General features: G+C 37.5%; 1 protein-coding gene across 1 annotated transcript; it reads left to right on the top strand.

Annotated features, from left to right (window-relative positions):
* Positions 1-31908: 31908 nt before the first annotated feature.
* Positions 31909-61337, top strand: satb2 (SATB homeobox 2). Its single transcript, XM_063006109.1, has 12 exons — positions 31909-32083; positions 36454-36636; positions 44229-44355; positions 45615-45738; positions 46581-46683; positions 47424-47432; positions 48596-48691; positions 48755-49167; positions 49807-50019; positions 51419-51571; positions 53583-53777; positions 60483-61337. The coding sequence occupies exons 1-12, from the start codon at positions 31909-31911 to the stop codon at positions 61107-61109; spliced, it is 2418 nt and encodes an 805-aa protein (XP_062862179.1). The 3' UTR covers positions 61110-61337.
* Positions 61338-72089: the final 10752 nt, after the last annotated feature.

Genomic DNA, 72089 nt, shown 5'->3' with positions numbered 1-72089 from the left:
CTGCCAAAGTGTGTTTTTCCCTGCCAATTTCCAACAAAATCCGCTCATTTTGGTGGAAAACCGCCCAATCTGGCAACACTGACTGTGATACTGACCGCACGTGCTTTGGGAAGGGGGAGGGGCTCATGGCAGGACCCGCTGCTCGTTGAGGACAGTAACTGCAGAACGGTGTGTTTTTTCACGTTCGAGTCTCCAAAAGTCTCCAATAACACCAGAAAAAGTCGCTAGATTTGGCGCTAGTCGCTTTAAGAAAATAAAAGTCGCTAGAGGGGTCTGAAAAGTCGCTAAATATAGAGACAAAGTCGCTAAGTTGGCAACACTGAGTGCGAGGAGACGGAACCTAAAAAGAAAGGTGAAATTAGTCCGAAATCTCAGTTAGCCGACTCACTGGAAACACCGCAGACTCAGATTATTTGGCTAAACTGACTTCACTCCAGTCCGTAAATCTAAGTAATAAATTAAATATTCCAGTAAACAAGCAGTTAAACACACTGGTGTTTGTTATGTGGCTGATTTTATGCACATGCTATTATTATTATCAGTAGTCAAAGTATAGATTAGTAATGCAGCATATTTTCTTGTAAGCAAAACAACAACAGAATATAGTTATTATTATTATTATTAAAATGCAAATGCTTACAGGCTACTTTAGTACTGTACCACTTAAGGAGTATCATAGCCCCCATGGTAATTTTAAACCCTTGACCCATTAATATACCCATCTGATTGGTAGGTGAGTCCACCCCCCTCTCCCCCATGATCAAGATTCCACTTAGATAAAAGTGTGAGGTGCCAGGAGACTTAAGAGAGAAGAATTTATTTACAGAAGATGAGTCCACGGAAGCAGTGGCGGCTCCTGCCAAATCTCTCAGGAAGGGGGCAATTGTTGCGATGATGGCCAAGGTGACCCGTTCAATGGGTAAATTAAAGCTTAAATAATTAACATCTTAAGTCATCTGTCAGTTTGCCCTCACAAATAACTTTGAACATGGAGAGAGACCAGCTTTACCATTAATCATAAAATTAAGTAAAGCCTTCACACTAACAATTTAATTCAGTCTTCATCAGATAGCATTTTATTTTAGGTGCAGCAGATCCAGAATAAAGATTGGCATCGGGGCTGATGTGCAATGAATAAAGAAGTACAATTAAACAATTGGGGAGATACAATAAGTGCAATCACAATTCACAATTTAAAAATTACATTACTTACCTGTAATTTACTTGTAACTTATATGATTCCCCCCCTTTGTAGATACTTGCTTGATGTTTAAATTTGGTCTGGGTGGCCCTAATTCTTAAGTTGCTAATTTATCCTGATTACTACGATGACTGAACGGCTTTTCCCTTAATGACACGATGGAGTTGCTCCGAACTGAGGTGATGGTAGTCATGGTGACGAGATCGCTACACCAGGTTACGTGTGACGCAAGCACGTAAATGCGAGCCCTCCCGGAACCCATTCAGATTGTATTGCAGCGCCTGCAGTTCGAGAAAAAAAGCAATCCGGGCGATTTTCAATCAGACTGAACTGTACTGTACGGAACACAACTCGACGCTGATTGGACTACAATATTCAGAGGCAAGACAGACTGTCCAGAACAGTCACAGCTGTGATAGAAAAATTTATTCCCTTTCGCCCTTTGGTGGTGCGTCGCCCGATCGCCTTAAGGAACGAGACGCCCCTGCACGGAAGACAAAAGATATTTGGATGCATTTTCATGCAGTAAATCAATCGCAATCAGAATGTCAGTACATATGACTCAACTGACCCAAGAACCGGATCACATTACTGAGTGACTCAGATTAACCAGAGTCCATAAAATAAACCGAATTTACCAGCTCTAGGTGAAATCAGTGCAAAAACAAGCACAGAACAGCGCACACAGACTACAAAAGCCCCGGACATTTTTGGTGATTTAGATCCCGGCCGTAAGTATTTTAGGGTAAATAAACAGAGAAAACGAGAACACATGGTCACCATATATTAACAGTCATTAAAACTGGTATTGTAATAATCGCAACAAACAATGGTAGGTTGACTAATTCTGCAGTTGTAAAGAAATTGTTTATATTTACAAAATGCAATCACTGTGGTCAGTCAAAACATTTCTTTGTACGTTTGTCACGGTTATAAAGGTACAATAGAGTAAATTGCTAACTAACCCTGTAGCTTCGTTTAAGTCTTGCTCTTCTTTAAGTCTTGCTCTCAACGATTCATTTGTATTTGTCAGCCCTCAAGTCATCTGTTGCACTTTTCTGTTTTAGTTAGTTTTTTGTGATTCTAAAGCAAAAGAAAAGTTCTAAAACCAGCCCTGAATGCAAATCTCTGTACATTTGTGCACCGGCTCGTAATGTTCAGTAGAGGGCGCCAGCTGTGCAGCATAGACGTAAGAATGACCCGCAAAGCAAAGGAGATGAATGTTGTTAAAATGCACGTCAAAACCTAATCGAACCACCAGACATATCAGGGCTTCAGCTGGCAACATATTTGCATTTATTTATTAATTTACTGGGCAGGTTTAGGTGATAGATTTACAGTTAAACGCTTTATTGTTTTTAGTAATAAAAGTGAAGTTAAGCTTGAATCTCTCAAAATTTCGCCATTATGATACTTGATTTAAATCTTTACAATGAAACCAGGTACAGCTTTTTCCTGTTTGCATCATTAATATCAAGAACATTTATTTTAAATAGTGACAATAGTTATTGATGAATTTTAATAATAATAATTTATTCTTGTCCATTATGACAAGAAACCAAATATGTTGCACAGTATATTAGATCAGTGTATTTTCCTTTCTGGATGTAATCTATACTGTATTTTTTTTTTTTATAACTCTACTGTATGTTTACCTTTTTTATAGCATTTCTACCAGTTTTGATGTTTATGGTAAACCAATTCAGATAGATTCAGCTTAGTGCTCAGTATTCTCATGCAGTATAATCCATTCTTCTATTTACATGATTTAATTATTGATATTGACTGATTTAATTATTGATTATTGAAATGACTGAGGTTTATTCTAAATTTTAATTGAGGTAGGATTCATTTTATTCATTTTATTAAGATTTTAACATCATGTTTTACACACTGGTTACATTCATGACAGAACAGATGTCTTAGACAATTTTTGTATCTCCAATTCAACTCACTTGTGAATGTCTTTGGAATGTGGGAGGAAACCAGAGCTCCCGGAGGAAACCCATGCAGACATGGGAGAACATGCAAACTCCACACAGAAAGACCGCTGGACCGCTCCACCTGAGAAGCGAACCCAGGACCTTCTTGCTGTGAGGCGACAGTGCTACCCACCGAGCCACAGTGCCGCCATATTGAGGTAAGATCTTTCATGACATGTGTATGCCATCAGTCTAAGACCATGTGGAATTCCTTTTCTGACATTATCTTAGCATCTCAATCCTTTTTTTTTTTAATGGTTCTTTTTTGTTTGGCCCAACAACACAGCATTCATTTCCAGAAACAGTTTGAATGAAGGGCTTATCACAGAATGCATTGTCATTTTGTGGTAGTCCATCTTACTTCATCAGAGAATTTAGTGGCATTTCTGGATGTTGTTAAAATGTGGCTTCCACATCTCTAAATTCAGCAACAAATTCTGCTTACTTACAAGCATTTTTAAATTATTTTAGAGACCATGTTTTTTATGATTTCTCTAAATATATTAATAATATAATGGACTGTAAATGGTCAGATCCCTAAATTCCTTGCAATTCTGCCTGAAGAATGTAGTTCTTAAACTGTTGGACTATTTGCTCACACAATTTTTCACAAAGTGCAAACCTCAATCCTTGCTTGCTCATAAATGCCTGCTCCTTTCATACCCAATCATAAAATCAATACCCTTTACCTAGTCACCCTTTTATCTGTAAAACAACAAAGTTTTATAACTTTGGAAACTATTGGCTGGGAAAAAAAAAGAAAAATACAAAAAAGTAATTATATGACTTTAATTCTGTCTCTGCTTGCATCGCCCATGCTCTTACCTTGGAGAGCTACAGACTATCACATGCTCCCTCCACTACGCATTTGGTCGCTGCCCGCTTCTTTTCACCTGCCAGAGATGGAATCTCACAGAGAGCATTATCACGTATGGAATACCACACTATACTCTTTCATCTGTTTTCCATCCCTCATGCAGATGGGTGACATTTGCAGGAGCAGTGAGGAACCAATTGGTCAATTGTGCCTGATGGACGTTTGCTGATTGAACTAGACTGCTCTGCCACCTGAGCAACAGTTGCTTTTGATATAATACAGTCTTACATTGCCACATCCAAACTTTTTAAAAATATATATTGCAGGTGTTTTCAATAAAATAGCTGTAAAAAATGCAATCACCGCTTTTTTAAACAATTTTGTATTTACCCACTGTCCCAATTTTTTGGGATTGGCTTTGTAACAAAACAACAGAGGAAAAATGTAAACAAACCTTTTCCAACTTTCTAATTTTTCAGACTGGGCCACATGAGGGCAATGTTACCCTCAACATTGCACCTTTGGGACGCTCAGTGCCACAGGTCTTCAGGATGTCACTCACTGAATGAAATGAACTTGGAGCTCAGCCTGTCTAGAGTGGATGTATGCTTTGAGTTTAAAGGGGCTTTGGCAGGTTGTGAAGCTAACTGGCACTCAAAGGGGGTTCGGCTTCCTGGCAGCATTAATGCAGGGCCTATGCTTACACTGCTTTGACAGCATTTCTGATTTGTTTACTGCCTTGGCTGACGATGGATTCTAATTCTGTTCTCTCAGTGGTGGTGTTAGTATTCTGGCAGACTGAGTAGCCCTTAGTAGCCCTTAGTAGCTCTTGGTATTTGGAAGCTGGCTTACTATCTGCTAATAAACTGACTTATATTCGGGTAAAATAAGTGATATTTCACCTCCAAATTACATTTTTACTTCTTATGTAGAAAACAACACGTCAAAACATGTTATAGAGCCTGGAATGTATACAGCATATACTGTAAGCTAGGTAACTGCAAAACTGTTACTGGAACAGGTGGAAAGCACCCTACAATTACTTACATGTGCTTTTTTAAATTGTTTGAGAGTAGTGAGGCCTTTTTATATTTGTAATGGCAAATCTATTTTTATATCCATTACATTAATTCTTACCCATCCTACTACATTTTTTGTGGCTGAATCTCAAAGCCTTTATACTGTCCATATAAAATATAAATGTTCTATAGTGTCATATAATTCTGCATGTAGAAAACCATTGATAGTAAAAAACATTTATGATTTTGCATGTGTGTGTAAATATAGTCCTTCATGCAGATACATCTATGGTACACTTAGGCTGAAGATGGTGATTATGGATAAGTTTGCCTGTTTTCAGCCCTACTAAATCAAGGCATCGTGGGAGGTTTCCTGGATGCTTCACTTCTGATATTATGTTAATATGTAGCCTATTAATGTATCCTGATTATATTGTTGCACAGCTACACATCAATAACTTTTTTACTACTCAACCTAGACAGCTAAGTTCAAAACTGAATTGTGCATTTAAAAACCCTAAATCGTAAGTTTTATAAATGTTAAAATTTATTATCCAACAATAATCATACAACAGTGTAAAAGGCAACATATTTAACTTTCAATTCTTTAACTTACTGTACCTTTACAACTGCAGATTTTGCTTTGTATATGCCAGACTTATTATAAATTAACACTAACATTTTTTTCTTTTTGCATTCACTAATGGATAACCATACTTTACCCATATAGCCCACATGATATGCTTTCTGAAAGAAAAAGTGGACCAGAGATTACTTGATATCATTACAACAAAGTTTCTCAAGCTTTATTTTTGTTATTGGCTGATGACCTATCCAACCATACTCATAAACCAGAACAATAATGGCCTGTGTCATTTATTTGTTATTATAAAAAAAACTGATGGAGATGGGAAGATGCACCTCACGAAGAGACTTGATAGACAAATCCTGCAATTTTGTGGCGGAGAGCCTGAAATAAACAAAAGGCGGCTTTTGTGTAGAGTAATGCATGTCAGCCATGTCCTCAGCCCGCCGCTGCTTTGAAGGTGCATGCAGCTTCCCACAGCATAAAGAAACCATGTTGCTATATAGAATCCCATTGATTTAAAGACATACAAAAAATAAAAGCCTCAACTATTTAACAGCGCTTTGTGGGCTCTAATTATGGGAAGCATGGGCAGAAAAATACAGCTTGAGGTTTTTTTTCCAGACAGCGCTGAAGCCCTTTTGAGAGTGAGGACGATGCTGCTGTTTATTGAAATACTTTCAGTAGCTAAACATAGACAGCTGTCATTATGGATCATTGCTGACCTCCTAACATCTCCAGTCCACTTCAATCCTAATTTCACAGTCTAATGTGCCACTCTCTTACTGAGGCCAGAGCCTGTCCACTGTGTCCACATTTCCAGGAAAAGTGCCAGTGGCATGTACAGATGGGAGTACAGAAAAATGTGTCCAAATCAGAGTTGATTAAAAGTCAGTAAACAGATTAATGCAAAGGTTGCTGTTCCAAGAGGCATAATCATGGTATCCACATCCATTAAAAATATTTTCAATTGTATCTGCATTTTTTAAGCACTCTGAAATTTTCTCCACTCCCTCTACCTGAGACCTGACCATCAGTGACAGCGATCATTTATGTCATATATGTGTTGCATGCAGTATGATGTTCTCTTAATAAAATTAAACATCATCAACAACTGTACTGAAGAAGATATGGATCTAAATGTATGTATTTATGAAGTACAGTAAGAGACTAGTGCTAAGGGCAGTAAGGTTGGTGAAAGCCGTCTTTGTGTGGGTAAGAAGTGCGTTTAGGCCCTTCCCTCAGCCCGTAGCCGCCATGCCTGGGTGCTGTGGTGGCAGATCACAGTTAATAACTGTGTGGTCGGCTGTCAGGAGCACTTATCCTGATGCTGGGCAGGCAGGGCCCGTGAACAGAGCTTCCTCTGCCTGAGCAGGAGTGTATATATGTGTATATATGTACTTGCATGTGGATGTGGGTGCAGATATAAGCATGCACAAACCATAGTCTAAAAGCAGGGGTTAAAACATTCCTTAGGGTAAAACTGATCAATTTCAGTAAAAAATCTATATAAATACTTTCAAGTAAAGAAACTTTCTGCAAATAATTTTATTAAATGGATGCTCAGAGGTGGCCTAAAGCATTTACTTAAGTGTGCTACCCACAAAGGTCTACCATAACCATAGGGCAAAGCAATTTATCCAGATTTCACAGTTTTTCATGCAATACTATCTGAGGGCTCGAAGGTCACGCACATTCAACAGTAGTTTCCGGCTTTGCGCTTCACAGACAGATTTCTCCAGATTCTCTGAATCTTTTTACAATATTATGTTTGGTGGATGGTACAATTATTTACAGTTATGCATTATTTTTTTAATTAACAATTTCATTTATAAAGTTTGGCACAAAGTGATGAGCCACAACCCATTTTTGCTTGCAAAGACTGAGCCTTTGGTGGATCCTCTTTTTACACCTAATCATAATTTTCTCACCTGTTAGCAATTTACCTGCTTACTGTGGAATTTTTCAAAATGGTGTAACTTAAATATTCTATAAAGTTTGCTCTCTGTATTTTGTAAATATGAATACAATTTAAATTTGATTTTTGCAAGACACTCAAAAAAGTTTGGACAGGACAGGGATGCAACATTTCTAGATTACATGTGCTTAAAGCCTGCTTATAAGTACACTGAAGCCTGCATTGGTCATTTTTATTACCAAGAACATAGTAGTTCTAGTTTCTAGTTTTGCTAGAAAACTTTCTTTAATTATATAAAAATAGAAATCATACAGATACAGTTGTGAGAATATTGTGTCCAATATGTAGTGCTGTGTTTGGTAATTACCCTGCCATTAAAAAAGCTTAGGGGACCCTGTTCCTGATGACCCTATCAATCTTGGTTGATAACGGGGTAAACAGCTTCAAATGGCATGAGAAGAATGGGCCTGTGTGACCTTGTGGACCCGTGATGGGAAAACAACACTTACCATATTGGTTCTATAAGTTCTCCTGTGGTATAACCAGGTCTGGCAGGTTCTGTTTCATGCAGCTCTGACCCCCAGAATAAATCATAACTTCCTGTTCTCAGTCTTGCCATTTGCCTATCCTTCATTCCCCCTCATCCAACTCTGGATTGGTGTTAAAGAGCCTGTCAGTCAATAGGCTCTTGGGCTTCTGTGTCAGACTCCCTGGGGCTTTGTCTCCTTAGTCTCACCCACAAATTAGAACACAATCAGTTATCCATTCCCTTAGCACAGGCTCCAGGCAGACCCCCAAGCCAGCAGGCGCAAGCCACCCTGTAGCCTAAATTCCACCTCCTGTTGCAAAAAGCAGAGGCCGTTTCGGCCTTGTCCTTGACAAGACTTCTTGGATCGCCTCCACTCTCTGCTTCCACAGTCCTCTAAAGACTTGCTGAGAGAAACCAGGCACTCTGTGGCCTGAAAAAGTGTTGGCTGCTCAATTCAAGCCTGGCAATCACACACCATTCTTTTGCAGCTGGGGTCCTTTGTAAATGATATTTCCAATTCTTCTAAATGAAGCCTTTAGAGATGTTAAAGTACAACTACCAATGCAACTGTAATGCAGTCACGTTAGCCTCATTATTCAAATATCCATCACATTGCTTTGGGATAGAACTTCTGAGTTATGATTTATTAGCTGCTGGTATGTTTTAGAATAATGAAAGAACTTGGGAAAAGTTATCATTAATAAAATAATAGCAGATTATGCTTGGCAAGGTGCAATATGGACATGTCTGAATTTTTTGGTTATACATCATTAGCAATAATTCTGAGATCCTGGAACAAGGTATATCAAAACAGAAGTCTGTCTAACAAAAGACAGGGTGGTAAAATATTTTTTAAAAATACCAGCATTCTTGTCATTTCAGCTATATACAAGTACATGTTGAAATGAAACAACGTTCCCCAGGAATAGAGTGCAACCCAGAACACAAGTGCAAAAAAGCTTCCAACCACTAATTTCATTTGACACACCCAACTCTATATATAAGTAAATGTAGCATTTATTATTGTGGGCTACCCAGCTAATAAAATGGTAGTTTATTACAGAGTAGACTATTTTAAAGAAGTACAAATTCTACCACCTCACTTCTGGAGAATTGCATAAAAATGTATACCTTTCCTCATTCTAGCTATACCATTTACCAACATGGTGTCTTATTAAGTCTCTCCCTAAATTAAATGCTGTCTTTTAAACCTTTTTTTACATAGTAAATAGTATTTCTTACATAGTAAATGAAGCCATTTATGATGCACTAATATGGCATACGTTTAGTACAGACAACTGTTCGTAATATGTGGGTAAAAAGTTATTATAAAATTGCTTGCCCACGCTCCTGAAAAATGCTTATTAGTCGATCAAAGATCTTTACAAAACTAATAAAATTAAATTAAATTTCAGGGCTTAACAGTTATTTCTGAGCAAATGTTACATTTTCTGCATTTGCAGAAAATGTTGATGCTTACATAACTGGCACTTGATTTTTTTCCAATTTTATATCATCAAACTGTAGTCAATTTCGATCTTTAAACAGAACAGAAGTCAAAAGGCATTATGATATGTTCATTAAGCCTTGAACTTATTTGAGTTTATAGAACTTTACAGTTTATAGAAGTGGTGCATTACATAGTGTGGGTGCAACACATGAGTTCTAATCTAATCCCTGTATTTGTTTTCTTTAAGTACCCCTGTTTCCTGTTATCTAGATATACAAATATATAGATATACAAAAAAAATGTAGCTACTCTATATTGGATGTGTGTGTAGTGCCCTGTGGTGGATTAGAACCCTTTACAGGTTATATTTCTGACTTTTTGCTAAGCATTTAAAGGTGGCACCAGACTGCAACACTAATTAACATAAAGAGGTTACTGAAAATGAATAATGCTGTAATTCACTAGCAATAAGGTTAATACAGAGGTGCAGCAGGACCTGTAGAGAGCCCAGGCCCAGTCAACCTAGGTTTAAACATTAATTCTTTTCTGTTCAGGAGAATGTCTACATTGGTTTTCCTCTGTGTACTCCAGTTTTCTCCCATGTATCAAAAACATGCAAGCGGTGACTGGTTTACTCCAAATTTGCCCAAGGTAAATGAGTGTGTGGCATCCTGTGGATTAGACAGCAATCCATGGTGTATTCCTGTTTTGCAAGCCAAACCTAAAACGAACCCAGGGGTATGGCTGTACCTAATGATAAATGATGAATTAATGGGTAAATTATTGAAAATGTATACAACTGGCAGAGTTTTAATTGTTCAGGTGGCTAAAACATTCATTTAACAATGTCCAACAATTTTTGAAATGCTGTTTTGTGTCCATAATACAGTCAATTCAATTAGTAAGATTACCTCAAAATATATGAATACTACTATCATATTAAGCTCAACCAGTATAAACACTTGCCATCTGTACTGTGATCATAATTATGTGAACTAATATCAAGCATTTCTTCTCAGTGTTGGATGTAAACACCTCCTTTGAGAGTGTAAAATTAAACTGGAACCAAGCTGGTTGTCTAACCATTAATTTGCATGCCTGAATTTGGATCAAAACACTCCACCCTTCATCTGTGAGTTTTTGTCATCTAAATAGCTGAGAGGCTATTAAGTTAATTAATGACATGTGAAAAGATCTGGATCACCCACGATCTCAGCTCTCACTGGCTGTATCTTTGCCCTACCAGTGGCACAGCAGTAAACACACTCTCTTTTTCTTACTCATTTTGCAGCCCTGTACTGCCAGACCAAGCAAGCCAAATGCCTCTGTTCCCAAAACAGTATGATCTGTTTGTCATGTTTTGCTCATTGAGACATCTAATTTATTTTGAACTCCACCAAACTTGCAAATGAAAGCATACCCAGCTTTGAGAATTTAATGCACCAAACTATGTCTGGAGTTAAGATGATGAGTGGCATACTAAAACTAGAAAATAGAAAAAATAGAGACACCAACTAAAATAGGACCTGAGGGTGGATGATATCGGAAGATATCATAGTCAAAAAAATGTTTAAAGGACAGTGTCAGTAACCTGGAAGTTGGAAGTGGGTTTGAGGCTAGCCCTGGGGGAGAGCTGAACAGAGCTGGTGTGCCTCTGATGAATATATCTGTATGTGATTATTTTGACAGCAGTTATAAACCCATAAGGCCTGGCTCCAGTTCCTGCTCTTGTTGATTTAAACCACCGCAGGCCATAAATAATGGCTGATTAAGTGGCTGATCTGGCTCTCTTAGTCCTCTCTGCCTGGGTGTTGGTCTGGGGTTTGAGTGTCTACCCTCAATGTGTTCTGCATTAGAATTAGTGAAGAGCTGGCTGAGAATCTCTTGAGACCAGGGAGGCCTTTAGTTTTGCTATTGTTAATACATTATAAATGTCTTATCTTTTAAGAAACTTGGTGCAGCTTCGTATTTGACAACGATTATCAGCAAAACTGACATTTTGGTAGATTGTTATGTGCGTAGGTTTTTTTCTGTGCTTGTGTTAGTTACTTTTAATGCAGGGCATCCGTTTCTCCAGCTGGCACTGGTGACGTGTGAGCCAGCTCAATTCATTGTTATTGAAGGATTAACTTACATAGGTCAGAAACTTTGTATACATAAGGGGGCTTTTATGGATATTTGTGGATATTATTCCTGACTGTTAAAAATCTAGCAGTTTGGGCTGTGTAAAGCGAGTGTTTATGTAATAGCTTGTGTCTCTCCACTGAGGTCCATGGACAAGGCAGAATGATTGAAAGGAATGTCTTTGATGTTTCTGTAGGGACACAGTCTAGTAAATGCAGAAGAAAACACTTTGGATTGGCAAAAGCTAATCATGTTTGAGATATCTTTCAAATCAGACATTTTAGTAGGTTTTTTCCCTTTCAAATTGTTTTTCAAGTCACCTGCTTGAAATATGTTAGGCATCATTGCAGAGGTGAAAATTCCAAAATATGTGGCATTATTTTAGAATATGATTTGCTATTTATCATGGAATATTTGATCCGCTATTGTGTATTTAGGCAACCTGCTTTAAAAACATTAAAGCAAAAAAGCATTTTTCCTAAGCTGCCACATACAGTGAGCAATAAGTCAGATGCACTGCGCTCTGGCACTCTTGGTAAGGATAACCTTTCTACACTTTAGATTAGATCCCATCAACACCTGTAACAGAGAAACTTCCCCCTCCTTATTGAAAGGTGAGAATGCCGAGTGGGCCATGCTGTGTTAACCTCACCAAGGGCAGCAAAGCAATAACAAACATGGGATCACAGGACAACCACAACCTCTGACCTCAGAGCACTTTAAGAAATGACACAGAGATCACTATTGGACTTCACTTCAAAGCCGTACACACTCAACTAAAACCTTTAAATTTTAAATACTATCTGCAAAAAAGGAATCTTCAAATCAATAATAATAAAAATGAAAATTATAATAATATGCTCTCAGGTGGCGCTATGGTAAATTACTCAAGACCGCTGGGATCCAGACTTTGTATGTGGTGCTATGAGCTGGTAGGGCATCTACATGCAGACACATGCCCTGCAATGGTGATTCCAAGTAAAACCATAAGATAAAATGAAAATTATAATAATAATTATTATTATTATTTATTTTTATTTTTATTATTAGTATATGTTGTCATCCTTCCCTTATTGTCAACTGTCTAAGAGCCTCACAGCATGGCCCAGTGCAGTGGCTCACCTTTTAGGCACTTGATTAGTAATTCTTTTATTGTCTCTAAAAGGCTAATTTTATGTTTCAAATTTAATTGTTTGAAACCTGTGTTGTGACAAAAAAAATTGCAGTAAAACAGACATCAAATTCCTCCATGTTGCTCTGACCTAAGAATGGCGGGGCATGGGGGTGTTGAGGGGTATGTTAGTCCAGAGCCCTCAGACATGATTGGAGTTTTAATAAGAACATAATAGACCTGGCTCCAGCTCCCCCTCCCCTCACTTTCTCTCTGGCCACAGAAATCTAGCTCACTGCTCTGGAAAACTTCACAGTGCCAACTGAGTTTTCAAATGTAAAAGCTCAGCTCAGTAATGTTTAATACTAAATGCAGCTCACTGATTGTGACCTTCTCTACTTAAACAAATATTGCCTCCTCCTTCTTTCTCTGTGTTTTTAAAACCACCCCCAACAGTCTCTTTTCATCAACCTCAAACCTCATGTTCATGGACTCCACCACAATAAAACATAGAATCAATTTCATTCTACAGCAGTAGGTAATCAGGTGCTTTGGAAAGTGATGGGCCCCTTTGTGACAAGCAAATTGCAGCCATTTACAAGGCTGATCTTGAGGTGATTGGCAGTAAATGATTGACACTGACAAATAAAAAGGGTGTACTTCTTTTGAAAAACTGAATGCGGAACTTCCCATGTCTGTTAGTCATGCACACTCTTATCTTGTCAGTCATGCCTTCAGAAAGCAGCATGTAAGTCAAGAAAGCCTTCTTGGGTGTTGAATGCAATGCAATTTTTCCATGTTAGAAATCCCTGCACTCCTACAGTAAGTAGCAAACACATGGTCTCATACTTATGATTTCTGTTTTTAAAATGGGGTCTAATGGTGCCACCATATATTATAGCTATAACTTTTATTTGACATTAAAATTAAGTATGATTTAATCATTTAATTTTAATTGTATTTGTGTAACTTTATTGTATTTTTCTCAGGAGATGTCTTTGCTCTGCAAGCTTGGTTTTAAGGCATTTTTTACTTTAAATAATTTTAAACTTTACTAGTTCTTGCATGTGGTTTTTGGATTCATAGCCAGCATTGTCTGTTGCACCAATTAATGTGCTGTTCTGTGCCTGAGCAGTGTGTTTGTGTATTGTGTTTTCTGCCAATAAACTGCAGAATGTATTTGTTTTCTTGGTCTCTAGGACTAAGGTGGTGGACTTCGATCCTTGTTAAGTCAGTGACGACACCAACAGCATTAGCATCAGTCACTATAAACAGTAATTCACCACCCATCCCCTCACTAAGTCCTTTCATTAGCTGATAAGTAAGTGCATTCGCTCTGTCTGGTTCATTTGTCTGTGTCAACGTTGACCCATTGTCTAGACACATTGTTTCCATACTCTGTAGTAAGTAAAGTTTTCAGCCAGGAGAATGCTTTGGTAGGAAAAATATTAGCCCAGTTTGAAATGTTGGTTAGGTTTCAACATTGTTATGGGCAGAGTAGTGCATTTACATTATAGAAGTATTCAGAACATGTATTTAAAATTCAAACAAAAAATTATTCGTAAAAAAAAAAACAGATCAATTTTTATATAAATTAACTAGAATATTTCTCAAATATTTAACACTTTTTCTGTTGTAACTCAGGAATGTTACCATTAAATATTTAATTGATATAAAATACAAAGTACTGGAGTGATTACAAATTGTGTCCACTTACCAATTATTCTATTAAATTTAGCATTGGCCAAAGCATTAACCAGCAAGAGTTGAAATCTTGGCAGCAGAAAGCATCTTAGAATGTGTGTGTTGGGGGGTTATTGAGTTATTTTAGTTTTCTTATTTTCTTTTTAGCCGAGATAGAAACACATTAAACATAGTAAACAGTACCTGTAGTTCATATGTGTTAATTTCACAGTATGCACTAAATATAAGACAAACCATTCAAAGAAATATTAACAGAATATTTATGACTTTTCAGCTTAGTCCTCTCGTCTGTTCTCGTTTCTTTCTAGTTTGTTTTAAGTTCTCGATTTGCAGTTCTTAGAGGTGTATGGCATAAGGCACAAGGGCTAACTCATACATACTCTAATGAAGTATTTACAGATCATTTCGGCTGTCAAACACTTGTGGCTGATGACACAGTGCAGACTGCTGGAGAGTTCGTCTCTGGCCGTGGCGTTTGGCTCAAGTGGATTTAATTTCAGCTAAAAGTCATTGAATCGCATGAGTGCAGAGCTGTGCATATGGTAATAACATCCAGCAATGCAAGCAATAGTTTAGGTCATGCATTATTGTACACTCACATGGACGTCACGATGGACATGACGCAAAAAAGTCATACTTACATGTCGATTGATTCTACAAAAACGATTGGAACAGTAAAATCTGATTCAATCTACTCTATGTCCCCAATAATTACAAAATATCTCCAGATTTAGGACATGAGTGAGATTTAAGAATAAGTGATCTGCTGAAAAACTGCTTTTGATAACAATGTCGTGAACTTAAAAGTATAGCCTGATTATCACAAACCATACAGTGTATATATCTGTAGTATATTTAAATACATGTATTGGATAATAATTGTGTTTTAAGTGGGTAAAATCTAAATTCAAAGAGACGTTACTATAAATTCTAAATTCATTTAAATTTTATTAAAACTGATCGAGTAATAATAGCCTTATATAGACATAAACTATTATTATTATTGTTGTTATTATTATTATTGTTATTATTACTGTTGTTATTAATAGCAGCATGGTAATTATTTAAATGTAACTAAATTAATAATAAGAAAAAGACAAGGATGAAGAAGAGTGCTGGGCTGGAGCGATTAGTGTGAGAGTAAAAGCATTTGGGAGTCGGGTTAGGGGGAGTCATGACCTCTAAATAGGAGTAATTTGCTGAGGGTTGGAGGTGCTTCACTGCCGCTTGCCTATTACTGTCTCATTTAAAACATAAATGGATCTTAACTGGTGCAAAAACACATCATTCAAAAAAATCAATGTAGCTGGTGATTTTGTGAATGAAGATAGACGCAGGTAGACGGGACTTGGTGACGAAAAAATGCGTCTTCAGTGGCAAAACCAGTTATCCAGTCCTAATGTCTGAACTGATATCCTTATTACACCAGCCTCCCAAAACAAACAAAAAATTCATCAGAAAGACAACGTAAGTGGATAGAGGATAAAATGTTGGATAAAATTAAATGGTATAAGGCGAATGTGTATAATAATATTGTATTTTTTTTTATACTGAATTTATATATAATGAATGAAATTAATGAAGTGAATGAAACTTGCATTAAGATACAAGAAGTACAAAAAAAGTCGTTAGCCGTTTATGCATGGGCATGCATTGGTGATAGAGTCTGCAAATCTTTTTACATTTTTAAATTTGTTTTGTTCCCCAACAGTTAATCTTACTATTTGGATATGCCAAACAAAGAAAGTGTAATGACGACGTTGCTTAGCTATTAAACCTAATAACAAGTCTGCTTGCAATCTATACGTGTAGGCTTGTTTCCTTATGTCATTTTATCTAGGGCGGGACATTTTAGGTTTGTTGATTTGATTTCTCGCTTCAGCTAGTGGAAGGTAGACATTTGTGCATGTTTTCAGACCTTTCCAACACTAGCTAGCAAACTTTGAGGTAATACTTTGCACTCAACTAACTTCCAATAACTACCACAATATATATTATAAGACAGAAATTAGCAAAAAAAAATGCTAATTTCCATACATTTTTGTCAAATATAGCACGTCTACTGTACTATCACATCTGTTTATATTTTTAGTCTGTCCTCCTAGAAACAGTTTATAATTAAACCTATTATGACGTATTAAAACAGATTTAGAATTGACACCAGATCCACACATTATGTTATGGATGGATGTGATGTGACGGATGTGTAGGCCTAATGCCAGAACATTTCCCTTAAAAACACTAATCAATATAAACAGCCCAATTTAACAGTGATACCAGTTCGTCTGTATAAAACTGCATCCTTTTGGTACCCTAGACCTATTTTCACTGGTAAATCATGCACCTCGTTTTCTACGGTAACACAGTGACTTTTTTTATGCGTGATTCAGACACCACTGTATATCTAACTCAGTTTTCTGTTTTAATTTAAACACCTTTAAAGAAAAATGATATTATAAGTATATAAATATTTTAATATTTCCGACATAACACGCCCAGACGCGATTGTTGCCGTATAATTTCCCTTGCAATTTTCTGTCAGACTGAATGGCAAAATGTTCTCATATCTTAATGTTTACGTTTTTCTTAATCAAAAGACAAGACAATATTGTGATATGATCTAAATAAAAACAATGCAGAGCCTTCTACGAATTTAAATGCTTTTTAGTCACTCAAAGTCAATAAGTTAATAGAAGATACTTTATTATACATTATATAAAATAGATTTACACATAACTGCTAAGATTTATCACATCAACTTCTCTAACGCAGTAAATTGTACTATATTTTACAATTATTATTATTCATTTTTGCCTGCCTTTTTTGCCGTTGACCAGCATAAGTTAGTCGTATTTATTTTGATTAACAAAATTGGCCGTGCCTTAACCTTTTTTTCATTTTTATATGTTTTATGTTTTCAAATGTGTAAGGTTTTGCTTTTTTATATGCCATTTTAAGCGGTAGTCGGACTCACAATCCGCATGACAAAAATAAAAACTAGAACACCGTGAAAAATACAACCCAAAACATTTTAAACACTCACTATGTTATACAGTTTCGTAATATCCGTATGTAGCTCCAGAGCAAATACCTAGTACACTTTTATATATAAAAGTTAAAACAATTAAACTTTTAAAGAAGGGTCAAGGATAAACTGAATACACAATCCGTAATTTCATAATTATTAAAGGTCAGTTGAAGAAAAGCTTTCAAAGTTTTTAAAATCTCTTTACATGTTATTCTATTTCAAACAGTCTTGTTTTCTTTCTCAAGAAAAGACATTTAGTTTGTTCTGATTGGTAGATCTAAAAATACCTAACTGAAGACGAATGGAAAACGACTGGAATAGTGGAGCAGCAAATCAGTGTCATCCAGCGGTTTCATCCAGCTTGGGTCTGTTTCATTCTGCTCATTTTCACATGTGTTCGGACTGAGGCAGAGGTGTTGTACCCGCCGCGATCTTAACCACTACATAATTATTGTCATGTTTTATAAAGGCTATAGGCAAGTTATATTCTCTCAAATTGATTCCCTGCTCTGCGGCTTAGCGGTCATTTAAAAAAGCTTTTCTTTTTATGTGATTGTTTGGCTCTCTTGCAGTTCAGTAATTTTAGACGAGAGAAGATGTGGAGAAATGCGCACAGCGTGTAAGTTATTCAGCTGGAAATTACACAACAAATCCGGCTTTTACTTAGTTGAGTTTTGCAAAAAGTCCTTTATTACAAATATCATTATCTGACCAAGATCATGTTAAGGTAATCCTTCACCCCCCAATAAATAAATAATAATAATCGGTGGTTTAAAGATTGGACAGCAGATCCTCTATCATATAGGCATTATGAATATTATATATATATATATATATATATATATATATATATATATATATATATATATATATATATATGCAAGACATTTAAACGAAAAAAATAACAGTAACGAATTAAAAGAGTATTAATACATTTACATTTGCAGCATTTAGCAGACGCTTTTATCCAAATTTATTACTAAATTACTTATTACTGAATACAATTCAAGCAACTTGTATTATTATTATTATTATTTACAATAAAATAACCAAACAATTTAACAAGCCATAATTTAAAACAATATAACGACTTAATGTAGTTTTTGCTCCTAAAAACGGGTTGATAATGCGTTTCTGATGTTGCTAATGTAGAATCATGTTTGCGGAAACCTAAGCTGCTGTTAACGGGAAAACTCATTTGTGTAGATTTTCTTCATTCAAACAAGAACCACAAACATGTTGGTTTACCAGCTTTGGCACGCCGAAACGATTTAGTGTTTTATTCTTAAGGTTTATTTTCCAGCCATTCCACACTCCGTGCTGTAAATCTACACAGCCGATCTGAGCCATTAATGTGGCAATGTATTAAACTGACGTCTAATTTAAGATGATTTTATTAGTGATGGCATGTCGGACAATGAGGAGCAACAGCCTCCACTTTTCTTACTATTAGATAACAGGAACAGAGAAAAGCGCGCACCCACATGCACTTATGCATTATGTATTTATGCGTTCATGCACGTTTGTGAATGACTAACACCAGAACTGAGGACGCACAACCGTCTTCACAAAACTGACCAAAGGGAGTAACTAAAACAATAGTTTTTACTGAGTCGATTCAGTACAGTTTAGCTTTATCGTTATTACACAGTGACGGATGAGCTTGAAGAATCATCTTCAGCAGAATACGCTAATTCCTCCTCCTTACAAAACTCCCACTTGATTCGTTTTGAGCAGTGATCCCAGTCCATCTGGAGTCACTTTAAATAAAGGTAAGCTCACTTTGCACTAGCAAGGTACATTTTGTGAGTTAACGAAATTCAGCTGGATGTGCGGGATGTACACATCTTTGAGTCGGCTTTAGGATTCTCTTGTTTGACAGGTGTGGAGTCGGAAACACTTTCAAGATGTTTGGAAACGACTAGTTCAGCGTTTAACAGTTATGATGACAGTCCAGATCGTCCGAGATACACGTACAATTTAAGTGTCTGCATGACCAGTTAAATTTCTTGATCCTCAGATGTAGTTAGACAGCAAAGTTCAGAACGCTAAATTAGAGGAGAGGTGGGATGGTTGGTGCAATTTTGACATGTGCTTTTGAAAGACATGTATGCAACCTTCAAACAACAGTTTAAATTAGTGTGGGTTGTTTTAGCTGGTCTATCGAGTCTGGGAAAGCTGGTATTTTGCTGGTATAGGTCTCTTAGCTATTGGTTGAGCCAGGTTGAGCAACCAGAACTCCTCTTTAAACCATCCTATCTGTCTGTCTGTCTGTCTGTCTGTCTGTCTTTGTCTATCTCAAATTCTCCCTGTATTTTAAATATGTACTGAATATAGTTATATTTATAAATGTCGATATAGTGTATTCAAGCATTTTTATTTATACGTGATATTCCCCAATAGCCCTATTAACCTGAAAAGCAGATTGTAAGATTAATTAGATTAATTCGATGCAGATCAACAGGGTAAAGATTTGTCACATTTGTTTTATAGCTTCCTAGAACGTCCCGAAAAAAAAAACTGGTTTCCATATTTATTAATGGACGAGGTTATTTTGCACATTGATGGTTTTGTATTAACTACCAGGTGACACTGAGGCGACGGAGCGCAGCACATGTGGTTGATCATCCTCTAATTTATGTCAATCATTTCAGGCCGGTTACATAAGGTCTGTTCTTGTGAAAATAAAACAAATCCTTTACTATGCTCAGATTAGGCAGGTCAGGAGTTACATATCAGCTTCTGCATGCAAGTTGGCGCTTAATATTTGCTGCCAAGGTTGAGCAAACAATACAAAAATTCAGAATATTCTAAATAGGTAATAAACTACCAAAAAGTAATTTTGTATTCAGTACAGAGACAATTAAAATGTATTCAGAATACACTGTCGTTATTAATTCACAAAAAATATATAATACTTTATAGTATACAATTAATTTACAGAGATGTTGTTTACACATATAATTTGACGTATTTCTTTATGTATGAACCCAGCCTGCCAAAACGTGTGTAAGTCTTTAATAAGGCTAAAGTTTATATACACTTCTAAGTGCATCAAATCATTAACGTACTTCACTGTAACCAATTATAGTTTATTGTGGGTTTTCTGAAAATCTGCCTGATCAGTAATATCAGTTAATATACAGCAACCATAATTAAGGTTACTGATGTTGTACCCTGCATATATAAAAAAACTGAAATATTAACGTGATATCAATGTGATTACCTTTTTTAGATGTCTCTATACACATAACAATATATATATATATATATATATATATATATATCTCCAACACTCCCTCCCTCATTTTTAATTCCCCCGGTCTCTCCTCCTCCTTCTCCTCCCCACCCGCCTCTCTCTCTGTCTCTGTGTCAGTCAGTGCAATGGTGGCTATAGTGGAGAGATTGAAAGTGACACACTCACACGCGGCCGGTCTGGTTCTGTATGTAGACGAAGACTTCTGGTGTGATAAGTCGCTCCTGAGGCTCAAACCGCTGCAGGTCCGTTATTGCTTCATTTCCTTTTTTGTGAAAAGGATTAGTCGGTTTGTTCTGCGTTTCTTATCTTTCTGTCTGCGCGATTCTTTTGGTTAAAACCTTCCGTTACCGGTAACTAATCTCTTTCCTTTTCTCTCCATCTCTCTCTCTCTCTCACTTTCTTTCTTTCTTCGTCCCTCTCTCATTTTTACTCACCCTCCTCTTTATTTCTCTCTCGCTTTCTCTCTCTGATCTGTCTCCAGTTATGCATACCGCCTCCTTGCTTTAGACTCCCGGGTCCAGTCGCGCTCTTTCAGCCGAAGTGTCAAACCACCCAAAGTAACAGCCGGTTTCCACCATCCGATTTCATCAGGACGATATCAGCAAGCTGGTATCACAGCGCCTATTTTTGACAACCGGTATCACCGAGCCGATTTCATCCAGCCGCGGAGCAGCCAGAAGCCCAGCCCTGGATTCACTACTATTACTCAATGGACAGAGTCCTCTCAACGGCCAGTCCCGATACCAACACGCCATAAGCAGTAAGTGCACCACCAAACTTTTCTTACATTTCTCCACTATTCACACGCTGGTGACTTACTTATTACTGACTGGGTGCAACATCACTAGATAAGATTTATATCTTTTTAAAAACGCAAATAACACCTATTGTGCAGAATGACTGTTCATCTGAAAACTTAACAAACATTGATGTCATTTAACACACATAATGCTTAGTAACTTACAACACTGCTTTCAAACAATCGTGGTAAACTGTTCTCACAATCATTTTAGTCCACGTTATTTATTCATTAGGCACATGTCATCTTACAGACCCGTGCAGCATGGTGCAAGCGTTTACATTTTAATTTATGCTAATTAAACCAACTAGCAAATTTTTAATTATTCAGACAGACTTGTGTAGTCTTGCATTACCTTTGGACTCGACAGCTATTCCTGTTAAAAATAGGCTAATGTCTAATATTAGTTAACATTAAACGAGATTAACAGAGCTGTCAAAAAAGCACGTCTTGTATTTTTAAACATGGGAGCATCACAACTGATAGCTTTATAATTATAATTTAGTTTTAAAATGGTTTTGCACTTTAACACTATAAGAGTTCTATAAGAACTCGCGCTTCACATCACTATCAATAAATGAAAAACTTTTTTGTGCTTATACAGTCCGTTTATAATATTAGAAACCACTTCAAACCAAAGTTCAAAATTCAAACAAGTGTAGTTTAAAAACATACGAAATTCTTTATCAAAGACTGCCCTGAATAAAATGACAAGTTTTAAACATAAATATCAAGTTAAAAATAATTTTTAAAAAGTTCAATCTCAATCCGTCAAATCTAAAATATTAGTCTTTAATCAGCAGTTCAAAAGTTCAAAAGTCACTGTTAACTTAGTTTTGGTTCCCAAGCTTGCTACATAACATATGTAACATAAACATCTGAAAATACAACAAAATACAACAACAATACAATATTTTGTTGTTGTACAAAATACAGCAACAATATATCAGCAAATAATTGTTGGACTTTTTTTGTAAATTGTATTAAATTAGAGTAGATAAATAATGATAATGATAATAATAATAACAATAATAATAATAATAATAATAAAATAATAATAATAATAATAATTATTATTATTATTATTATGACAATAATTATAATTTTTGACATTATAGTTTTTACAAAAATTTTACGTCCTTATTTTATTATATAATTTTATATAATTAAATATATAATTTTATTTATAATACACTATTTTATTAAGGTTGCATAGGACTTATGACCTCAATCAAATCATAGAAGATAAATAGTTGTTTGAATAATAATAATAATAATAACAACAATAATAATAGTAATAATAATAACAATAATAATAATTGTTATTGTTATTTTTATATTAATAATAAATTACAAAATTACTAAAAATCGTACTTTAAGTATGTTTTTGCTTTATTAAATACCATACATATTTACAACTATTTAGATCAAATAGTCAGTAATACATAGTTAAATAATAGTTCACTACAGGTATAGGTCATACGAAGTTATGTAATATCTAGTCTAGAACAACCAAATATACCTGAACTACTACATTTATAATAAAATTTGAAGTGAATTTTTAAATTTACTGCACGGATTATCCTGCTTTGTATTTTCATGAAAACGCAGATCGTTCTTAATTTTTTTTTTTACTTCTAATGAATATTAACATCGTATGCACTGATATAAATGTACTTGATTTAAGTGTCTAAATTATTTCCACATGTGCAGAATATATTACATCAAGACAATTACTGTCAAAATAAGTATAAATACACCACACAGTTTTGTTCATGTAATATAGTCCCTTCATGTGGAAAGCATGTAAAACAACCATTTTAGTGAATATTCTGCTTTATGTTTATATGGCTTTCTTTGGATGAACTGCCTTAATAAAAATACAGGAGTGTGGTGGCTTGCTGTTTTGGCTCTTATTGACCACTGATTTTCTGGCCCGTACAGAGCAACCACACAACCTCTACATTCACACAACCATACAACAACCAACCCAGCCACTCTTCCCAACTGCCTACCATCCAAACCAACCAACCATTCGTGTGTGTGTGTGTGTGTGTGTGTGCGCGCGCAAAAAGTAAAGTTAGGAATAAAGGAAAATGAATAGTGAACTTAATTTGCTCTACTTTCTGTCTAGTTTATTTACTATTTAAAAACTTTTGCGTCCTTCGTTATTACCAGTGTGCGTCTTACACCTTAAACATAAATAATATATAGTAAAATATATGTATAATATTATACATATGTAATATAATAATGCTGTAAACACAGTTGAAAACTCTCTTTACAATTAGCCCGCAAGTAAAACTCACACGAATTAACAGTACCTCATTTCTATTTTAACTAAATATGTATATATTATTACATAATAACTGTGGAATTAGGGTTGTACGTTGTCCTTAATCAAAACGCGGTACAGCCAAAAGACTCCATACTTCAGTATACAACTGTGTAAACGATAATATCTATTTGTACTCAGTGACTTATTGAATATTAGATATTGCACTTGTTGAATCTTTTAAGTTTTTAATACAAAAATGACTGAGATTTAGAATCTAATCTTCCATCCAAATTCACAAATAAATTCGAACAGTTTTGAGTGAACTCCCGAGTTAATGAAATATCTAAACAAATCTAATAATTCATGCATGGAAGGGTGAACACATATACATTCGCTCACCTATTTACCAAACTATTTATTTAATGAAAAAATGGGACATAAAATAAAATCTCATTAAGACCACTGTTTTTACCAACATACAGTTCTCTGTATAACTATCTATAACTAACATGCAAAAAACAGCAAAACAAACGAACAAAAAACCCAGAAAGACACATTTCAAACACCGGTCTCTCCTAAACAAAATCAAAATCAGCTCCAGCCAGATTTATAAAAGCATTATCTATAAAAAAAAAGAAATGCAAATGGAACTAATAGACAGTTTGACTCTTATTAGTGCCACAAACTCTGGAGTAAACACGCAAATGAAGAAAGCAGAAGCACATGGTGACTGTGCAGGATTTAGTATCGTGTTACATGTGAATTTCCCCCTGTCCGTTCAGGCCTCCGTTTATGCATACAATAAATGTTTACGAAATACAAATTATATTTTGGAAGGCTCCAGACTTCCCATGCTTTGTGAAAGAAAGGATTGTTTGGTATAAAGTTGCCCTTAAAGCAGCTGTGGCGTTAAGGATTTTATCGGTGTCCATTTGAAAGTGGCACTGGTGCGTTCAATACTACCCAATACCACCACCTTTTTGGACAAGAAATAAAGAGAAAACTAAATTCTTTACAGCAGTAACTGTTAGTTGACATGCACACAGCTTTTCATTATTCCTAAGGCACTGTCTCAGCCCGCGGGTCCTACTGAAGTAAACATTTTATCAGAGCGCAGGTTACTGTAGTTAGGGTTTTGGAAAAAATGTAAAATATTTTTTAAACAAAAGTCTGGACTTATTTAGTAGACATTTGCCTTCGGTTGACACTAAAGATTTCTTTATAAATAAAGGTTAAAAGCACTTTTACCAAAGAAAATGTTTTGTGAACCTTCAGTATGCATTTGCAATTTTCTGTTGGGTCATCAAAAGCAGAATTTATTTAATGAACAGCAGTGGTCTTCACACAAACTAACACAAACTTTTAAATTATGGTTCTTTAACTATTTTAAGTAATGCCCAAGAAAAAATCCCTTTATGATAGTGATAAATGATTTATTTCTTTTTAACACCAATAATGGTTAAAAACAGCTATCAGAAGGCTAATTAGACAACAAAACATAGTGTGTGGTAGTGGTTTGTCTTTTAACTTGGGCCACACTGTTGGCAGTTTACACTTCAAGGAAATTTATAGGACAGCATGCAGGTAGAACCCCACTGGCATCACTCAAAAGAACCTTGTCTGGTTTCTGATTTATATTTCAGTAACTTTTTACATTTAGACACCAAATGCAGAGGTTTATGCACTGCAAAAAGCAGTATTTTAGGTCACTGGGACTAAATACATCAAATGTGTGTTCCTGCACTGCTATTAATCTTCTGAAGCTCTGATATTAAAAATCAAATTGCATCACATTGTATGCATTTATGCTTGTATTTGTAGTAGTAAGTAATCTAACCTGCTTCTGGTCAGGTTTTAAATAAATAATAATTTCTCAGCAGCTTTTATTAATTATGAAATATTAGTATGAGTTATACAACAAGGCAACTACAATCACTCAGCTAAGTACAACAGCATAATGAGTAAGTCTTAATAATGTGGGATTAATGTGTAGTTCATAGCTAGACTATTTACAATGATTTTACAGCAGTTTTTATGCCACCATAATTGTTAATAAAAGTCACACAATCATATGACATCTGGAATATGATAAAATGTTAAGTGGAGCCAGGGTCGTTTGAACAATGCAGCTCTTTTATTATTGTTTTCAATCTACAAGTTCTGTGGCTTTTGCCCTGCTTGTCATGGCTAGCTTCTGTATACACTGTACCAATGTACTTGGTACCACATTGTCAGATAGGCACCACAGAAACATTGCTTTTAACTATATAGCTTAAATATCAGGCTCCACAAACATGTCTACCATGTGTGACACCTGTGATACTTACTCCTGTGATTCAGTGTGTGGTCCCTGGAAGTGTTAGAGCAAGAAGAGAGCTCTGTGATTATTCTATAGGTGTGTGGGGGGTGTAAGCATGCATGCAACACATATGGTTTTTCCTGTGTTTGCCTGCATGTGTACAGACACGGACAAGGAAAAGAGACCATAATAAAGTCCTGCTTTAAACTCTTCATCTTTTACTACCAAATTAGAGGTTTAAGAGCAAGCTGAACGTGTACTCCAGAAAGTTGTTCTCCTGTCTGATTTGCCCTCTTTCCACCACCGATACTGCTTCCTAGTGACACAACACATCTACACACCCATACATTAACCATGTTTATTACTCTTACTGATCAGAAGTACGTATCAATATTTTACGTATCAAGTATGTATCAGTATTTTACTTTAAAAATATCTATTTATATTTTAGCTAATGGACTGTGTGTGCACTTAGGTTAGGTCAGGTTAGGTTTTTCAGTCTGCCCTGGTGTAATGTGTAAACTTTAATTAGCACTGCTTGTTATGCTGTGATCAGCTATTAAAGGCATAGTGGCAAATTGTTATCTGTCTTCATCTCCTTTCAAACACACACATGTACAGAAGAAACACTGGAGGGGGCTTCATTCACGTCCCTCTGACCCATTCATCCTTTATCAGCTCTCCACCTGGGCCCGTATTTTAATAACACTGCAATAAATGGTCAACGTGCAACTATTCCCTTGCCAATAAGGTTAATGCCCATACAGATACAGGCTAGCATGGGCTAATAGTGCAACACAAACACATCCAGATTTTTCCTTTATTTGCTCTTAATAACCATTATTTAGAACTGATATGAACTGATTTATCATAAAGCTCATTTCACATCAATACAATCAGTGAGTGATTTTAAATAGGATACTCTTTCAGTATATAGACACTGTCTATTTCTCAGCTTTTATTCACAAATGCTGTGCAGCTATATAGCTTCTTAAATATTAACTTTAAGAATTATTAATATAAACTGGCGTGCTACATTCACTCTTTTTCTCTGTCTGTATTGATCACATGGATACCTTTAAACCTTCCAATAATAACTGTCATTTCCAATGAATTGTTTTTTCTCATAATGTGTCTAAGATAAGAGAGCTCCAGTTTGGCTAGGTTGGGTTTTGATTTCTTTGCCAACATCAAAGTTTAAACAAATTAATATTCTTTCTGTCCTGTCTTCCTGTTATTATTGTCTCTTTCACATCCATAAAGAACCACAGAAAAGACCAGAGTCTGAACAATTCTAATCTTTGTTTAAAGAAACAAACCATTATATCTGAAGATCTTTTCCATTTCCTTCATTCTTGTTTAATAAATAGGTAGAAGTGCTAAAATGTTTAATTTTTATGTGTCTAGTGATGACTCAATTCAGGCTTATCTTATTGACTATCATTTTTTATTTTCAGCAATTCACCTGTGATGCGTAAAATGAGCTGATATTATGCTGATAAAACTAATAAAGCATGACCGATACATTTAATCAATATGTTATGACAACTGTTGCTAGATTATTAATACCATAAAATATAGCACATAATAATTGTTGATGTTTCCAGGTTAAATATAATACATTTAAATGATGATAATTAGTTTAATATAATATAGCCAACAACCAGTTTCCTTGTCTAATGCAACCCTATAAACATTATCCAATCATATGTTGCAAAATGATCATATAGTAAATCATACAGACACTGGTTAAGAGCTTCAGTTAATGTTCATATAAAATATCAGAGTGGGGGAAAAAGTGATTTAAGTGAGTTTGTGGCATGGTTGTTTGTGGCAGACAGGCAGATTTAGCTCTGTAACAGTCTCTGAAGTGTACATGGAAAAGCCTGCTAATGACAGATGTCAGACTAGAATAGCTATACTTGGTTAAACTGACAGGAAGGCTACTATAACTTAAATTGCCACTCTTTGCAACTATGCTGATCTGTAAAAGCATCTCAGAATGCACAACAGGTTGAACCTTAAGGCGTATGGGCTACAACAGCAAAAGACTACATCAGATTTCACTCATGTTACCCAAGAACAGGGATTTGAGGCTAGAGTGGGCAAAAGCTGACAGAAGTTAAAAGATTAATTGCTACGTCTAGTGTGAATGTGACATATCAAAAAATTACAAGCCATATTAAACTGGTACTATGACATACCAACATACCAATGAGTTTAATGTACTTCCAGTCACCAGAACTGAATCCAGAGCACTTCTGGAATATAGTGCAACAGAACATTTGCTGCAAGTGGCAGTTGATCAATCAGCAATAATAATGCAATGCAATCACGTCTATAGGGACCAAAATCCTAAAGGCTTTCCCCCCACAAAAAATGAGGCTGTTTTGACAGCAAGGATGTGCCCTACCATATTCGTATTTTTTTCCTTGTAAAGTGGCTGGTACGTGAATATTTAAATATTAAAGCTGCAAAGTTGCAGTGCATACAAATCTGTTGCAAATTAAAGTATGGACATTTTAAGGAAAAGAGCAAAACATAGTCTTTAAAGTGTCTGCTTTAGGTCACTATAGAGGATCCAAAATATTGGATTGGACTAAGAACTATGCAGTGGGCACAATTTTTTATAATTTGTTTTATGAGAGAGATACCCAAAATGACATCATCTTTAATAAAAGCACACTGAGCATCTTTTTGTGATAAATAATCACACAAATGGAGCTAATTCACAAGTGTCATTTTGGAAAAGTACCCAGAGACAGGTCCTGACTTATCTTCAGCTTTAATTTTCCAGACAGAAAGGGTAGAAACACAGCAAAAGACAGCCAAAGAAATAGAGATAATAAGACACAGACAGACAAAGATAAGGACTAAGAAAGACAGGTACACGGATAAAAACTGTGATTCAGAAGTTCTTGATTGTAATCAGTTGCTTCATTAGACACAGGCAGGTGAGAACTTGCACAGGTAAAGCAAAATCAAAGAGATCAGCAGTACAAAATAAATGAAAGAATGGGGAAGCCAAAAATGGGAGATGGCGGTTGTGGAGAAGGACTAAAATTTCCTAAATGATAAAGAAATAAAATAAAATGAAATACTAAACAACAACTATTGTACACCAGAACATTTTCCTTGTACATTACAGTTATTCACAGCATTGCTGTTTCATTTCCTTTCTCAGATCTGCTAAACCTTTTTAAAGAAGTTGAGCTTCTTGTTGTTAAGTGTTTATTAAGGTTTTTATGGCTCCTTAACATCTGTAGTCCAATAAGTATAGGCATAACCACCGCATTCTTTACTGGGAGCAGTTCTAAGGCTTTTCTTAGTGCTGCTAGGAAGCCTTTTTTTTTTACACTAAAACTGGCAACACCATGTTAAAGATAGATTGTAGTAAAACATTTGTACTCAAGATTTTTCACATTATAATGCAAAATTCCCATGTTCAACTTTTAAGTACACTGGTAATTTAATTTTTTACTGTTAATATTTGTCAAGCTGGATTATAAACCCAGTACATGATGTGAAATTGAAGAGTTTATTGTATAGTAGCTCTGCATGCTGGGCTTATGATGTAGCTTATTTTATTCTTAACTTATCAAACTAACTACATGTGTTATACACTAGATAACAAACTAAATGTGTATACAGTGATAAGAATTGTACATACACTTTATGGCCAAAAGTATTTGGACACCTGACCATGAGCTTGTTGGACATCACAATTCAAAAACAAATGTTATTAAAATAGAGTGACCTGTTTGAGATCTCTTCAGCTATAACAACAGCCACTCTTTTGAGAAGGCTTCTCAAAAGACAAAAATTATGTCTGCCACTTTCTATTCATTCTGTTTAGGTAAATACTTGACAGAGAGAACAACAGGTACACTGTGTGGTTTTTATACATGCCTAAGTTTTCTACACAAATACTGACTTGCACTTTTTGTTCTTTTTCTTCTTAATATTATTTTTAGTAAAACATAGATGCTTAGAATCGCTGCCTCCTGAAAGCATATTCTCTGCTCTGTGGGGGCAGTGATATGTAAATTGTGCTCCTCCTCCATTTGGCTAGTGGTGTGTGAGTACTCATTCTTTCACACTTGGCAGGTGAGCTGTGGCGTCTGGCATTCATCCTGATGGACATTACCAATATTAAAGGTTTGGCTGAAAAACAAAAGACTTTGGAAGCTAGCCCAATGGAGCACACGTGTGCATGAATATGTAATCAGTGAAACTGGGAATTAGTTACAACAGCACTAGAAGAAAAATATTGACAAAAAATAAAATCGCACCTAAATTTAATAAAAGCTTAATGGTGGTATAACATTAGAAAGAGAGAGATACAGTAGCAAAGCTGATGTGTAGCGACCATTTAGTTTAAGCTTAAGCAGGTAAATTGTCCGCCAGTCACAATACACCTAAACACTGAACGCAGATTGAGCTCACAGACTACAACCTCCATTCTGCTATTACTAATGTAGAAATCAAAACTTTGTTCTTTCTAAATTCCTGACACGCATTAATAGTTCTATATTAATAAGTTAGACTATAATATAATAGTTCATGATGTTCATAAACATGTTGTTAAAACAGTAAAATTGAATGTTACTGTTGACAGTATTTCCTTTAATAAAACACCAGTGAATTTCAGGAGGCTACATGTTTTAAGCTGAATAAAAATCAGCAAACAACAGTTGACCTTTTCCCTATGTTGTTCCATCCAAAGTCAAGCACTCAACACACATGCATGTGAGAGGTTTAAAACAGATTGACAGATGAGCAGAACCTAAGACAGATAAGAGCATAGGTCTCCTCATAGTTTCAGTATGCATGCTACCCCATAGAAAGAGGAATTTTACAAAAAGTGTTTAATATTGGATGTTAATGGCAATACTTTTACAACAGAAACAGAATACAGAAAGTTACAAAATTAACTTTCTAGACTGCTAGACTGGCCTGCCTGAAGTACAGTGCTCTCTTCCTTAACAGCAATGACATTGGACTGTTGAGCAGTGTTATATCAAGCAAGAATGGAAAAAATGCTTTTATAATTATAATAACTGCTCAGTATCTTTGACCCACACACAGGTTTGTGCATACACTGCTCATTAATGTTTTTATTGAGTTTGTATATATGTCTGTGTATGTGTGTGTGTGTGTGTATGTTTTTTTTTTTCACACACATGCACATTGATAAGTGTTTTGGTCAAACACACACACACACACACACATACACACACACAAAACAGTTTACATTCCTTGTTAATGCTGGTGCAGAACAAGGTGCCTGCCTGTTTGTTGCAGTGATCGCAGTGATACGCTCTTAAAATTGGTCCTGATATCATTTACAATGAAAGTATCCTCGACTTTAGCTCAGTCACTCTGATTCTTCTCCTGCAGCTCCATATTTGCAAACTGTAGCTCAGACATTTAGATTTTTTTAATTGCATTATAAAAATATAGAACATTGTGTTTGTGTGAGTGTTTGTGTGTGTGAGTGTGTGTGTGTGTGTGTGTGTGTGTGATCTGAGTAAGACAAATGTTAAAACACACAAAAAATATGTTTAATGGATGTCATAACAATCAGATTTGCATCATAATCTTAAAGATGTTATACCTCTCATTTAATAAATTACTTTATTAAACGCAACTAAGCAAATTAATTAGCCTGATAACTAAAAACCTTCATTGAAATATAGATATCACAGTGCCCCTAATCTCTTTCTATCCATCTTTTTATTTGTCTCTGTCCTTTCTTAGGTCCATTCTCTTTGGCTGGAGTTCCTCCTGCAGTGTGGAGGGGAATGGAGCGTGGAGGAGGAGAGAGCCCCTGTTTGCGGGAGAGCCCTGAACGCCGAACTGCTTCCAGCCCAGACCCAAATGCCCCACCTCCAGGGAAGATTAGCCGCCTGGAGCTAAACGGTAGTCCCACTGGCCCTCGAAGTCGGCACAATGGGGTTTCACAGAGAATCCTGGGAGGTATGACCATGAGATCCTCTAATTAAAACAAACATTTTTTACAATCATGATCATTGATGTATTGTGGAGCCTAGCTAAAATTAAGGACTAAAAGAATCAAATGTATTTTTTATTTATTTAATGGAATGTAGTCGAGATGTTCAGTAGCATTAGTAAACCACATTTTAAACAAAATAATTTTAAGCAAAAAAAAATACAGGTCCTAAAGAAAAAGGCAGTGTTTAAGCAATCTGAAGCAGTTAGCATGACATTTTAGCTAGTGGCCAGCATGTTGCTTTTCCAGGTGGTTGCTTAGGTGTTGTAGCTAGTTGCACTGGTACATCAGTTTGATCCAATATTGTTGCTAGCTGGTTGTCAGGTTGTTGCTTTAATATCCCAGGTGGTTGCTGGAGTGTTGCTGGATGTTTGCTATAGTATTAAAGGTAGTTTCTATGTTGTTAATAAGCAGTTATTATGGTGTTTCAGGTAGTTGCTATGGTACTTTTGGTGGTTGCTAGGTAATTGTTGTGCTACCCAGGCTGTTGCTAGATGGTTGCTATGGTACCTAAGGGGATTGCAGTAGTATTCCAAGTGATTGCTATGGTGTCTTTTACAATTACATAATTGTGAAACACTATTTTGCATTTCACCTACTGTCCCAACTTTAGACTTGATCTTGTATGTGTAGATCTGTAAAAAGACCTATTTTTTTTAATAAGACATATCCAGGCAGACAAGACATATGTGCGCAGACAAGTACTAGCCTTTACACCTGCTGCCATCAGTGCTCTCTTGCCTGTTTGTTTACTCCCCTCTAAAGGCTGTGGGGTCTTTCTGAACATTTTATTAGACTAGATTAAAAGGCTAACCTGCAGCCTACAGTATGAATCAATTCTATCCTATACACTAATGTGGTCTGAGAAGTGTCCTGGGGACCATATAACACCAAGTGTTCCTAATAAAGTAGCACTGTAGGGGCCTGATTTATCACGCCTGGGTCATTCATCGACCGGAACTTCAAAGATGCATGCTCACACACACACACACCCACTTATACATATACACACAGTGTGGCTACAAACGTAGAATATTGGGTGTGGAGGACATAGCTGTTATTTGTAGCTAATGTTCCATGACGTCTTAAAAAAAAAAAAAAAAAACACATTAATGCTATTGTCACATGACTCAAAAGACTATTGTAAGAAACTATTTACTGATGTGCCAAATCATTAGGACCACTGCCTAATATGCTGGCAATACAGCACTTACCTGCCAAGACATGGATTCCACAAGGCATCTGAAGGTGTAGGTGTCCATTATCAGCAGGTCCTTCCAACTTCTGTACATTGCAATATGGATCTTCCTACAGTGCATTAATGCACGTGTGCCCGGCTGTCCACATGATCTTAGAGAAGACAGGATTTGTCAGACCAGTCAACTTTTTTTCCATTGCTCGATGTCCAGTTCAAATGTCTGTGTGCATATTTAATGATGGACGTATACATGTCTAATAATAAACAGATGTTAGCATGGGCACTATGACTGGCCTGTAATAATGCAGCTCTATACACAGTAGATTCGATGCACTATTCTGACACATTCATTTTAATTCCAGTAAAAAAATTATCTGTAATTTAAGCCACATTAGCTCTTCTGTTGGTCTGTACCAGATGGCATAGCCTCATATCCTCTGGCATCAGTGAGTCTTGGCTGTCCAACACTTGTCTGTGGTACAAGAAGGTACATAACATGAACCACAGTCAGTGGGTACTCACTGCGGCTGCTCTTTTGGAGATACTTTAACCAAGTTGTCTGGCCATGATGGTTTAGCCACTCAGGTTTTATGCTGCTCATATCTGCTGCATTCAAAACGTGTACTACGAGTAACTACTATCAGCCCGACACTTAATATATCCCTGACTGTGACATGCACGATTGCTGCAAAACAAGCATGATTAGCATGTTTTGGCTGATCAGTGTGTACAGGCATTATTGCATAAAGGCATATTGACCTGTCTGGGTTTGTATCTTGAGTTAGAAGAATAGACACACAGCCAAATAGACTCGTGAATACTTGGTATTGATGGGGTAGTTTTCAAAAGACTGGAATGGTTTATCACAGAATTACATTATTTTGCTGTTAGACTAAACTATTTATAGGTATAAATTCAAGTAAAATTAACATTACAATTACTGAAACATTTCTCATAGTGTCATTTAGAGCATTTGTTTGCAGAAAGTGATAACTGGTCTTGATCTAGTGGTCCTTCCCCCACACTTTAATTGACTTGGCTGTCAGAGCAGAAGAAAGCAAGGATTTTTTTATAGGATAAACTTCTACATGGCGTGATTTATGCATCCTTCACAAAGACAAATCTGCCAATTTACAGCCTTGCTGAAGCACCCCAAATCATCATAAATCCTAAGTAAAAATTTATAGTGAGTACAAGACACTGTGGCTTGTAGGCCACTCCAGGTCTCTGTCTCACAATTAGACGAACAGATGTTGAGCCAAGCTGAAAATTAGACTCATCAGAGATGATGACCTTACTCCTGTTCTCATCTGGCTGCAGCCACTTGCACAAATGCAATTATTATTGTTATTATAATTATTATAGTTGTTTTACAAAAATATTTATTTGATAATTTTAAAGGACATTAATAAAGTGCACTGCCCCAACACAACTGTAACTTGTTTTGGATAAAAGCATCTGCAAAATGACAAATGGTAAAATACAACTTTGAGTGTGAAAAAAACAAAACAAAAGCAAACAAATTGAGTAGTAAGCTAATGTTACCACTACATTCTTTCACAAATCACATCATAGAATAATATTCAAAAACACCTGACCTTTTTGCCTTTGTCCCAACTTTTTTGAGTGTGATGCAAGCATCATAGAGAGAGAGAGAGAGAGAGAGAGAGAGAGAGAGAGAGAGAGAGAGAGAGAGAGAGAGAGAGAGAGAGAGAGAGAGAGAGAGAGAGAGAAAGGCACTGCTGGGAGCTGCTGTGTGTTGACAGTTATATTTCCCTGTTGGGGAAAATTCACTTACTTGATTTGGCGCAGACCCACAGTGTGTAATTCACTCCATAAGAGCATTTGTGATTGTGAACTGTGAGCTGAGATGATTAATGGAGAGGAAATAGAAATATAGGAACTGACTGATTAAAACAAGAGGCTTGGTGGGTTGTGTAGCCTATAGATGTATAAATATTGCATGCGCATATGTATGTGACGGTGCATGGAATAATGTGTGTGTGTGTGTGTGTGTGTGTGTGTGTGTGTTTATGTTTGTGTGCATTTCAGCCAACTTGACTGTTATTATTAGCAATTGTCTGTTTAATGTCCACATTTCTTAAATGAATCTTAAGCCAACAGAATGCTGTAGAAGAAAGTACAGTGGATAAAATGTTTAATGAGAGCAGGTTTTGCACCGGTACAGTGATGATAGCGAGCATTAGTAAAAGACTATAAAGTTTGCATATCTGTTGCAAGTTCTATCATAGAGTTCCATGAGCAAAGTAACTGTTAGCACCGCTTGTAAAATAGAGCAGGGAATGTCTGATTAAGAGGCTGATTTGATAAAGACATTTGCTCCATATAAATATTTGCATGAACTGCCTGAACTGTTATAGGCTATTGCTTGTCCTGGCAGTTATTCAAATTAGTGTTATCACCAATTACCTATTAAGCATTTATCCTATTTAATCTAAGTAGTAGGTGGCAAACAGTGTTTTTGGAAATTCACCCAAACCCTCATCTTTAAAACCCAAGTCTTTAATCAGTAGCTCTCAAGTTGACGTGAAGTCTAGGCCATCTCACAAAGTCACACCAAATGTTCCAAAGTCATGTCCAAGGTCCTTTTAAAAAATGTTAAATCTTGAACTTTAAACTATTTTTGGTTAATTTTGATAGACTGTAGTGGGAAAGTCTGAGGAATTAAAAAAAAAAAATCTTAAATGATTAAGTTGCCAAAAAACAATTCATTTTAAGTTACATAGGGGGATCTAAGCTTCTGTCTAGTTACTGGAACCACAAAACAACCTGATATATCATTCAACAAAACACTGATATAACACATTTTATAATAGTAAATAACAAATGTTTTATGAAGTAAAATTATTGTAAGGTCATTACAGTACTGTTTAAAAAAGCATTATGTTTTATGTCTCTATCATGCATGAGCTTTTAACAGTAATACCTTATTCTGACTTTGGTCATTTGCACTGCTCGTTTGCATGGTCAGATGTCTTTTATCTAAGTTCTTAATACAGTGGAAAACAGCGAATGTCCAGTTCAAGGTTTCAATGCAAAATCATTATAACTGGTTATATACAAAACTAATTCTAAATAGTGTCTCACAATCTGCCGTAACACCTTCTCTCCTGGCAGGTCTGATGATCCCTGTGTTCTGCGTGGTGGAGCAGGTGGATGGAGGGATGGTGGTGGAGGGGGACAGTCGGGAGGAGCATGCAGAGTTTGTGCTGGTCAGGAAAGACATTCTCTTCACCCAGCTAGTAGAGACAGCATTGCAAGCTCTTGGCTACTCCCACAGTTCAGCAGCCCAGGCACATGGTAGGTCTACAACTGAAAGAAACTTTGTTGCATTGATCTCAACATTAGATCATAAGAAGTGGGTTCTTTATGTTTGGAGACATCCCCCCCACCCCCACCCCCACCCCTTCCCGGCTGATAGCACCAGCTGAGATCAAATCTGGATCTCAGCGGTGGTTGGTTTAGTGTAATACGCTGCTGTACCACCTGTCCTAAATTGCCAAATTAGGTATTAATCTGTTCTATTTTATTTGTTGTTGTTTTCTTGTTGCTGTCCAATCAGCAATTCTACAATTTTACACTTTTTTATTATTTTAAAATAATAAATAAAAACAAATAAAACACAGTCAAAAACTTTTTTATTTTACATTAAATAAAAGAAAGAATTTAAAATGTAACCTGTTGTCAGTGAGAATAAGTTGACACAAAGACCTTCCCTGTTCCCTTTCCTCACGTATATAAATGCAGCTCGTAAGCTGGGTGGAATCATGAATGTTTCAGAAACTTTTTATCCCAAACCCCATTATAATCTAGCCTAATATCTTGGCAACACTACTTGAAGCTATACTACACTACTTGTCAGGAGTTGTGTTATTGGGAAGGGACACACAAAACCATTACTGGGTAGAAGTGCCACCCTTCCTCCAGTTCCCACAACCCTGCTTAAATTGGTTATCAAATGTTCAATAACTACACATGGCATAAAAAGGTTAGATTTTTTGCATCTATATGCATTACCGTATTAACTGTCGCTGCTACAATAGGAAGATATAACAATTCACAGTTCAGTCACTTTTTTGAGCCCCAAATAACCACAGCACTGCATGTTAGCCTGACTGCTGTGCCACTGTCAGGACGCAGAGTTTAGTAAAAAGAAACAGCACAGTGTGCACATCTCATTAACAGAGAACTGAGAAGAACAATTGTGGTGTGTGTGTATCACGTATGCTGCTTTATTTATTTAAATATGAGTTTGAGATCTATTCTGGACTACATGTTTGTTTGTGCATGATGCCTCTGTACTTGCTGTTTGCCCATATTTGTGTATGTGAGTGTTTGTGTGTGTGTGCATTTGTGTGTGGATGTGTGAGAGTGTGTGTGTATGTGAAATACTGTAATTGTTTATGAGTATGCAGGCTAAATTAGGAACAAAATAACGTTTTAATTTATTGTTAGGCAGATGGTTGGCATTTTCTGAAAATTGGGAAGGTTTACATGTATTCTGTAAAGTATGCTGAAAATCTAAAACAGCAATTAAGCCACACTAACAAAGAATCATTTATTCCAAGAAAGGGCCCAAACTTAAACATTGCTAAACACATTTTTGTCTCATTCATTTTACAAAGGTATAATATCCACTTAATTAGATCATTTTGTTTAACAGAGAGACCAGACGTCTCAAACTGAAAACACATGTTTGCCTTTATACATTTCTGAGCCATCTTTTTATTTCCCATATCAAATGTCTCCAGTCTTATCTTAACAGCTTTGAGATATTTCATCTGAAGAGTAATTTATTAGAATTTCAGCAGAATGTTAAATTTGAATATAAAGATTTGATTAAAGTCAATTCCAGTTAAATGTTACATTTTACACGCACCTTAGAAGGTACTGTATTGCCTACAAATTCATAAATTATTGCCACATTTAACCCTACACTGCCCACTACCACTGGGATCAACTGGGTATGTAGTATATAATATGTAGTATGTAGTAGGGGTCTACATACAGACATGATTGGCTTTGTTTGGTGGTTCTGGGGATGGTTGAGGCCAAGTGATCGATTGGCATCCTGCCCAGGGTGTGTTACTACATTATGCCCAGTGATTTCACAGAAACTGGACTCTGTGAACCTGACCAGGATAAAGTGGTAGAAAAACATGGAAATGGAATGTGCATATGAGAGTCCTTTATAAAGCTTTCAAGAATTTACCAAGAACCATTTTAATCTGAGGGAGGCCACAGAAATTAGACAGGCAACTATTATCATTATAAGTTTATTTTTTAAAATAATTTATGGTTTTATTTAAAGTAAGTCTAAGTTGTTATTAAGTTAATGATCAGGAAAAACTAAATAAAACAGAGCACCACTAGAAAACAAACACTTCAAGACAGCACCACATATACACACCCTTTAATAAACACACCATGCCAAAAAAGAAAAAAATAGTAGAAGTCTGTGTATCTGTCCCTCTGTCTGTCAGTCTTCTATCGGTCTGTCGGGCGAATGCTTCTTCAAACTAAGGTTATTTTGCCCTCCTCCATATACAGCGAGACAGGGAGGGAAAAGAGCTCACTGTAAATGAATCATTTTTGTTTTGTTTTTTAAAATAAGCATTTATGTTAAATGAATAATTTCTGGCTTAAATTATACATTTTTCCCTCTGTGGTTCACGACCAAAATTACACAGAGTGCTGGCTATTTTCTCCCTGTTTGAATTGTGTCCTGCATAGCTGTGTTCCAGCGGTGTATTTAAGCTCCTCTCTCTGCACCACGGCCTTTCTTTAATTAGCCCGACCAGTAATTAACTGGGAGATATTGTTTATTTCAATTATAAGGGTCAGAGTTTTTTTATAGAAGCATACAGGCAGACCGGTAGTTTAAGGCTTCAGACAATTAACAGTGGTGATGGCTTACAGAAGTGCATTGTTGCCCTGCCACGTTTAACATGCAGCTTACTGAGGGTCAAACCGCCATCTGGGTCAGTTTGATGGAAAATGTGCCTGACACTATATGTGCAGACATTTGAAACTATAGCAGCTAGTGCATGTTTTAGGCAGTCCTTCAAAAAGACACATACATTACATGGCCAAAAGTATGTGGATGGCACTTTTGCAATACCAACTGCTAGTGCTATACAGGAGTATAAAGTCATTGGTAGCACTACACAGTTGTATGCAATCAACAAAACTTCTTGCATGCACCCAATTTGGAGGCTGTGCTGTCATGCTTTGATGAAAACCATAGTTTGATGAGTTTGGTGTGAGGTAAATTCTGTGGCCATAGTTTTGGAATGCAATGTCCAACAAGCTAATGGTCAGGTGTCCACATACTTTTGTACATACAGTGTGATGTGAGTATATAACATGAGCTTTATGAGTCTAGACTGATATAACAATTTAGTTTTTATGTACAGAAATTAAACAGACACATTTATATTCTATCAAACAAATGTTACAATTATTTTAATACTGTATTTTGTCTAACAAAAAGCACTGTAGAATCATAAAGAAAATGTTAGCACAATAGAACAGTAGGTAGGTTTTGGTGGTTCGAGGGTTCTAGGAGAATCCCAGCCTCCAGTAACTTTCTGTGTTGAGTTTGCAAAGCTTTGGCCGGTTAATAGCATCTACAGTGTATTTTTAAATTTTTAAAAAAATCTACATTATATGTGGCCATAGACCATAGGCTTGATTCCAAATCATGGCGTGTCATGTGTCTGTAGGAGCACTCATATTGGATGAGTTCCTCTCAATTGTCTTAAACAGACTTGAGATCAGTGGTTTTTGAAGGCCAGTGGTTTTTGATCCTCCACACCATTCACATCAAACTCATGTTCTAATGCATCCCCACAGTAACACAATCAAGCAGGTACATAAATGGAAAAGGACAGGAAAGTTTCTAGAATTCATTTGTTGTCACTTGTGTGGCTAAAACACATATTATTAATATGGAAGAGTGTCTACATTCTTTTTTCTCTTGCACTAATCATGATAGTACGGAGTCCTGTGGTCTTGCTGACTCACACACAGCGAGGCTTCACATTTATGCAGCAATGCCACTTAAACTCAGAAAAGCGTGTGTAGACAGGAACATCTATCACAATTCATTCTGTTACAGAGAGAGAGACTGTGTGTGTGTGTGTGTGTGTGTGTGTGTGTAGGGGGATTGTGTTAGCGGTTCGTGTGTATGATTGTATATGGATCAGTACGCTTAAGCTCAAGCCAAGCCACCAGCATACCACATGAAAGACCATCACAGCAAAGAGGAATTTTAATGTGGCAGTCCAAACAATAGTTTGAAGAGGGGATAAAAATGCCAAAGAGTATAAGCTTTCCGAGTTAAAAATGAATCATTAACGACCCCACCACATGGTCTGAGTGTCTATTCGGTCGCCTAGTGTTTTCTGGTAATGTTAATACATTTGTGATGCTGTCAAACAATCATTTTTACTTACTCTTCTAGATCTCGAGTCAGTCCATTAAAGGAAAAGCTTTGGAGTTACCAGCCTAATCATTACCAGCCTAACTGTGTATTGGTTATATGTTGTGAAGATGTCAGTGTATGAACTGGATGCCAGCTTAAGCGGGAATTGTTGGGTGGCTTGTACAGTTTGTCAGAATGCGGCCACAATACAACAAGCATTGCACAATGAGACAATGAGCTAAACAGGCTTGTCCCACAGAAATCAAAGCTCACCAGTAATATAAACACGGTCTGAAGAAAAAAAGACATGGATAGGAGATCTGAAGGGGAGTGGCACCACACAAATTGTCTTCATCTGTTTCACTTCACTCGAATTTTGTATCTTGGGAATACATCTGTGCTATAACTTTAGACAATGAATGCAAAACCTTCCAAAGGCTAATCAGCATGTAAACGAGAATCGAGTACGACTGCAAGGTGGCCTGGCATGTGTTGGGTTACTGTTTCTACCAGTCAAAACACAAACTCATTTTGAGAGACGCGACTGAGTGGACCGCCTGGGTGTTGTATAAAAGAGTTAGCTGTCTAAAGCTAACTGGTGTTGGCAGCGGTATATTGGCTGGGGGTAGGTTAGTCACTGTTAAGCCTCTTCTGCAGCTGGAGCTATTCAATTTACAGAAACAGCCTGAAGCACCACAAAGAGAAAGAGATACTCCGCCATAGTGCATCTGTCTCTCGTTTAGTGGACAGTAATGTGATTTGCAATGTTTAGCTTTCACAGCTTCAGCCTGTCCTTAATAAGACCAGGGGAAGCTTAAATCCACCTTTCCAGCTGGGCATTTCATTTCTGGCTGTTCATGCTAGGCATTTTTGTGCCCGGTGGCATGTGTGTGGGTGTGTGGGCCTCTTTTGAAAAATAGTGAGGTAAATAATGCAGTAACCAGAGGGTCCAATTTCCATATGCAGCCTATTCCAACAATGCTTGTGACATCTGGAAATAAATAGAGCGAAGTCAACGATATCCATTTTTAATGGCTCAGCGTGGTTCTTCAAAAACCTACAGGAGCGACATTTGGTGCTACTGAGCACTGTTTTTTTTTTTTTTTTGCTCTTACATGGCAGATCTGTAAGTGCAAAAAAGACCCCAGTGGTCTATATATTTTAGGTGGACACCAGACAACTGAACATAACATACAAACTATTGACATCAATATGAAGTAGTTCTGTAGTAGTCTGTGCTGCTTTAAAAGTCGTCAATGTACTAGGACACTGATAATATGCAATAAGGCCCTCTCACAGCCTGCATTCCAGCTCTTTCTAATGGATGGAGTAGACTCACAGGTCTCATCTGTTATCCAATTAAAATCTTTCATAACAAACCAGACATTTTTTGATAGAACTTGATATGTGCATAGTGGTGGCAGTGTCATGCTGAAACAGTAAAGTATATTTCCTAAACTGTTGCCACAACACTGGAAGCACACAGTTCTGTAGAATGCTACTGGACAGTGCCTTTAATAGACCTCCAAGACATAAAACAACACCCCCAGACTCCTTTTTCCCTTCTTCTCCTTCTTCTCCTGGCATCCAGCAAGCCTAATTTTACCCCCATAATAACAGATCATTTTTGCTTGATTTTATTAAAAGACTCCAAGAGAAAGATGACATTCTACAACAGTACAACTTTGAAGGACACTGAGCTCTTTGGTGTGACTCATTCCAAGGGATTCCATGGCTATATGTGTATTATGTGCAGTATCTCCTAGAATTTGGAAGTGGCCACTTGGAAATTGCATCTGTTTTTGACCATGTATTGTACGTCTATATATTGAACACAGTTGACCATCAGAAAATAATTTTGTTGGGTAGAATAATTTTTTCACTAATAATGATAATTTTTGGGCTAATAATACCTGAACACAAGGTGTATATTTAATTAAAGTCTTACAATAAACAAATCATGTGAATTTTAATACATAAGGTATTCAAACTGATATCAGGGATGAGCTTTATTGCATTATAGTTAATACTTAGTTAATTTGATAGGCTGATATCCCATATATCATGGGTTAAAGGTGGTTCAGGGACAGAGGTTTGCCAATCAAAAGAGGAAGTTCCAAATGCCTCCTTCTTCCAGCATGGTTGCTTAGGGACAGACCGATTACCCATATTATTTGTAAGACAATCGTATGACACTCAGAAGAGTAACACTGCTGCCTTGATTTAATGGACAACATCCCCCAGAGTGCACAACTTTATGGACTACACCTCAGCCATAAACAATCATCTCATCCTTTGCACAGTGAGAGGCATTTATAACGGTCAATTTGGGTTAATCAAACAATCATTGACAGGCGTTTATGGTAGGGCCATTAATGGAGGGGGCAGACATGGTTGTCCGAGGCATTGCTGCTCCTGCACGTCCTTGCTGGCTATAAAAAAGCAGGAGCGTCCCAGCGAGCTGCACTTAATGGGGCGGCCGCCAATCCCGTGTGTCAGGTGCTTCTTCCCTGCCTGATAAGAGTTTAATAGATAAGGCCTTATCATTACGGGTATTGTTCCCTGCTGTCTGCTTTTATAGCCTGGGATGAACCATTCCACTGGGACGAGAGACAGAGACTGTGAGACGTAGAGAGAGATGGACTGAAATACACTTTCCTGTTACCATGAGGCAATGCAAGTTGACAACACAACACACATATCAATAAACAATAAATAGTGACTCACCTTCCACTACACTGCTGTAACACCACATGTGAGGAGAAGTGCTGATCTGCAGTATACACAATGTTTACCACTGGGTTGTGTTTATGTATAAAAAGAGACCCAAGCTCAAAGTCAAGTGGTTAATTTGTGCGGCCTGTTATGCTAGCTTACCATCGCTGAGATCTGGATCCAGCATAGCTGGAATCTCAGCGGTGCTATCGGCGGGCCTTGGACCTCCTCGATCGGGGTTGTGGTCGCAGCAGTGACAAAAGGAAAGGGATAAGCTCCACTTGGACACAACTGGATTGGGTGCAAAACCAAGGGGAAAGAGAAAAAAAGAAAACAGAATGCCATGCTGATGGAATAAACTCGGGCAAGCTTTTGATTTGTAAAGTAATAACTGACTTTGAGGCAATGGTGTGAGTGCATAGGCAAAGTGGTTCTGGCTACCCCCACCATCTATTATTCACCACCCTGTATACCAGTCCACTTTTTTAATGTAGGTATAACCTGGTATAATCATCCACACATCTGGGGAAAAAACAGAAACATATTTTTTATGTACCCTTCCACTCGTGAAGTGGCCACCCCCTTGGTCACCCTGGTTATAAACGTTTAGATTAGAATCATTACTGACAGGATATGTGTAAAGGGGGTGTTCTTGTCCGTCATAGTCACATAATGGAAGTACATTGCAGAAATTGGTACAAATTTAATCAGATAGGTTAATCAAATGTGTGTCACTCTGTCTTGCACACAGGCATCATTAAGGTGGGTCGTTGGAACCCTCTGCCCATCCACTGCCTGACAGACGCTCCTGAGGCCACTGTAGCTGACATGCTGCTGGACGTCTACCACATGGTCACACTCCGCATCCAGTTACAGAGGTCAGATAATATGTCTCAAAATATATTGGAAGTAATATATGTAAGTAAATAAAATAAACTCACCCCACCAGTCTACAGGGCAGGTGAACCTGTTACAGTTTCCCCCAGCATAAAAGCTAAATAGTTACGCTACATTATATGAGCAAAAGTATTGGGACACCCCTTCTAAATATTAAATTCATGTGTTTCAACCACAAAAATTGCTAACAGGTGTAATACATAATTTATATTAAGAAAATTATATGCTTACAACTTTGCAGCAACATTTTAGACAAGGCCCTTTCCTGTTCCAGCATGAAAAGCTTGATTTAAAGAAACTCCAGTGGTCTGCACAGAGCCCTGACCTGAGTCCCACTAAACAGCTGTTGACTGACCTGGAACATCAATTGAGGATTTCTTGATCAACATCAGTGCCCAGCAATTCAAACATTCTTTGACTGATTTATCTGAAATCTCCCAGAGACAAACCTCAAAGTCTTGTGAGAAGCCTTCTGAGAAGAGTGGCTACTGTTATAGCTGCAAATATCACATAGAGGTCACTTTAACACCATTTTTTAATGGAATGTCCAATAAGCTCATGGTCAGGTGTTTAAATACTTTTGGCCATATAGTGTACATTTAATTATTAGATTAAATCACATGTAGATTTTATTGTTTCTTTGACCCAGTTTGCACCTGTTTGTCCAAACATATTTTATACTAATTATTTTCGACTCTTGTGATACTGCTTAACGTCAAATGCATTTTCAACCTGCTTGCTGTATCATATGTCATATGCAAATCAGCTTACTATGCTAAACTTTAACGGTCAGGTTTTTGGTTGTCAGATGCATCATAGAGAGATTGTATATTGAAAGTAATATGTTTAAAAATGCATTTCAAGCCACGTGTAAAGGAAATCGATTGAAACCTGTTAATTTTGCCTTTGTAGAAAAATCTAACCCCTATTTAAAACTGATAGTGAATTGTAAACAGAATCTTTAATTCTTAGAAATCATTTTTGTTCCATTATCATTAAGCACTTGATTTTGTTTTGTTGGTCACACACTTGGGCTTTTCACAACTATGGCCTCCCCGGGCAGTACTGTGTCAGAAAGAGTGGGAGAATAAAAAAAAGCTTTTAATGACTGCTCATCACATTACTTATGCATGGTTTGGATAAACAGGCACTCCACACGACACTACTGGAACGTTATTGTGTCTAATATAGTGATCAGGATGTAAAGAGTAATACAAAGTGACAGCTTCTATGATTACAGCTATGCTAAGCTGGAGGACCTGCCATCGGAGCAGTGGAACCATGCGACAGTGCGCAGTGCACTTAAAGATCTGCTGAAGGAGATGAACCAGAGCACACTGGCTAAAGAGTGCCCACTATCCCAGGTGACCACATGACATTTAGCATGTTATCCTTCCAGATAGGCAAGGCAAGGCAAGGCAAGTTTATTTGTATAGCACCTTTCATACACAGTGGCAATTCAAAGTGCTTTACATAAGGAAAAATTAAAAATTAAAAGCATTAAAACATTCCTGAGATCTAGAACCTCAGAAAGACTTCTTGCAAACATTTAGTTACAATTAAAAACATGAAATTCAAACAAGAGAGATAAAAATTAAGAACTTGAAAAATTCAAAGAAAATATTGTAAAATATACCCTACAATTTGGTAAATACGAAATTAAAACAAGAGAAATAAGCAAATAAAACATAAAAACTAAAAGAAAATATAGTAAAATATACCTTACAGTTTAGAGAATATGGAATTAAAACAAGACTAAAAGAAATATGGTAAAATGAGGGTAATAGTAAAAATATCGAGCTCAATCATAGGCACAAGAAAAAAGAAAAGTTTTTAACCTGGATTTAAAGATTTCTATGTTTGAGGAACATCTAATATCTCCTGGCAGTCTGTTCCAGTTATATGCAGCCCAACAACTAGATAGAACAGATAATTGGTGTTCCTGGTGTTCAATAGATAATTGTGCTATTTGATAATGTACAGAAATAAGCAATTTTATAGTGGTTGTATATGTGTATTACAATGATCATTTCCCATGAAAAAGAGCAATCTGTGGGATTTATGTATTTGTACATGCTGTTTTTAAGTAGAGCTTGCTGTGTGGGTGTCTATCCTTCTATTAATTGCTTGCAGATGTTTGTCTTTTGCCACTAGTCATTTTCTAACTGCCCTCTCATCCCTTGTTTTATTTTTTACCTTTTTCCAGAGTATGATCTCCTCCATAGTAAACAGTTCCTACTATGCTAATGTCTCAATTTCCAAATGCCAAGAATTCGGTCGATGGTACAAAAAGTTCAAAAAGATTAAAGGTAAGATCTGAATTCCAGTTCAGTCATAAGCCCCCATTTATATGATTTAGTTCAAAATTGTTTACACTTACAGCATTTTAATGATAATGCAGTGATACCCACCTATTTACCACCAAATTCCAGATATATGATGTTTTTTACACTGATTACTGAAGTAAGTCATATCTAAGTCAGACCTATTTTTTGATGAGGGCAAAACTAATTTTCGACAGGCAGACAAATTTCTTCCAAACCACAAACTGATTACACAATTGACAACTGATTACACGATACAGAAAATCAAGAAAATCAAGAAAACCACTGTTAATTTTTAACTAAAAAGCAATGTAACATATTTAACTAATCACTGTATTTGATACCTGGTTCCAGGAGCAGATCACTTTTCAAACACGTGTTATGGACTGCAACAGCATTTAGACTTGCTCCAAACACACCAAACCTGCCGTACAGATTTGAGTCTGAAACAAAAGTGTATACATGTTCCACATGTTGTTGGTTCACTGTGGTAATGTTTTTACCCCTTATTAAAGGTGGTCCTATGCCATTTCTGGACTGATTGTATTAGAATCTCTTTAGACAGAAGTATAAAGAAATGCTATCCATTGTTTATCATGGACCAGCTTCACTGTACATAATTCATATTAATTACAATTTTTATCCATATGGGAGCTAAATAAAAAAATCCTTTGTAACTAAAGATGTTTCAGTCTATTATAAAAACTAAAGCCCAAGTGTACTAGTAAAAAGGTGTGAGAGAAGGTGGTGGTTCCTCTGAGCCTACCACACTCTGATAAATATACCCATAATTTTGGGGTCTATGCTGGATCAAATACTCCTATATGTTTTGCAAACAGCCTCTTTGGGAAATCCCAATACTCTCTTCTTGCTAATGAAAACCACAGCTACTTCACAACCCTTATGCAGGGGGTCTAAAGCACTAAGCCCAGCAGCCGACTGTCCCTGCTACTGCATTACTTTAGCCCTTGAGCATCATGACAATTTTCCCCATAAAGATAAATAAATAAAATAATTACACAGTGGGACAGATCAAAGTGTTGCCCAAACCCCTGGCACAGCTCCAGAGACAGAGAGACCGTGGAAAATCAAGAGGTTGTTGGTGACAGTGTGTATATGCAGTGCTGGATTACACCAAGCCTCTGCTGTTTGTTCTGCTCAGTGCCTCTCACAGCAAAACATACAGCCTTGGGCCACCAGATGTGATTCCAGCTACTATAAAGACACGGTCTTAGATTATAATCACAAAGATGATGACTTATCTGGATGTCATTCATACTATTAGAAGAAACAGAAATCACAAAAAACACTTATAGTGTGTTCTTTTAATGTCAGAGCACCTTTTGATTTCTTGGTTTATTGATATGTGCCACACCACAAGGGTACCATGATTCATATTCTTCTCTTTGTTTAGGTGAATATTTTTTCTTAGGTGAGAAGATGTGGCCAACAAGAGAGAATGCTGAAATTAAAGGTAAATAATTTGTTTTCAACAAAATGTATGTTAGGAAATGGGAACGTGTGTTATTTTTGGTCACGATGGGCCATTTGGGTTGTGAAACGTAATCATAAAGACTGGTCACTATATGACTGTAAACTAGCATTTAAAAGCTATATGCAAAATGTAATATCTATAAAGAATTATAGCACAGTACAATTAAAATCATGTGCAGGAAGGAGTGTTTGACAGTGGAAAAAAGCCAGTTCATTTAAGACTTTCATTCATGTATGTATGAATTTAAATGATTATTAAAATAATAATGATTATGCTTTAAGATCCCAGATATGAAAGAAAGTATCTATTTTAGTGTGAAGTACAACAGTGTGATGTCTGTGTGTTTAATAAAATATTCTATTAAAATATTTTTAGTGATTACTTTTCCTGGTCTCTTTGCAGTTGAGAGGGACAGCCTGGTAGACTTTTGTGTCTTAGGACAGCGTCCCCCTCCTCATCTAACTGGCCTTGCACAGCTAGGACCAATGGGCAGTGCAGGTTCCCTTATAAAAAGTTCTCCTGGAGACCCTCAAACACCTCAGTCTCAGCCTCCAACACAAGGGCAACCACAACCACCGCCAACCCATGCCAGTCAACATCACCACAGCCCACCTCTTCGAGCTCAGGTTGCTCCTCCAGCTGCCCTGCAGCCTTTGCTAGGACCAAGAGGCCTCCTTTCACCTCAGATAAATCCACAGATAGTGCAGCAACAACTAGCTATGGCTCACCTCATCAACCAGCAGCTGGCTGTCAGCCGCCTGTTGGCCCATCAACACCCTCAATCACTCAACCAGCAGTTCCTCAATCATCCACCCATCCCAAGACCTGGCAAGTCTGTAGGACCTGGAGAACCAGGATCCAATCTTTCAGCGGCTGAGGTCTCATCAGACATCTATCAGCAAGTACGGGAAGAGCTTAAAAGAGCCAGTGTCTCACAAGCTGTGTTTGCCAGAGTGGCATTCAACCGCACACAGGTACAGAAGCAAATACTGTGTAGAGGAAAATTGATGGTGCAGAAATACTTGAGTCTTATTCGATTGGGAATAAACCGTGTCTTGTGAAATATAATAGATCAGCAGAAAGTCCTGTATGAATGTGTCATGCTGTGCTGTTGTAAATCAACACACACACACACACACACACACACACACACACACAGTTACAACGTGTTTCATTGTAGAAGGCATTTCGAAAGCAGAAGGTTCAAAATAGCCCCAGTCACATCATAAACAGCCAAGTTAATCATATTTTGTTGTGCTTAAGTCATCTAATTCAGATGCAGTGACCCAAAACTTTAGCTAAAGTGTCTGAGTATAAAATCAGACCAGACTTTTTAGATCTGCAGGTCACTGCACTGATGCACAGCATGGTTATTCTCGCCTCTGTGCAGAACACAGTCTCTTTTTCCACCTTCTCTGCAGTCTACACACCTGGTGCATTGAATCTCTGCAAGCCATTTATTACGCACCATTAGAGCCAACCATTGAGTGGGTGGGAGATGATGTGGAGCAGGTGAAGACCTAGTAGGATGTGCATGTGTATGTCTGAATGGCTCTGGTCTTTCTTACTTTGCCTTCATGCTTGTATATGAATATAATGTTTGTGAACATCAGGGCCTGCTGTCTGAGATCTTGCGGAAGGAGGAAGACCCTCGTACAGCTTCTCAGTCCCTGCTGGTTAACCTCAAGGCCATGCAGAATTTTCTCAACCTACCTGAGGCTGAGCGAGACAGGATTTACCAGGAGGAGCGTGAACGCAGCATGAACCCACCTGTAGGTCTACCTCCAACTCCAAACTCCAGCCCTGGTGGAAATCGACTCTGTCAGGTAGCCCATTATTCTACTTTCACTAAATTAAACCCTTCCAACCTTTTACATTCTGCCTGATGCAGTACAAGAGTATTTTGTATTGTAAGTGTATTTGACATTTTATTTAAAATAGTATTTGGACTGACTATAAGCTTTAATACAGAGTATCATGGAACATTTATATGTAGCTGCCCTAACCCCCTACTCTTTTATGACTATAATAGCCTACACTCCTCTGGGAGGGCTTTTTACAAGATTTAGGTTAGGCACTGATAGATAATCAATGTTCCAATTCACCCCAAAGGTGTTTAATGGGGCTAAGGTCAGCTCTGTGCAGGCCACTGGAGTTCCTCTACTTTAATCCTTTCCTCTATGTTAATGTTAATGTATGAGTGAGCTAAACCAAGGCATAAACCATAAATGTGCCGTTCATTTATGATTGTGAAGAAAATGTTTGACTTTGTATGGAGAATGTTTATTGTTAATCATATTTAATTCTGCTTGTTTTTTAGAAAGTATGGGAGCGCAGCATAGACGAACAGTTAACTCCTGACGCTTGGGCTTCTATCTGGAAGAACAAGAACAAAATCACTAACTCGGTGAGGATCACATCTACCCTCTAAAAAACTATTATTGTTGTTATTATTGTTGTTCTAACACCATCCATACAGATGAAAAATAATGAGACCTTTTATAGTAGCATTTCAAATTTAAATTCTCTTTTCTCTTCCAAACAGATTATAAAGCTACACACCTATACATCGTAATAAGTCCTTATAATTTTTTTGGAAAAAAATATATAAACATTTTATATAAAGACGTTTACATACATTATACAGTTTACTAGTTAATAAATAACATTCTTATTAAAAAGCAAAAAAAAATCTATACAAGTAAGATGACATAAAGGTAAAACTCTGCCTTCTTGTAAGCATATTTATAGTAAATAGCATGAAAAATTTTACCCCAAAAAACAAATAATAACCATCTCTGATATGAGAACAGAGTCTTCATTCTTTGGTCTAAAGGAATGCAGTTGTGTACTATTATTATTATTATTATGTCTGTATACAGTTATCTTGCTATCGTTTGTGTTGGGGAATGTGAGATTACCTGCCTGTGCCTGCAAAAAGACTTCAAACGCTGCATTAAAAAAAACATACCACCCCAAAATCAATCTACCATAATTCAAACATGAGCTACAAAGGAGATGCAGGAGAAAGCATTAACTACAGTTCTATTGAATTCACTATTTTCTGAGCTTCACCAGATCAAACACAGCTTGTTAAATCACACACATCCTTCAGTTACTTCATAAATCTTAGATTCACACATTTTTCAGTCTTGGCACCATATTCATGCCAGCATGGTTGTTTTACATTTTTGATCTGATCCTGATCTCTTTTGTGTTCTGCAGTCCAAGCCCTCTGCTCCAAATCCTGACCTTCCACTAAAACTAGAGCCACTGGTCAACATCACATCTTCCATTTATGATGAGATTCAACAAGAGATGAAGCGCGCCAAGGTGTCTCAGGCACTGTTTGCCAAGGTGGCAGCCAACAAGAGCCAAGTAAGCTCTAATGTTTGCTTAGCCAAATAACTGCTTTCAGTGCACTAATGACAGACCTTACAAAGCTTTCACTACAAAAGAAAACTTTCTCCCGTCTCTGTTTGATTTCATGTGAATGTGAAGTCTTTGTGTGAATGGAGATTTAGTTGTTCTTTTATGGTACTGTTTATCAACAGATTGATATATTAAGCTTTTTATCTCATTTCAACTTACATTTTAAAACTTATGTAATAATTATGGATGAAATCAGCATTACTGGCACATGGAATGTTTGATTGAAATAATACAAATCAAGGGAATAAACAATGCATCAAATATCTGGTAAACTTTTTATACATTTTATACATGAAGAACTGTGCAACAATAACAAAAATGGTGTGTCTTTTATTTTAACTCTTGCAAAAAGAGCATATCATTCAACTGTGACTTCTGGTTGAGGAATATTTTGGAAAATCTGCTGGTTCATTTGCGGTTCCCTCGCACACTTGAGAGCAAAAAGAGATAATTGATTTAGTCAAATCAGATCCTGCGCCCATCTGCGCCTAATTCTTCCCGTGAAATCGGCTGATGAGTGACGACAATGCTCCATCAGCCCAGTAAAACGAGTACGGTCAGCACGCTCGTGTGTCGATTTGCAGGTGTGACCACCTCAGTCCTGCAGCGTGTGTAGAATGAGTGGCTTGCGTAAAGAAGGCTTGCGTTAGTGCTTGCATGTGTGCATGTGTGTTTATGTACATGACAGATGCAGATAGGTCTCTCAGGTCCAGGGTCGGATGGGGGGGGTCACGGCTGAATGCACCCATCTGCTGCAGCTGGCCAAAAGGGGCTGGGACGAGAAAGAGAGAGAGAAAAAAAGGGTAGAAGAGAAAGAAAGAGAGAGCTCTGATCAGGTTATTAACACTGAGAGCTGGAGGAGGTTGGTTGCACACAACAGCTGGTGGCAAAGACGACCCAGTCTAGCAGAGATAATCATATCTTCTCTCTCCATTTCACACTCGCTTTCACATGTTCTCTTCTCTCATACTAGCGCACTCTTTTTTTGATGTGCTTACTGATGTTCTTTAAAGCAGAAATTACTCTAAAGCCACAGTCACGCAAAAAATTATAGTAAATTTTTTTGTTAAATATCCAAGTTAGAATGCAAATACTTGCAAAGAAAACCTCTACTGTGGAACAGTTAGAAGTTAGCCTTGACCTAGCATTTTAAATATTGCAACCTTAAAGTAGCCTAAACGTTTAATTATGGTTGTGCCGAATTTGTACGAGACACATTGCCAGAAAAGCTGGGACAGTTTGTAAAATGCAGTTCTCTTGAACCTGAAAATAAAATTAAAAACAATGTTTTCATTAACTGACTTGGTATTTTGTTACTACAAACTAATTTAGCATTTCAAAAACCCATTTAAAGCAAAAAAAGTTGCATAAAGCAGGACTTAAGCTGCTCAACACTTGGTGGTTGTTGTTGTTTGATGTGCCAGACATTTTAAATAGAAGACAGATCTGGACTGCAGACAGGCCAGTCTAGCACTGTCATTTATTAAAGTCATTTATAAACGTCAAATAAGAAAATCACAGGGAAGCTTTTTTGTGTGTTTAATGGTCCTTTACCTCATTTCCATAACACAACAGCTGCCAGCCAATGAAAGTAAAGGCTGATACCTGTTTTCATTTATACACTAAAACCCAGCCATTACCACTTTTGAACTGTAGTGCTGTAATATCGCTGGGCTTGAAGAGGGACAGTCCCTTCTGTTTACATGAACTTTTGAGTATGCCATCCCTCTCACCTAGATTACAGGGACAATTATGCTGCTTTGGACTTTAATTAATGGCTGTGTCATCATTAGGGTTTGAATTTACAGTCTTGCCATGTGATTCCAGCATTTGTGCAGAATTGTACTGACAGAATAAATGTGATTGTAGCTTAAGGAACATTTTAGGTAGATTTTTTAGAACATTGAGGAAGATTTTAAGAAACTTTTCTATCTGATTTTGTCACTTTCTATCTCAGGGTTGGCTGTGTGAGTTACTGCGCTGGAAGGAGAATCCGAGTCCTGAGAATCGCACTCTGTGGGAGAACCTGTGTACGATTCGTCGATTCCTAACGCTTCCTCAAACAGACAGGGACCTTGTGTATGAGGAGGAATCCCGGCACCAACACAATGAACGCCTGCACACCATCCTACACCTGCCCTCGGACCCTCAGGTGAGCCTGGGCTAAAAGCTAAACTGTATTTATATGATCTAATCAGAATTTATACAGATTCAGTACTGAGGTTTTCTGTTTGATAAGAGAATTGAGAGTCTTTGATTATTCATAGATCAGGGTAGGCAATCAAGCCCAGAATGTATTTTTACAGATTGCCTTCAAAAGCTTTACTCTGTCGTGATTTATGACCTTTTTTCATGATTTTATTGATGCACTGGAGGAAAAATGGGGTCACTGTGATTGTGTTTCATTGTGTGGTTGCATACACATCCTTGGAGCTTTTGTTTAATATCAAGGCCTTCAATGCAGGGTCCCTGCCAACCTCTAATAACCTAATACACCCAGCCCCCTTTAATCAAACACACACACACACACACACACACACACAAATAGCTCCAAATACAGTACTGATTAAATGGACTTTCTCGTCTGCCAGCCAGGGTCATTACAGTATACACTAAGGACATACTAAATTCACACATACTCATATGCACACACTTTTATATATGTAAATGCATGCATGGCAAAATGGTAAACACATAAATCTACTTTTACCTCAGAGATCAATGCTTTGTGTTTTATATTCTCAATACTCTAAGCATTGGATGTATTGATACTTATTGTAAAAACTAAGGACCAGTGATAATCATAAAGACAGTCTCATCTGTTTTGTTCTATTTTGTTTTTTCCTCCTCCATCTCACCCTTTTCCTCAGTTAACCTCGTTTTATGGACGTGGTTTACACAGGGTATATTTGTGTGTAAGTGCGCATGTGGCTGCACTTATTTATGTGTTTTGGGCGCAGTAGGAAATGCCCCATTAGGACACACCCTGACAGACAGTACCACCACGGCTCTGATATTAATAATGGAGGGAAGAAACGGAATCCACACTACACAAACACACACATGCACATACATATTATGTGACTCATGGGAATTCACACTAGTGGCTCACTATGGTTACCCTCCAGTGGCTTTGACCGTAAACTATTACACAGTACTGACCTTAAAAAATCAGCCCTTATGGAAAGCAAAACCAGCACCCTGCATCTAAAAGCAGCACGGAACACACTTTCTGACTTTTTGAATAGTATTTTTACCTATAATAACCATAAACCGAAACCATAACTAACTATTTAATAATAATTTGAGCAGCTTTAACTGTTGCTTGGTGTCCAAACAATTGCCATTTCAAATGCAGTCTTTAGTGGTTCAATTACCCTCATGATTTAACCTAATACTTCATATCATTATGGTATTACCAAAATAACAGTAATTACGTTAAAATAACATGGTTTATGTCATGATTGTGTCAGGAGTGATAATACAGAAGCTGTAAGCTACATTTACAGCCAGGCTAATTAAGAAAAAGAACAGAACAACTGAAATAAACTCAACACTCTGTATTGTTTTATAGAAAAAATAAAGATTATTTAAAGGTTAGATGAGCCATTCACCCCTCAGTGCTCTCCCCCATTCTCTTCCAACCTTTATGCTTTTACACAGTATTAAATGCTCATCGCAGGAAGGAAATTGTGGTCGCTCCATTAACACATTCCAGCTCCTCATATAGAGCCCAGACAAGCCCCCCACACTGAAGTCTAAAAATACTGCATATGAACCAAACAGCTCAACAGTTATGTTCCATAACCCAACTGATCCCACAAAAGCTTGAAGTTCTGATTTAGCTCATAACAATAAAAAGGCCATGATACATTCAGTAAAGGGATTCAATGAGTCTTAGCAGGACCAGTTTGTGTGTCTGGTTTTATGTCAATCTGTGGGGCTGGGTGTGTTTGTGGGTGTCTCCATGGCTGTTGTTTTCTTGACACAGTAATAAGGGTCTCTCCCCAGATCAAACTACCCAGCATCCTCTTGGCTCCAGCCAGCCTGCCACCATAGACCACACATGTGTTCCAGCTGCAAGAGTATACACAATTACACTCACGCAGCACCGATTTATGGACAGGAACTAAGAAACAGGACACTAAATATTAGGTCCCGGAGTTAGTAGTTGTTTAAGTAATTATTAGTCAAATAATGCAGGGTTTTCTCTGTGGCTGCTGGCTTTAATTACATCGAGTCAACAGGAGACAGGCATTAACATACATAATAGCACCTGATCCAGCGTAGACTATCTGATCAAAAATATTGTACCTGCATTTCGATTGTGTCATTGGGCCAGTGTGTGTACAAGTTACATGGCTTGAATCTAAAGCATACTGTACATGATACTGGTCATTTGTTCCAGTGGTACACAATCATTCACGTGGAATACTCACACATACACACCTGCTGTGCAGTGTTCTTGTCAAGATCAAAATCCATAACAATCAAGACTTACATAAGAACAAGTCCTATCCTGTACAAAGGCCTAAACCCGTACCAACTAAAACCAAGACTAGACCACGATTTTTACAAACTGAGACTAGAACATACTGTACAAGATGTGAAATTGGTCACATTTATCACAATCCATGCCAATCAGGAATGAAACAAGACCAAACAAGACCAGGATGCAAGACCTTTCAAGTCTTAAGAACTACAACCCTGCTGCTGTGTAATTGACCCAGATCTATGCTATAGCCCCCTCAGCACATTTCCTTCCATGTGTGTGCTGCTCAAGGGCATAAGTGCCTCCCACTGCTCATTTGGCCATCCTCCCCTATAAATAATTTCTCTTTTGTTTTCACTAAATTGGATGCTGCTGGATGTGCCAAGTGCAACACCGATGCACACTGCCATGAACACGCATTCGACTTGAGTATCCTTACTGAATGCACCTGTGAAGACTTACTAAAAGAGAAATTCTAACCTTAGTTCTGGCTTTATGATTTTCTGTTCTGGCTGAAGTAGATGAATAGTTTAAATTACCCCGATGTTTGGGTGAGTGTGTGCTGCGTTGTCTTTTCTGTCCAGTGTTTCTAGAAAAAGCTCTGGATTCACAGTGATTCTGATCAGGATTACTAAAGATAAATGAAAGAATGTAAGGCTTATTGACTATGAGGAGTATCACATTGTGCTTTGTCTGTACATGTTTATATACAGTATGTTCTCATATTTGCAGTCAAGCACAAAAGACACGGTAACACACACACACACACACACACACACACACACACACACACACACACACACACACACAAAAGGCTTATTCACTCCCTGGGTATTTCAGCATGGAAAGTCTTAAAAATTAAATTATCATGCATGCCGATAATTGAGCTAGCTGATGTCATGCATAGGGAAACTAGCAGAAAACTGGCTCTCTCATCATTATATATTTAATGTAATGATGTGTTAATGGCGCCTCTTGTGACCACCACCCCACACTTGGTCTGCCTGCCCCAGGAGAACCAGCCCTCATTATGAATCGACTGAATCTTTTATGTGCTATAATTCTTTCATAGTTATGCACTGTAATTTTCCTTAATTGAAAGTAAAAACTGCAACAACAAAAAACAAAAAAAACACTTTCCTTGATGCAAAGAACTCAAATAATGCAAAGAAACTAATCCCTGGTTGCAATTAAAAACACAGAGATGGGATTCACTTCAATATTGAATTATGCCTTAAGTGCACGAGAACAGAAAGTCTGTGTTCAAAGGAGAGGCTGTGGTTGAGGAGCTGTAGTGGGAGCACTAAGTGAAGTGGACGTAGGAATAAGGGGGTTGACTTCATGACTTTAGCAGTGTTGGGTTTGATTAGATGATAAAATCATTCTTCTGACTTGGCTTGGCCTCTCTTTATTAGCATCCTTTGCTGTTATTGATCAGTTGACCCTCTTTAATCAACAGTATTTTGGACTTCACAACCAGAGGTTCCTGTTCAGGTCTGGGTCACAGGGAGTCCGGTGCCAAAAGGCCCAAACACTGCATCTTGGATGGAATCCTACACATTCACTTATATACTGTATTAGTGTTTACATAAATAACCATGTATCAACTAGTCTATGTTGTGCATGTTTTGATGAGGTGGAAGAAAACTGAAGTACCCCAAAGAGGCCGAACAGACACGGGTAATACAGGACTCATGTTTCTGTGTTTCACATACTCCACTGCCCGCAGTTCCATGCCACCCAAAATTTCAGTAATGGTTTAAAATTGGACTTCTGGCAAATATTCTGGCTTGTTGATTGTTTATTGTAATTGTGTGTTTGGTTGAGGTAGAGGTTGTGGTAGAAAAAAGATTTATAAAGAATAAGCTTCTAACAGAAAATCAGAACCAGAAAAAGTACAGCCTGTGTGTGTGTGTGTGTGTGTGTGTGTGTGTGTGTGTGGTTGAGTGTGCTTGTGTCTGTGCGTCTTTGTGTGTGTCTGTGTCTACCGCTGAGTGATGTACTGTGTGTGGTCTCCGTAGGTAGGCCAACACACAGATATCAATGTAGTACCATGTGGCCACTTTTAATGGTCATGTCATTTAGGTTCACTCCCTTTCTAGTTTTCTTAATTCTTTCTGTGGGCTGTTTGTTTTTATGAGACATCAAAAATAATAACTGAGCAAAAAGACGAAAAAGAAAAAGACAAACATCTACACTTCCTGTAAAGCACTAGCCCCAGAAAGCCCCCACAAAGTGAAATCAGAGCAATTTTGTGGTCTGGCCTGCACTCAGTATTATTTAAAAAAAAACACCCTGTTATTATTCAGTGGTGAGAGCAAGTGAGAGAGAAAGAGAGTGAGAAAGAAAGAGAGAGGGAGAGCAAATGACTATTATCTTTATGCAGGTCCTTTAATTTTAATGCGCCGCAGATTTATAGCTCAGCATTCCAGCGCAGAAGCAATGGGCACCCCACCCTGGTCATAAACTCAGCAGGACAGTGCCACGGCTTTTGATAGCTCTGCTATGACATGCTACACCCTCCAGAGTTTCAGATACATTTTTACCTCAAATCTCCATCTATTACTATTTAAACCAACTCAACCATCTACCTTCCTCTCTGTCTCGACCACCTCGTCCTGCTTTCCCTTTCTACAAAAGGTTTTTGTGGCTATGTTAAAAACAAGACTGATAAGCAACCAGCTGGCTAACATGTTATTTAATGCTGATGTCCAAAATAATTCCAAAATTGTTTAGTTTTGTAATTTTGGAGCATTTAATTATACCTTAGTAATGAATAAGAATCTGGATAGTTTATTGGCAACTGGGGGAACCTTTTGTGCTAAACCTAACTGATTTGAAACTTTGTCAAGCAATGGGACAGTGGTAGCCTAGTGGGAAGAGCTTTGGGCTATCAACTAGAAAATTGGCGGGTTAAATCCAGGCTCTGCTATGCAGCCACTGTTGGGTCCTTGAGCAAGGCCCTTAACCCTGTCTGCTCCAGGGGCGCTGTACGATGGCTGACCCTGCGCTCTGACCCCAGCTTCCAAACAAACTGGGATATGCGAAGAAATAATTTAATTCTACTGTATATATGTATATATGACAAATAAAGGATGTCTTAAAAAATCTTAGATATATGAAATTAATTTTGTTGTTTGCAAAAACTTGATTTTTATATGTATCTAACATTTAATTTATTTTGACATTTGCCTTGTATCTTGTTTGTAGTGTGTCTGAACACACAGGCCTGATATTTATTAGATATATGCATTAATCTAATTACTGAAATGCTTATTAAAACTGTGTATTGTGTGTGGTGGTGAGGAACAGGTAGGAATTCCATAAAGTCTAATAAGGGTATTTAGTGTATTCTTACTTTCCTACAGACATACTGTATTTTGGGGATCTATCCAAAGCGACTTGCATTTGGGACTTGTTTAGAGGCCTGAATATTTAGAGCCTTAGTCAATATAAAGATGTCTTAAAGAAGGACAGTAATAGGTGTATGAGCAGTGATAGCTCAGCAGGTACTGGCCCCTAACCCTAAATTGCATGGATTATTTATGCTCACAGTTGTAAAGTGTTTTGGATAATGGCTCTGCTAAATGTCATGTCTGTGTCATCTTGTATCATGCTAACGAAAAATAGTAGTTACACAACAAAGAAACCTAAAAGTGGCCATTTTTAAAAGTTAACCTTATTTGATACCATTTAAACTCAAAAAGATTACTCAGTGGAAGAAATATTATGAATAAGATTTATAATTTTTAAAACATAACTCTATTATTTAGTCATCTTGTGTTGCTTTGCTCTTACAAATGTGATAAAATTAAACCAACTGCTTTAATTTAATTTAACAACTGCAATTTCCCATTGGGGATCAATAAAGTAATTAATCAATCAGTAGATACACCACTGAATTATAATGCACTCATAGAGAACCCATAGAGGCTTTTTGTTACCAAATTACTGACATGTATGTATCAGCAAAAAATATTTTCCAGTTAGCTGTATACAGTGTACACTAGACAAATTCATTCATTCATTAGAGTCACTTAAGAGAATACTTTAAATATCAGTCATTTTGTGAAAATGTAGCAATGCTACTACCTCACTACTGGTAAGTGATTATTTTCTCCACAGACAGACATCATGCCAGTTAATACGTATTTTTAGTGTTAATGATCTTGGTGATGACATTCCATTTGTGTAAAATACTTGGTTAAACAGTCAGAACAGAGAACAATTTGGTTGGACTTTTACTAGAGGTAATGGGACATTTTGGTCAAGAGCCTCAATGAATGAATATTTATTGAATGCAACCTTATTACTATTTTACTTATTATTACTTATTAATACAGAGTTCTCTGTTCTCTCTTTTAGGTACTGCACAGACAGCCTTTGCCACTACTAGGACACAAGGACCACTCGCCTATGCATGAGGACTCATTGCCCAACTCTGGAATGGAAGACAACCCTCAGTCCGGTGCTGTTGGCAACAACACTGGCGTGGGATCTGCTGTCGCCAAAAAACCCCGCTCCCGCACCAAGATCTCACTGGAAGCCCTTGGTATCCTGCAAAGTTTTATCCAGGATGTAGGGCTCTATCCTGACCAGGAAGCCATTCACACACTCTCAGCCCAGTTGGACCTACCAAAGCACACCATTGTCAAGTTTTTTCAGAACCAGCGCTACCATGTGAAGCACCATGGTCGGCTAAAAGAGCTTGGAGCTGAGGGTAGTGGAGTCGATGTTGCTGAATATCGAGATGAAGAGCTTCTCTCTGGCTCAGAGGACGCAGAATCCAGTGAAGATGGCCATGAGGAGATCTACAGTGGACACGAAGGTGCCTCAGCAGGAGCAACAGTCTCTGCTTCAACACAATCCTCCAGCTCAGGCCAAGAAGAAAGCAAGGACAAGATTGTGTCTCTAGGGTCAGCACGGCCAAGCTCCTTGCCCTCATCCACTTCATCCCCAAGCCCCAGAGACCAGGTTGAGTACCAGAGATAAAGTAGTCTGGCCTGCCTGGACAGGGGGTATGTTGAAAGAGGGTAGTGGAACAGAGAAAGACTTTTAATAGCAGACTGGAATAAATTAACACAGGGTCAAATGAAGACTTGTTAAAGGAAATCAGAAAATGGACAAGACTATATTTGAATACTGACCATAGAAACATCTAGAAACCAGTTGTTATCAGTCACTTGTCCTGGTGGCGTAATGAAGGAACATTTGTGTTAATGACCCAAAATCTTTACAATAAAAAGAAATTAGAACTCTTATGACAGTAAGTTGATGTCTTACCCCAAACTGACAAGTGGTCACATTTATTCATGGTTTCTTTAATTAACATGGCAGCAAAAGCTTAGCCAGTCAAGTCCTAACACCTATGTCACAAACTTCTTAATTGTAACCATACAGTCTAAGGGATCTGTCATTAGAGACCACTGTCATCCTACTATAAGAATAATGACAGAGACTAAAATTTATACAAGCTTCAGATGAGCCATGAAACTCCACAAGAGCCCACACATCTCTATTTGTGTCTGATCAAGGAGCCTGGTGGGTGGCTGTGGCTTTCCTCTTCCTCCCCTCTGTGATGGGGCATTCTTCATGTCTCCAAGAGGTGGCTTTGTATGGCCATTGAAGCGGTTGGATGAATAGGTGGGTGGGTTGGAGGTAGTGATGACGGCTGGGCTGTATACATTAGCCTAGCCCATCAATTCCACTGTAAATAAATGTGGTCTACTGAAACGACTTAGCATTGCAGGTCCTTTGATGATAGAACCATGCATAACACAAAGAACCACATCATTTTATATAGTACAGTGTTCTTGGTACCCATGCACCCATGACATGGGCTTTTCTCAACACCTTTGCCAGTCTGGAATTTTTCAGTGGTAGTTTCATACAAGTCTGTGTACATGAGATCTTATCACTAAATCTCTGTACTTTTTTTTTGCACTTAGTGAGAACCAACACAAGAATAAATTTTTCATGCGTTCTTCGACAGCTAGAGACTAAATAGAGCGCAGTCTGACTGCCTAAATCTGCTTTGACCAAGTGGAGAAAACTAATGCACATCCATCAACAATCAACATTTATTTTACACGTGGTAGTCCCATACTACTTCCTCCCATTCTTTCTTTCCTGTGTCTCTCTTATTGGCATACATAATCTCTGGAAAATGATGCCACCTACCCACACTTTGCTACACATTTCTATTTATTGCTATCTTTATCTACAGTTATTATTATTGTTGTTGTTATTATTATTGTTATAATGGTTGTTTTTGTCATTGCTGTTATTTTGGTTGTTTTTAACTGTCTTGTCAGCTGTTGGCTTAAAGCTGTTGTTTTGGTAATGAGAGACTATAAAAAGGAAACACTGCCAAAACAGAATCTGAAGCAGTTACTGAAGTGATGAAGTGAACCCTGTGATGATGTATACTTATTCTATCTACACTACATACCCAAAGAGGACAGCGATAGCTGAGGGGAAGCCAAAAAGAAGATGCATAGGAAGATTTTGTTTTCCACAAATGTTGACAATCCATCTGTTGAGCCAATCAAAAAATCTGTATCATATTCATGAACATTTTAATTCATTTCAGGTAAAAGACTTGTGTACAAAACAACATGGCTCCTTTGTGGTGAAGCCTCTGTGGACATTACGGCAAATGTGGATCCAGGGTCCTGATTTGCTTTTAAGAATCAGCTGCTACCTGCTTATTTCTGGATAACAGAGTAAATCACCATTGTTAACCTTACACTGACCTTTAAACTGTTTTATTTGTGAGGTGATGTTTATGTATATGTTTTATCTATTACAAATGAGAGCATCTTCATTTTTTCTCTTTTATGTGTCAGTGTTTCTAACGTTTGTCTCTTATTGCAAGCTTATGGTTGTGCAGTGTGACCACAGCCGGCCTGCATTTCTCAGTCCTATTCATCAAATGCCTTTCAGGATTAGTGCTCTCTAATAAGACATATGCCGGAGTGACAATAATTCAGATGGAAGTGCTGGCGCTCACAGAGTAGCCTTGAATCCCACAGGGACTCCCTGCAACAACACCGAACAAGCTGTGATACAGAGAAGTGTTAGGTTTAATGTTTTTAGTTTTTTTTATTTGACGCTTTTACACTTTGTAGTGTGTCCTCTCATAGTCACTGGTACAACCACTAAACAATGCACATCAAATAGGCCAGTTTCAATAAGTTCTGGTTTACCTGGAATGGTTAGATTTGGTATATTGCCTCTTTGATGATCACATCTGAGTTTGTACACATTGTGGCACATCAGGTAGTGTTGGAAGCTCTAGAGTGCGAAGTTGGATCCGCAGCACATGTTAATAAAAGTGTGGGTTTTTACCAGCTATTTTGTTTGCCTAAAAAAAATGCCAGTAGGTGAACATGCATATCTAAATTTCCCTTCAATGTGCATTCATGTGAATAAGGTGTGGAACATCCTGTGATAGAATGATGTGCACACAATGTTCTTAAGACTAACACAACATTTACCAAGATAAACAATAAAAAGAAAAACATCCATCAAATTTAATTGTGGACATGTGGACTTGTGGACATGGTGGCATTGTGGTGTAGGACCAGACAGCTCCAGGACTCAAAGGAGTCAGGGGTCAAACCTTGCCCTTTGGTAACTGCCTGTGAGGGTTTTGGATGGCCAGTGTCCTCCTACTTCCCAAAAATATGGCTGTAGGTATATATGTTACTCTAAATTTTTGAATAGGTGAACTTTTGTAAATGAAGAAATAATGATGCCTATTTTGTTTTCACTTTGCAGCCAGTCTACCTGGCTCCAGATCCTCTGCAACCCTAATCAGGATAAAGCAGCTATTAAAAATAAATAAATGAATGAACATCACTTTTATGTAAATGTAATGTATTACAACAACACAGTTGTTGTCATAATTAATGAAGTGTACTGATTTGTTTTATATAAGGTGGTATATACTGTTTTTTCTGCAACAGATTTAAATTAAGTAAATTTAATGAAGTTTGAGAGTTACAGAAGATAAATGAACAGTTTAATTTTATCCCAGTTTGCTTTGTGTTAAGTGAAGGAAATTTGGCCTTGCTTTAAATATTTACAGTTTAAATACACCTTAAGCATAATATAAATCAATCATTATTGGTCCTAATAGCAAATTCTTCATGTAGTACAACTTCACAATGTGTGAAACAGGAATTACTAAAAATTTTATTCCTGAGACATTTCTCTGATTCTATTTCACACTGGTGAAGGAATGACAGCAGGACATATTTTGAATCTCCTCTCTAAAATGTCAGCTATTCACAAGCCATTATAAGCGTCTCTAATGACAGTGTACTGATTGTCAGCTGGATCTAAACCTTAATCAAGCTTGTCAATCATCCCTCGCTTTAGGAGGCAAAAACCCACCCCTACTATTATGATCCCTCTTCCCCTCACGGCCCGCCCCCTACAGTGCCCAAATAAGTCTGAAACAAGCAGCTTTGATGAGTCCGTCTCTGCTCTGCTCCTAAATTATCCACAGTCCTGCTGAGACGAGGGTGTGCACACTAGACTAGGTGTTTAACCTGCTGCAGGGGTGGCCTTCAACACTTTTAGCTCCATCATCACCTCCTCCCCCTCTCTGTCCTGTACCGGGTTAGCGCTAAGTGAAATGAAGACGGAAACAAAGAAGATTGATAAAGTTCCTGATAAATGACTGGTCAGGGTCACTCACAAATTATCACTCTCTCCAGGAACATCTTTGCCTTTTCAGTGTCTTGCACTTGCCAGGCAACAAGACAATCGCTCTTGCTCATGCTGTGCTGTCGGGGTTAGCTGCAAGTGATCATGTCTGCTTTTGAGAGAGCAAGTGAATCACAGCATGGTCAAACTCTCATACTGAATAATGTGTCACTTTTGGAACTGAATTAAATAAAAGGGGTAAAAATACGTCTTGGAGATACACATGAGAATTACCCACACATACACATGTTCACACAACCATGCCATAAAAATATTTTCTAAAATGATGCAAGCAAGTCAGTAAAGACATACAAGAGCATTTATAAACAACAATTTCGAGACTGAAGTTGTAATATTTATGATATAAACCTTTAATAATTTTAGAATACATTCCTAATATTCCAAAAATTGCTATAGATTTTCAAGAATAAAGTCACAATTTCCCAAATCATTTATATTATAATACTGTGTTATATAAACGTTAAAAAGGACTTGAGGGGATGTGTTGAGTATTTGTTAAAGTTATACAAATAAAGAAATATTAAATCTGCTGCGACATCAGCATTTAGAGGGAAAAATCCCCTCCACATCTCTTAAATCTCTAAAAAAAAAAATTCTATTCCTGTAAAAATATTTTTAGTTTATTTTAGAACATAAACATTCTTGTAATTTTAGAATTTGACTTTTTCCTTGAAACATTATGACTTTACTCTTGAAATTTTATATATTTCATGTTTTTTAACAGTGGCCCTAAAATAATATAATGAAGACATAGTTAGCTTATCAGCTATATGACATTATAGGACGGTTCATTAAGTAATAAGTATTTAGCAGAAAGTTTGTTGTAATGTTGCAGTGCACCTGAATTAAGCACAAAATTATAGTTTTTATTGTTTGCTTGTTATGAAGACAAAATCTTTATCCTCGTTAACTACAATGTGAATCAGAATTGCCACTTCAGGATTGTTACTGTTCCTCAATTTAACAGATCAACATTATCACTAAGTGATACATTATGTGCATTATTTCGCTCTTTTGTTTGTGTCTTAATGTTTGTTTAGTTTTCTCAAATTGCTGTCATTTAAATAAAGTGCATCAATGGAAAAATGAACCAGTGTGAACCCTTGCTTTTTATTCTGTGCTCTGAATCGATTCCTGTAATAAATAAATAAATGGGAGTGTAAATTCATTCGGCTAAAAACCTTTCATTTCACTCTTTGAACTTTTTTTTAAAGTTCACAAAAAACACTGCGGTCATTTATAGAACAATGAAATGTTGTCTTTTAGAGAGAAACCAAGACTTTGAGAAAGCAAGTGGTGTGGCCACAAGAACCAAACACGCTTTCATTTGTACATAAAAAGCAATCAAACCAGCCCATAATAAAAATAAAAACTCCCCACTGGGTGTATTGGACTGATGTTACTGGAAATCATCAGTGACAACAGAGCTTTTTCGTAATCATCTGCTTAAAATGAGCATAAAACAAACCACCAAATTATGTGGGTGACTAACCATCATGGGTGACCCAGTAAAAAACAGCTTGCTTATCGCATGCCTTTGGATCCAACTAAACCACATTCATAAAAGAAAATTGTGAAATCAGCAATACATTAAACTGACACTGATTTTTAAAAAGCAAAATAGTTTTTCAAGTTCCACATTAGCACAAAGCTGCTTAATAAATTTAGCAAACCAGTTCTCCAATTTTTCCTCTAAGATTTATAGCCTTGATACATCAAATTTGAAATTTAAATTCCCCTTCTGTCACGAGAGTTTTGTCCTGGGAGTATAGTCTCTCTCTCAAACTACCAGCATACTATATATATATATATATATATATATATATATATATATATATATACTGTATATATATATGTATGTATATATACATATATATAGTATATACTGTATATATACTGTATATATATATATATATATATATATACAGTGTATCACAAAAGTGAGTACACCCCTCACATTTCTGCAAACATTTTATTATATCTTTTCATGGGACAACACTATAGAAATAAAACTTGGATATAACTTAGAGTAGTCAGTGTACAACTTGTATAGCAGTGTAGATTTACTGTCTTCTGAAAATAACTCAACACACAGCCATTAATGTCTAAATGGCTGGCAACATAAGTGAGTACACCCCACAGTGAACATGTCCAAATTGTGCCCAAAGTGTCAATATTTTGTGTGACCACCATTATTATCCAGCACTGCCTTAACCCTCCTGGGCATGGAATTCACCAGAGCTGCACAGGTTGCTACTGGAATCCTCTTCCACTCCTCCATGATGACATCACGGAGCTGGTGGATGTTAGACACCTTGAACTCCTCCACCTTCCACTTGAGGATGCGCCACAGGTGCTCAATTGGGTTTAGTCCATCACCTTTACCTTCAGCTTCCTCAGCAAGGCAGTTGTCATCTTGGAGGTTGTGTTTGGGGTCGTTATCCTGTTGGAAAACTGCCATGAGGCCCAGTTTTCGAAGGGAGGGGATCATGCTCTGTTTCAGAATGTCACAGTGCATGTTGGAATTCATGTTTCCCTCAATGAACTGCAGCTCCCCAGTGCCAGCAACACTCATGCAGCCCAAGACCATGATGCTACCACCACCATGCTTGACTGTAGGCAAGATACAGTTGTCTTGGTACTTCTCACCAGGGCGCCGCCACACATGCTGGACACCATCTGAGCCAAACAAGTTTATCTTGGTCTCGTCAGACCACAGGGCATTCCAGTAATCCATGTTCTTGGACTGCTTGTCTTCAGCAAACTGTTTGCAGGCTTTCTTGTGCGTCAGCTTCCTTCTGGGATGACGACCATGCAGACCGAGTTGATGCAGTGTGCGGCGTATGGTCTGAGCACTGACAGGCTGACCTCCCATGTCTTCAACCTCTGCAGCAATGCTGGCAGCACTCATGTGTCTATTTTTTAAAGCCAACCTCTGGATATGACGCCGAACACGTGGACTCAACTTCTTTGGTCGACCCTGGCGAAGCCTGTTCCGAGTGGAACCTGTCCTGGAAAACCGCTGTATGACCTTGGCCACCATGCTGTAGCTCAGTTTCAGGGTGTTAGCAATCTTCTTATAGCCCAGGCCATGTTTGTGGAGAGCAACAATTCTATTTCTCACATCCTCAGAGAGTTTTTTGCCATGAGGTGCCATGTTGAATATCCAGTGGCCAGTATGAGAGAATTGTACCCAAAACACCAAATTTAACAGCCCTGCTCCCCATTTACACCTGGGACCTTGACACATGACACCAGGGAGGGACAATGACACATTTGGGCACAATTTGGACATGTTCACTGTGGGGTGTACTCACTTATGTTGCCAGCTATTTAGACATTAATGGCTGTGTGTTGAGTTATTTTCGGAAGACAGTAAATCTACACTGCTATACAAGCTGTACACTGACTACTCTAAGTTATATCCAAGTTTCATGTCTATAGTGTTGTCCCATGAAAAGATATAATGAAATATTTGCAGAAATGTGAGGGGTGTACTCACTTTTGTGATACACTGTATATATATATACATATATATATATAAACTCCAGCAGCGCTGCTGTGTCTGATCCACTCATACCAGCACAACACACACTAACACACCACCACCATGTCAGTGTCACTGCAGTGCTGAGATGATCCACCACCTAAATAATACCTGCTCTGTGGGGCTCCTGACCATTGAAGAACAGGGTGAAAGGAGGTTAAAAAAGTATGTAGAGAAACAGATGGACTACAGTCAGTAATTGTAGAACTACAAAGTGCTTCTATATGGTAAGTGAAGCTGATAAAATGGACAGTTTAGTGTAGAAACAAGGAGGTGGTTTTAATGTTATGGCTGATTGGTGTGTATATATAACTACAGTATATATATATATTATACATTACTGACTGTAGTCCATCTGTTTCTTTACATACTTTTTTAACCTCCTTTCACCCTGTTCTTCAATGGTCAGGACCCCCACAGAGCAGGTATTATTTAGGTGGTGGATCATCTCAGCACTGCAGTGACACTGACATGGTGGTAGTGTGTTAGTGTGTGTTGTGCTGGTATGAGTGGATCAGACACAGCAGCGCTGCTGGAGTTTTTAAATACCATGTCCACTCATTGTTCACTCTATTAGACACTCCTACCTTGTTGGTCCACCTTGTAGATGTAAAGTCAGAGACGATCGCTCATCTATTGCTGCTGTTTGAGTTGGTCATCTTCTAGACCTTCATCAGTGGTCACAGGACGCTGCCCACAGGGAGCTGTTGGCTGGATGTTTTTGGTTGGTGGACTATTCTCAGTCCAGCAGTGACTGTGAGGTGTTTAAAAACTCCATCAGCATTGCTGTGTCTGATCCACTCATAGCAGCACAACACACACTAACACACCACCACCATGTCAGTGTCACTGCAGTGCTGAGAATGATCCACCACCCAAATAATACCTGCTCTGTAGAGGTCCTGGGAGAGTCCTGACCATTGAAGAACAGCATGAAAGGGGCTAACAAAGAATGCAGAGAAACAGATGGACTACAGTCAGTAATTGTAGAACTACAAAGTGCTTCTATATGGTAAGTGGAGCTGATAAAATGGACAGTGAGTGTAGAAACAAGGAGGTGCTTTTAATGTTATGGCTGATCTGTGTGTGTATATTATATATATATATTATTATTATTTTTTAACCTTTTTACTTTTCAGCAATTTGATTTTGCTGCTTATTATTTTAAAATCTGACTTATTAAATTGACTTATTGTTTTTAAATTCCCAAGCCAGAGGCGAATAAGCAATGTTAGCTTTACATTGGCATTACTATTTCATTTTGTTCACTATAAAGCATAAGCAGGTTAATTTGGTCCATCACAGAACTAGCTTCCTTTTGGCCTTCTGCAGTCCCATACAATCACCCGGCCTCTACATAAAGTCTCCCTTTGCTCCAGGACTTTGGCCACCTGCCAGTCCTTTCTTCCTGCCATGGTTCCCTTCTACTCGAGAGCAGCTTGCAGTGGCGTTCTCTGGTTTTCATTCAGTGCCAGTTCCTCAATCTCCTAATTGAACTTATTATTCGCTCAATTGCCTTGTTTTAACCCTTTCTGCCCTCTAGGTTTAAGGCTGGATGTCATTAAGTAGAGATTTTTTCAACATGCAGCAGGAGTATTAGAAGAGCTGTATGGGATTCCATATAAAAAGTATCGTTGGCAAGATCTTCTGCTGCGCCTGTTAACCTTGTTTCTGCCAGACCACCCAGAGAAGGGGCCAGTGCAAGTTATTTTCAGGATAATTGTTCCTGGTCTTAGCCGCCATATAGGATGCCCTAATATCAGCTTTTCTCTGGACAGTTCTGTTGTACTTTTTTTTCTCCCAAAACAGGAACACTATAAGCTAAAAATATTCTAGAACACCCAAAAAATTGTTGACACATCTGCTTCAATGTCAAATGGTTAACATTTACAACGTCAGTACCCCAACAACCCAATCACTCTGAAGACCTAGACAGGGAACCAATTCACTTATTAGCTAACACAAAGCAAGGTGTTGGAAAAAATAAACATAATGGCTGACTGTGTGACTAGGTGTACAATAATACTAGATGTGAAGCTGTTTTGTTTGTTTGATTTAACCTAATATTCATTTTCACAGATTAACCTGAAAAAAATAACCATCCTAAATTTTTAAATGTGCAGTTTAAGTATAGTGAGCAATATAACATAGTATAAGGGACTAAATGCTCTTGTAAGAAATTGTAGAGGTTAAAAATGAAATGCCATTGACACAAACAGGATGGACAGAAACCGGGGAAGGAGATTGACAGCTCTCTGGCAGGGGAGCAGGGGCAGCTGCCAGGGCACTGCTGCTGAGGTATTAGGGCCTGATGGCAGCATGATTAGGGGCCATTAGAGGTGAGAGCAAGAGGGCGGCAAGGGACGCAGGTGCATCAGTGCCAGCTATTACCCAGAAGTCAGTGGGGTGGAGCGCAAACACACACCTGTGGTCTCCCGTTGGCTTGCTGTCTCACTGCACAAACCCCTTATTATGCCACACATTAATACACACACTGATAAACAAGCTAATACTCAGAGAACTCTCTCTAACACACACTGTTCCTCATCCATGTTTGACTTTGCTTTGTGTCGAGAATGTGTCAGGGAACATACTTGCTTCTACAAAAAATATGTTAGAACAATAGAAGGCCTTTATTTGTCATACATACATATACAGACGTACAGTACAACGAAATTCTTTCTTCACATATCCCAATTTGTTTGGAAGCTGGGGTCAGAGCGCAGGGTCAGCCATTGTACGGCGCCCCTGGAGCTGGGAGGGTTAAGGGTCTTGCTCAAGGGCCCAACAGTGGCTTCAATGCCAGAGCTGGGATTCGAACTCTCAGCCTTTCAGTTGATAGCCCAAAGCCCTACTCACTAGGCTACCTCTGTCCACATGTTATATGCATTATCAGTAAAATAGTTTTTTTTATCAGGTCATGAGATTTCAGCTATCATCACTAAAAGGTATACAACTGTTTGAGCCAATCAAAATCACTATTGTTATTGTCATTGTCATTAAAAAAAATCCATAAAAAAGGCAGAGTAACTTATAATAACTATTTGGCCAAAGAATTGTTCAGTTGTTTTAGCTAAATCTATTTCTAACAGGTGTTTAAAATCAATTATATAAAATAAATGACATTTTCAGAAAAGAAATGACCACAGGCACAGCCTGAAACCTTGTGGAAAACCTTCCCAGAAGAGTGGGTGGGGGATACTATCATAATAATACATATAATATTGGAATAGGATGTCCATCATGGTCGGGTGTCCACATTCTTTTGGCCATACAGTGAATTGGAATGTTTGACCTCAACTGTATCTAATCACATGCTGTATGTCATCTCACTTTGAACACACATACTAAACCAGGCGTGGACGTTAACAGCCTCACGCTGCTCAGTTGTCTTGCTTCTTATACAGTGACAACAGTTATGAAAATGAACTGTGGCGATAAATTGGCATTAGGAATCCCTGTGCTGGGATAAGCAGCTCAGCTAGTGCACTCAATTAGGGCTATAAACCTGACAGACTGAGATGGAGGGAAATGTGAGCTGCGGTGATGACCTCCCGAGGGATGCTAGGCTAAAGCAGGGCATCTGTCACCGGCCTGTATAAGAGTGTCGTACGCTGGCATTAATGCATCAAACAACAACACTCACATGAACACAGACCCAATCATCACTCATGAGCAAACATTCAATT

The sequence above is a fragment of the Trichomycterus rosablanca genome, chromosome 12, assembly GCF_030014385.1.
Source record: "Trichomycterus rosablanca isolate fTriRos1 chromosome 12, fTriRos1.hap1, whole genome shotgun sequence".
Lineage (NCBI taxonomy): Eukaryota > Metazoa > Chordata > Actinopteri > Siluriformes > Trichomycteridae > Trichomycterus > Trichomycterus rosablanca.
Note: the sequence above shows the minus strand (reverse complement) of the source record. Positions and strands in the feature narration are given on the sequence as shown.

Bases quoted from the DNA above. Each gene is read 5' to 3' on its own strand.
- satb2 (XM_063006109.1), top strand. From the start codon at position 31,909: ATGGAGCGTGGAGGAGGAGAGAGCCCCTGTTTGCGGGAGAGCCCTGAA. The intron at 49,168-49,806 runs GTACAGAAGCAA...TGTGAACATCAG, and splicing joins TGGCATTCAACCGCACACAG to GGCCTGCTGTCTGAGATCTT. The intron at 51,572-53,582 runs GTAAGCTCTAAT...TTTCTATCTCAG, and splicing joins TGGCAGCCAACAAGAGCCAA to GGTTGGCTGTGTGAGTTACT.